We start from the raw sequence: 72089 nt of genomic DNA, 5'->3' as shown, positions 1-72089 counted from the left end.
ATTTTTGAAAATTAATTATTCTGTTGCAGCTTTCACTACTGTTTATACCCCTTTACCTGCCCCCCATTGACTTCAGTCACAAACAAGTCTTTTAAAATACTCTGCTACATTATAGCAGAATAGCCTGGTGAGTAAGAAGCTAGGAGCAGTACCAGAAACCATTAAACCTTATACAAATGATGCCAGTAAGGTATGCCACAGCGGCAGTGCTGCATTCAATTATAAATAATAACACAAGTACAAGTGCATGCCCTGGGCTTTCAGCTGATTAAATATCGTAACTGCAAGGTTCCAGTACAGAGGCACGAAAGAAAGATTCCCAGTTTTTACCTAGAAACTAAAACTCTATCACTGAAGTGTTAATTGGTGTTACATTGAGTAACAATGCTGTGAACTGAAAAGGCAAGACAAGGACTCCCTGCTGTAATGTTAAAATGGTGTGCATCTATTATCAGCTCGCTAAATTACCAGTAGTGTGTACACTACCTCATCTAGTTGAAATAATGCAGGAGAACAGTAGGAGGTGAATGGGACCAACCTGCAAATTGATAAATAGATTCAGTTCATGGACATTTGAATTATCTCTCACTATCATGTATTCTACATTTTCTGACGATAAATGATTAAAAAGGAAGGCACCTAAATGAGATCTGATTATGTACTTGAGGTATAATGTCATATAGATGTGAGTTTTTGTAATTAAAATGTATATGTACTATTTTGTACTATGCACATAATATACACAAATAAAAGTAAACATGTGATGATATCAGTGTTTATATTGAGTTGTAATGTCATAATCCTGGGGATTGTTCTGAGCAAAGCAAAGAAAAATCATAATTCTTGAAATATATATATCTCCTCTGCATTATCACCAATTGTGTGAGGTAGATCACTGTCTCCAATTTACACAAGAGGAAAATGATGCTCAAAGAATTGATGCTTAAGACAGGTATACAATAAGCCAAGATGACCACTTCTAATCCCCAGTTTTGAACTCTTTATATTACATCATGATGTCATTTATAAATATGTCAAAACTGAATACAATGATAAAATGTTTATCCTTTTATTTCAAGTAATAATACTTTGTTAAATACATACATGCTTATTATACAGAAGAATAAGATCCATAATCCCCCAGATATTCTGGGGATCCTTAGTTCCAGGGATAATGTAGAAAACTAAAGAATTTTATTGTTTGAACTTTTGTACAATCTATCATTTTGATTAAGAAAAACTACTGTCAGCAGTCGTGAATATTTATATATATGGATAGGAAAGATTATTGGCCATGCTTGATAAAGTTTTAGCTGTGAACATATCTGGATTGACCCTTCACCTCATGCTTTAAGAGCTTTACAGTATTTTATTTGTGGATATCGCAGTGTGTAGTGGAACAATTTGTACTGAATTATATTTCTTTAATTGAAAATAAGACAACTATGTTTAGATTTAATAAATTCTACAGTTGTGCCAATATGGGAGCCACCAGCTTGGTGTGACTACTTAAAATTAATTAAAACTAAGTAAAACTCGGGGCACTTGGATGGCACAGTTGGTTGAGCCTCCAACTCTTGGTTTTGGCTCACGTCATGATCTTGGCATTGTGAGATAAAGCCCTGCGTTGGACTTTGCACTCAGCATACAGTCTGCTTGAGATTCTCTCTTCCTCTCCCTCTGCCCTTTCCCCCCACTCTCCCTCTTTCTCATTCTAAAATAAATACATCTTGGGGCACCTGGGTGGCTCAGTCGTTAAGCGTCTGCCTTCGGCTCAGATCATGATCCCAGGGTCCTGGGATTAAGCCCTGCATCGGGCTCCCTGCTCAGCGGGAAGCCTGCTTCTCCCTCTCCCACTCTCACTTCTGTGTCCCCTCTCTCACTGTGTCTCTCTCTGTCAAATAAATAAATAAAATCTTTAAAAAAATAAAATAAATACATCTTTAAAAATAATAAAATAAAATAAAATAGAACTAAGTAAAATTTTAAATTCAGTTCCTCAGTTGTGCTAGCCACATTTCACATGCTATCAAGGTACAACTGGCTACCAAACTTAAATTTCAGTGTTGCAGAAATCTTATTTAACAATGCAATTTTAGAACATAAGGACTTGCAGTATACATTTGAAAAAATTACAACTTTTCAAAAATGTCAGTTGTACCAGAAACACCGAATATATCATCATAATAATTTTAAACATATGATATTAATGACACAAAGGTTAAGAATTAAGTGGCAAAAACAACAAAAAACATGGTACAAGATGTATAAGAGGAATTTCTTTGACAGGTTACAGTCATAAGTATGCAGCTGAGGAATGAATCAGTGAATTTGAAGATAGTTCCATAGTTATTATTCAACCTGAAACATACAGAGGGAAAAAAAAAAGTAAAAATCATCTTCAATTAAAATCATAATCATAATCATGTAGACAATATAGGACAATATTAAGCAGTCTAATATATACAGACATGTCTTGTTTTATTGTGTTTTACTTTACTGTGCTTTGCAGATATTATTTTTTACAAGCAGAAAATTTATGGCAACCCTGCATTGAGCAAGTCTATCAGCACATTTTTCAACAGCATTTGCCCAGTTTGTGTCTCTGTGTTGCATTTTGGTAATTTTTGCAATATTTCAAAAAACTTCTTCAGTTTATATTATATTATAATATATTTGTTATGGTGATATGTGATCAGTGATTTTTGATGTTACTATTATAATTGTTTTGGTATGCCATGAATCACATCCATATAAGACAGGCAAACTTAATTGATAAATGTGTGTGTTCCAACTGCTCCATCAAGTGGCTGCTCCCTACTCTCTCTCTGTCTCAGGCTTCCCTATTCTCTGAGACACAAGGATATTGAAATTAGGCCAATTAATAACCCTATGTCAGCCTCTACGTGTTCAAGTGAAAGAAAGAGTTACACATATTTCTCTTTGACTCAAAGTTAGAAATGATTAAGCTTAACAAGGAAGGCATATCAAAAGCCAAGGTAGGCCAAAAACTAAATTTCTTGCACCAAACAGTCAAGTTGTGGATGCAAAGGGAATGTTCTTGAAAGGAGACTAAAAGTGCTACTCCACTGAACATACAAATGATAAGAAAGCAAACAGTCTTATTTCTGATATTGAGAAAGTTTTAGTGGCCTGTATAGAAATCAAATCAGCCACAATATTTCCTTAAATCAAAGCCTAATACAAAGGAAGGCCCTAACTCTTCAATTCTGTGAAGACTGAGCGAGGTGAAGAAGTTGCAGAAGAAATCTTTAAAGCTAGCAGAGGTTGGTTCTTGAGGTTTAAGAAGCCATCTTAAAGTGTAAGGTGAAATTACAAGTGCTGATATAGAAGCTGCAGCAAGTTATCCAGAAAATCTAGCTCAGATAATTAAAGAAGATGGCTACACTAAACAACAGATTTTCAGTAAAGACAAAGCAGTCTTCTACTGGAAGAAGATGCTGTCTGGGACTTTCTTAGCTGGAGAGAAGTCACTGCCTGGCTTCAAAGCTTCAAAGGACCAGATGACACTCTTGTTAGGAGTTAATGCAACTGGTGACTTTAAGTTGAAGCCAGTGTTCATTTACTATTCTGAAAATCCTAGGGCCCTTAAGAATTATGCTAAATCTACTCTGCCTATGCTCTATATGGAACAACAAAATCTGGATAACAGCACATCTGTTTACAACATGGTTTACTGAATAGGTTAAACCCACTATTCAAACCTACTGCTTAGAAAAAAAGATTCCTTTCAAAATGCTACTGCTTATTGACAATGCATTTGGTCACCCAAGAGCTCTGAAAGAGATGTACAATGAGATTAATGTTGTTTTCATGCCTGGTAACACACATCTATTCTGCAGTCCATGGATCAAAGGGTAATTTTGATTTTCAGGTCTTATTATTCAAGAAACACATTTTGTAAGGCCCCAACTGCCATAGACAGTGATTCCTCTGATGGATCTGGACAAAGTAAATTGAAAACCTTCTGGAACAGATTCACCATTCTATATGCTATTAAGAACATTTGTGATTCATGGGGAGAGGTCAGTACATTAACAGGAGTATTGAAGAAGTTGATTCCAACCTTGCTGAATGACTTTGAGGGATTGAAGACTTCAGTGGAGGAAGTAACTACAAATGGGGTGGAAATAGCAGGAGAACTGGAAGTAGAAGTGGAGCCTGGAGATGTGACTGAATTGCTGCAATCTCATGATCAAATTTTAACAGATAAGTTGCTTCTTATAGATGAGCAAAGAAAGTGGTTCCTTTCTTTTCTTTTCTCTTCTCTTCTTTTCTTTTCCTTTTTTTTCCCCCCAAAGAAAGTGGTTTCTTGAGATGGGACCTACTCCTGGTGAAGATGCTGTGAAGATTGTTGAACTGTATTATATATTACATAAGCTTTCTTGGATAAATCAATATCAGGGTTTGACAGGATTGACTCCAGTTTTGAAAGACATTCTACTGTGGGTAAAATGCTATCAAACAGCATCACATGCTACAGAAATTGTTTGTGAAAGGAAGAGTCAATCAATGTGACAAACTTCGTTGTTGTCTTATTTTGAGAAATTGCCACAGCCACTGCATCCTTCAGCAATCATCACCCTGATTGGTTAATGGCCATCAACATTGAGGTGACACGCTCCACCAGGAAAATGATTAAGTTTTTTTTTTTTTTAAGATCTTTATTTATTTATTTGAGAGAGAGAGAGCACACACAGGGGGAGAACACACACAGGGAGAGTGGGAGAGGGAGAAGCAGGCTCCCCACTGAGCAGATAGCCCAATGTGGAGCTTGATCCCAAGACCCTGAGATCATGACCCAAGCTGAAAGCATCCACTCAACTGACTGAACCACCCAGGTGCCCCAGTAATTGACACTTTTCAAAATTAAACATAGAAGCTATTAAAATAACAGAAAGAACAAAAATAATGAAAAGAGAAACAATGAACTATAGGACAATGTCAAGAGTCCTAATATATATGTAACTGAAATTCTCAAAGGAGGAAGGCCAGAAAAATATGTAAAGAAATAATAACTGAAAATTTTCCAATTATGAAGATACTCTAAACCCACAGATGCAAAATTTTCAGTGAAATCCAAGTACAAAAATTCTCAAGAAAATGACACCAAACACATTGTAATCAAATCATTCAAAACCAGTGCTTAAGGAAAAATCTCAATAGCAGGAAAAGAAAAAAGACATTACACACATAGGAAAAAAAAAATAAGATTGACAGTAGATCACCCCTTGAAAACAATTAAACAATAAAATAGTGTCTTTCAGTATACTAAATGAAAAAAATGCTTCTCAGAATCCCATATCAAATGAAAATATCTGACAAAGAAAGGCAGAATAAATAATTCTTCAGATGTATAAAAATTGAAAGAACTTAGAAGCACACTAAAGAACTTGCTGAATAAAAGTCCTTCAGGAAGAAATGGAATGATAGAACTTTGGGTCCATAGAAAGAGAAAAGCATATCAGAAAATTTAATATGCAGAAATGAACCTTGTTCCATTCTTTACATGTGAAAATGAGCTTGGGATGGATCAGAGATTTAAGTAAAGAGTAAAATAATAAGGCCTTTAGAATGAATCATAGATGAAAATATTCATGTCTAGGGATTTGATAAAGTGTCCTTGGATATGACACCAAAACAAAAACAAACCAACCTTGAACTTTATTTTTTAAAAGCTCTGAAAAAGGCACTGAGAGAATAATACTATAATAAAATATTTGAAAATATATCTAATAAAGAACTTTTGTGCACACTGAGAAAACTTCTCACTACTCAAAGTAAGACATACCCAATGATGGGGAAGGTGAGGAAGGCAATGGGGTAGGATTTCCAGTTTCAGTTCCAACATATAAGGATCTTGGAAGTAATCATTCCCATTCTTATAAAAGGAAAAATCCAGGGGTACCTGGGTGGCTCAGTCAGTTAAGCATCTGACTCCTGGTTTTGACTCAGTTCATGACCTTGCAGTTATGAGATCAAGCCCCACGTCAGGCTCTGTGCTCAGCGTGGAGTCTGCTTTGGATTCTTAATCTCTCTCTCTCTCTCTCTCTCTCTCTCTCACTCTCACTCTCACTCGATCTCTCTCAAATAAATAAAATCTTTATTTAAAAAAAAGGAAAAATCTGGACAAACTAAAATGAATGAATTTTCTTGGATGTTTCAGACAACTAATGGTGCAGGGAAACCACCAACTAGAAATCTGTGAAGATAGACACATCCTCAAAGTCATTGCTAAGAGCAGAGTGTGCTTTCCAGGAGCAGACGCCCCTGGAGCCATAAAATGATAAGAATACTTAACTAGTAATTTTGATGAATAGTTGGACATTCAGTCTGGAGAAGAATGAAAATGAAGAGCTCCTAGGTCCATGGTTTTATAAAAGCTGTATATTTTGTAGTCTTTATCTATTAAAAAGGGCACATACTGAATGGAGCACTGGGTTTTATATGCAAACAATGAATCATGGAACACTACATCAAAAACTAATGATGTAATGTATGGTGATTAACATAACATAATAATTTTTTCTTTAAAAAAGAACTCCACCATGTTCTCAAAATGAAGAGCTGAGAAAGATGTCTTCATGGCTCTAACAAGGTGAAGGGAAAACTAATCATTATTTTCCAGATACATTTCCAGAGACTTCTCCATGAGAAAAGTCCTATTTTCCAAGGAAAAAGACTGTCTGAGGCTTGTCATAGTCAGGGGAAGATCATTTCCCCCACTTCAGTCCCCTCTAGCATTTCTTTCTCACCTTAGAGGAGAGCAAACATAATTAATAGGGGCTTAGGGCTTAAAGGGAATGGATTCCGAAAGCTGCAACCAGGGAAGAGATGAAAGGGCAGGGGAAAGCTATACTACTGGAGAAACACTTGAAGATCACAGCCCAGATACATAGACCCACTAAAAGACTAAGATGTAATCTTAAGATTACAAAGCACTCTCCCTCCTCCACACCTTAACCATCATGCCAACAAATGTTCCACTCTCACAATAGATTATAACTGAAAGACCTATAGGCACCGACTTTCTCTGAGAAGTACTTAGGGTAGATTAAAGTCAAGAGGGATGGCAAAAACAAGGGTAGTATACTAAAGGAATTTGAAGTTTCTGGCATATACTGCAAAGATTAAACTACAGCTATAACAAATATCAAACACAGGCCATGTAGGCATATCATATTCAAACGACAGACAACCAAAGAAAAATCTTGAAGATGTCAGAGGGAAGGAAGAAAACAATATGCCTTACCCACAGATGGATAAGGATTACGATGAGTTTCTTATCAGAAACCAGGTGAGGGACACCTGAGTGGCTCAGTCAGTTCAGTGTCCAACATTTGATTTCGGCTCAGGTCATGATCTCATGGGCTGTGAGATTGAGCCCTGCGTCAGACTCCACATTGGACATAGAGTCTGCTGGAGATTCTCTCTCTCCCTCTGCCCACCCTCCCCCCCACTTGTGTGCTCTCTTGTGCACACACAAGAAAGAAAGAAAAAGAAAGAAGAAAGAAAGAAAGAAAAGAAAGAAAGAAAGAAAGAAAGAAAGAAAAACCAGGTGAGCAGGAATAGAGTAGAATGAAATATTTAAAGAGGTGAAAGAAGACTGCCAACCTAGAATTCCCTATCTAGCAACATTATACTTCAAAAATGAAGAGCAAAGATTTTCTCAAAGTAATAAAAACTGAAATTATCACCAGTACACCTGCTCTTCAAGAAATGTTGAAAGAAGTTCAGGCAAAAGGAAAATGTTAGTGGTCATAAACTTGATTTTACATAAAGAAAAGAAGAGAATTGTAGGGAAAAAATACATAAAGGTAAAATAAGGTATTTTATTTTTCTTATTTTTAATTGAACTAAATGATAAGTCTTTGTTTAAAGGAATAATAGTAAAAATATTGGGTCATCATAGCACATGAATAAGTGAAATGAATAACAGCAATGACACAAGTGATATGAAAAATAAGTTAGGGATCCACTCATAGGTACTTATAATACATGTAATATTATATGGTTATGTCATGGTGGATTGAGAGTAGCTAAAAATGTATATTGGAAATTTTAGGAAAACCACTGAAATCACTTTTTAAATGTATAATTAAGAGGCTAAAAGAGGAGATAAAATGGAATAATATTAAATGCTCCGTGAAAGCCAGATGATGTAGAAAAAGCAGGATAAAAAAAAGAAACAAAGAACAAATGCAACCAATAGCAGTCCATTACAAACATGAGAGGTAGTAACAAAATTTTACAAGTAATTTTAAATGTGAATGGTCTACATATGCTAACTAAAAGAGAGATTGTTAAAGGTGATTAAAAATTATATATGTTGTCTATAAGGTATCTACTTTAAATATAAAGATTAGATTAAAAGATAAAAAGCAAAGGGATAGAAAATTATATACCATCTATACAAACAACAGGAAACTATATTAATTTAAAATAAAGCAGACTTCTGAACAAGGAAAATCATCTGAGATAAGAAGGGACATTACACAAAGGTAAAGTGATAAATTCTCCATGATGATATAGCAATCCATGATGTAGATGCACTTACTACAGAGGATCAAATATATTGGGAAAAACGGATAGATCTGAGAACAAATAAATGAATCTACTTTTATAGTTAATAATCAACATCCTTTTGTAAATAATAGTACAGGCAGGTAGTAAATCAGCAAGGATATAAATAACATGAACAGCACTACCAATCAAGTTGATCTATTTGATATTTATAGAATACTCTGTCCAACAGAAGAACACACATTCTTTTAAAGCTAACATAGAACATTCAACAAGATAGTCACATTCTGGTTCATAAAATGCAACTTAACAAATTCAAAAGAATACTAAACATGTAAAATATACTCTCAGACCAGAGTGAAATTAAACTAGAAATGAATAACAGAAATATATCTGGAAACCCCCAAATATTTGGATATTAAACAATACACTTCTAAATAACATGTGGGTCATATTAGAAGTCTCAAGATAATTTAAGAAATATTTTGAACCAAATAAAAGTGGAATATATCTTTTGAAAACTTATGGGGTACAGTGAAAAGAGCATTTAGAGGGAAATTTATAGCATTAAATGTATATATAAGAAAAAGGGAATGATCTAAAATCTGTAACCTAAACTTTAATGTTTATAAACTAGAAGAGTAATTTAAGCCTAATGCAAGCAGAAGAAAAGATATAAAAATGAGGGTAGAAATCAATGAAATTTAAAACAGCCCAACAAGTTTTTTTTTTTTTTTTAAATCAATGAAACCAAAAGTTGGTTTCTTTAAAAGAACAATAAAATTGATAAAACTTTAGACAGGTAACCAAAATAAAAAAGGAAAACATAAATTACCAATATTATAAATGAAAGATAATTCTTTTCATCACTGCTGTCCAAATGAACATTTAAAGGATAATAATGAAGTCTACAAACAAATCTATGTCCACAAATTTGATAACATAGGTGAATTGACCAATTCACAGAAAGTCATAAGCATGACTATCTACATAGAAAATATGAAAGAATCTATATAACAAGTGCTGGAACTAATAAAAAAATATAGCAAAGTATCAGGATATAAGTTCAATATGTAAAAGTCAGTTGCTTTCCTATATTTCCAAAACAAATAATTGGAATTTGAAATTTAAAACAATGCCCTTTAGGATAATAACCGCCCCCCCCCCACACACAAAGAAATTCTTCAGTATAAATCTAACAAAATATGCACTGGATCTGTGTGCAGATAATTATAAAACACTGATGAGAACAATAAAACAAGATATAAATAAATGCAGAAATATTTTGTGATCATGGGTTGGAAGACTCAGTATGTTTAAGATTTTAATTCTTCCCAACTTGACCAATAGATTCAATGCAATGCCAATCAGAATCCCAGGAAGTTATTTACCCAATTGATTTGGACATTTATGTCACCACAGAAACCTGCACACGGATATATATAACAGCTTTATTCACAAGTGCCAAAAAGTAGAAGCAATCAGCATGTTTTTCCATAGGTGAATGGATGCAAAACTGTGGTACATTCATATAACAAACACCATTCAGCAATAAATAGGAATATACTATAAAGCCATGTAAAGGCATGTATGAATTTTAAGTGCTTATTGAAAAGTGGAAAAAGCCAGTTGGAAAGTTGCATTCCATTTTTCTGGAATGGCAAACTTACAGAGATTGAACAGGTCAGTGTTTGACATGGATTCAGGGAGGGTTGGAAGAGTTGAATAGTTGATTCATGGGGAATATTTTTGGTTAAATCAAGCTTTTCTTTATGATACTATAATGGTAAATACATTTTGTCAAAACCCATAATTCATTCTATGAGGCCAGCTTTACCCTGATACCAAAACCAGAGAAAGACTACTAAAAAAGAGAACTACTGGCCAATATCCCTGGTGAATGTGGATGCAAAAATTCTCAATAAAATACTAGCAAACTAAATTCAACAGTACATTAAAAAAAATAATTCACCACAATCAAGTGGAGTTTATTCCTGGGTTACAAAGGTGGTTCAATATTTGCAAATCAATCAACATGATATACCACATTAATAAAATAGAAGATAAGAACCATATGATCATTTCAATAGATGCAGAAAAATGTCTTGACAAAGTACATCCATTCATAATAAAAACCCTCAACAAAGTTGGGAATATACCTCAACATCCTAAAGGTCATATATGAAAAACCCACAGCTAATATTATCCTCAATGGAGAAAAATGGAGAGCTTTTCCTCTGTGTTCAGGAACAAAACAGGGATGTCCACTTCCACTACTGTTATTTAACATAGTACTGGAAGTCCTAGCCACAACAGTCAGAAAACAAAAAGAAATAAAGGCATCCAAATCAATAAGGAAGAAGTCAAACTTTTACTATTTGTGGATGACATGATACTCTATAGAGAAAACCTGAAAGACTCCACCAAAAAAATTGCTAGAACTAATACACAAATTCAGTAAAGTCACAGGATACAAAATCAACACACAGAAATCTGTGGCATTATGATACATCAATAAGGAAGCAACAGAAAGAGAAATTAAGGAATTAATCCCATTTACAATTGCACCAAAAACCATAAGATACCTAGGAATAAACCTAACCAAAGAGGTGAAAGACCTTTACTCTTTTTTTACCTTTAAACTATAAAACACTTAGGAAAGAAACAGAAGATGACACAACGAAATGGAAAAATATTCCATGCTCATGGGTTGGAAGAAAAAATATTGTTAAAAATGTCTATACTACCCAAAGCAATCTACACACTTAATGCAATCCCTATCAAAATACCACCAGCATTTTTCACAGAACTAAAACAAACCATCCTATAATTTGTATAGAACCACAAAAGACCCAGAATAACCAGAACAACCTTGAAAAAGAAAAGCAAAGGTAGAGGCATCACAATTCTGAACTTCAAGTTATATTACAAAGCTATAGTGACCAAAACAGTATGGTAGAGGCACAAAAAACAGACACATAAATCAATAGAACAGAACAGAAAACCCAGGAATGAATCCACAACTATATGGTCAATTAATCTTCGACAAAGCAGGAAAGAGATCCAATGGGAAAAAGACAGTCTCTTCAACAAATGGTGTTGGGAAAACTGGACAGCAACAAGCAAAATGATGAAACTGGACCACTTCCTTACACCATACACAAAAATAAATTCAAAATAGATTGAAGACCTAAATGTGAGACATGAAACCATAAAAATCCTAGAGGAGAACACAGGCAGTAACCTCCTTGACATTGGCCATAACAACTTCTTTCTACATGTCTCTGGAGGCAAGGGAAACAAAAGCAAAAATAAACTATTGGGACTTCATCAAAATAAAAATCCACATCCTCTTTCCTGTTATAACTTCAAGAAAGTCATATAACAGGAAACAGGTCAGTGATTGCTAAGGGCTAGAGATGGTGTGGCTTGATTACAAGGGTACATGAGTGAACTTTTGAAGTAAAGGGTACAACTCAGAATAGCTAAATGGAAGAGATTCACAGATCTGAATTGTGTAAGACTGTTGAATCACAGACCTGTACCTCTGAAACAAATAATACATTATATGTTAAAAAAAGAAAAAAAGAAGAAGAAGAAGAAGATAGCAGGAAGGGAAAAATGAAGGGGGGGAAATCGGAGGGGGAGATGAACCATGAGAGACTATGGACTCTGAGAAACAAACTGAGGGTTCTGAGCGGGGGATGGGTTAGCCTGGTGATGGGTATTAAAGAGGGCACGTACTGAATGGAGCACTGGGTGTTATACGCAAACAATGAATCATGGAACACTACATCAAAAACTAATGATGTAATGTATGGTGATTAGCATAACATAATAAAAAAAGAGATTCATAGATCAAATTATGAGAGATGGGGTACTCTGTCCCTCTTTCTTTTATGGTTTTTTTTTTAATGTAGGTTCTATTACATAGGCACAATTGATTAAATCATTGACCATTAGTGACTGAATTCAGTATCTCTCCTCCTTGGAATTTTGAGGATGGGGCTGAAAGTTTCAACCCTGAAAATACATGGTTGGTTCCTCTGGCGACCAGCTCCCATCCTGAAGTTATCTAGGGGCCCACCAAGAGTCATCTCCTTAGCATAAATTCAAGTATGGTTGACAAGGGGCTTTTATGAATAACAAAAGATGTTCCTTTCATGGAAATCACAAGAGTTTTAGAAGCTGTGTGCCAGTTAAGGAGACAAAAATCAAATATGTATTTATCATATCACAATATTTTAATATTATACAAAATAAGCATAATTATTAATATTTTAGGCCTTGGAGAAAATATTAATATTTTAGAAAATCATTAATGGAGATATTTGATTTTCTACTAGAGCATGATGTCCACCTTTTTTGCCTTTCATTTAATAATTTTACACATTTTCAGAACTGCGTAGGTCAATATCCTTTCCCCTCACAGTATTAGTGAGGCTATTTTGTACATTTATAACACAATTAGAATTTTTGTCATGGTCTATATTCCATCCTGGATACCCTGACTACTTAAATTGATTTATTTTTAAATTTGCATACCCTAAGGACTTTGAGATGTAAATTTCTGTTTTTTTTTAATTTTTTTAAGTTTTTATTTAAATTCCACTTAGTTAACATACAGTGTAATATCAGTTTCTGGTGTACAATATAGTGATTCAACACTTTCATACAACAACCAGTGCTCATCACAAGTCCACTCCTTAATCCATATTACCTATTACACCATTCCTCCAGACCCCACATCCCCACTGGTAACCACCAGTTTGTTCTCTATAGTTAAGAGTGGTTTTTTGGTTTACCTCCCTCTCTCTCTTTTTCCCCCTTTGCTCCTTTGTTTTGTTTCTTAGATTCCACATATGAGCGAAATCATATGGTATTTGTCTTTCTCTGACTTATTTCACTTAGCATAATACTAGCACATTAGCATATTAGCATAACACACACACACACACAAACACACATATATGTATGAATGACACTTGGGCTGTTTCCATAATTTGGCTATTGTAGATAATTGTAGATAATGCTGCACAGATAAACATCTGGGTGCTTGTGCCCCTTTGAATTAGTATTTTCGCATTCTTTGGGTAAATACCTAGTAGTGCAATTGCTGGATCATAGGGTAGTTCTACTTTTAACTTTTTGAGGAAACTCCATGCTGTTTTCCACAGTGGTTGCACCAGTTTGCATTCCCACCAACAGTGCAAAAGGGTTCCCCTTTCTCCACATCCTTGCCAACACCTGTTGTTTCTGTGTTGTTAATTTTAGCTATTCTGAAGGTGTGAGGTGATATTTTACTGTAGTTCTGATTTGTATTTCTCTGATGATCAGTGATGCTGAGCATCTTTTCATGTGTCTGTTGGCCATCTGTATGTCTTTGGGAAAATGTCTGTTTATGTCTTCTGCCCATTTTTTAATTGTATTATTCATTTTGGGGAGTGTTGAATTTTATGTTTCTTATATATTTTGGATACTAATGCTTTATCAGATGTCATTTGCAAATATCTTCACCCGTTCCATAGGTTGCCCTTCAGTTTTGTTGATTGTTTGCTTCACAATACAGAAGCTTTTTATTTTGATGTAATCCCAATAGTTTATTTTTGCTTTTGTTTCCCTTGCCTCCAGAGACATATGTAGAAAAAAGTTGCTATGACCGATATCAAGGAGGTTACTGCCTTGATTTTTATGGTTTCATGTTTCACATTTGTCTTCAATCCATTTTGAGTTTATTTTTGTGTATGGTATAAGAAAGTGGTCCAGTTTCATTCTTTTGTTTGTTGCTGTCTATTTTTCTTCACCTTACACTTTTAATTCTTCCTCCCCATTTTATTGATATATAGAGGTTAATAAGTTCTTAAAATTTATTTTGCTTTATACAAAATATTTAAGTTGTTCCAATATGTTAATGTAATAGATTTCTAATTTATTATTTTCCAAATTAATCTTTTGTCAGAAAATTATTTTCTTGGCAATTGATCATAATTGGTAGTCATTATATGTATAATAAATCATGCAATAAAATAATATTTTCAACTGGTAAGGTATGTAATACACTTAAAATGCATTATATGTCATAAAGAAAGGAAATAATAGAAAATGATTTTAAAATGGTATGTTATTCTACATAGACATAATTCTATTAGCTTTAGCATGCATCCTAAGCATGCATCCTAAGTTTAAAAAGCCTATATTTCTATTAATCTACTTTTAAAAATTACAAATGAAATAGGTTTAGTGAAGAAATAGTATCATAAAAAATGCATATAAGGGGGAAAAGATTACCTGTAATCCCATGCCCCTCTACCAGCCACTGCTAACATATTATACTGCTTTTCAGTATATGTATTTGTAAAAAATGTAGACACTCCTAAAAGAGGCAATAACCAAAATGCTATCATTAAATGAGGAAAATCAAACCTTTATGCCCCTTCACATTGAGAACTTCCTAAACACCTGGAAACTTTACCTCCAGTTCACTACATATCAACTTGTTGCCATAATTTACCTGCTACTTTACATTATAATGACGTGGTACAGAAAAGACAAAATTGTTGTTTCCCTGCTGATGATGTAATCCATACACACCTGTTTTCTGCTGGGAAAACTGCAGCAGTAGATGTGGTAGCATTTTAACCTGTTAGACGGTGACAAAGTAGCATGCTGAAAACACATGAATTTGACAAACTTTCACATACTGTTTGCAAATTGAACACAAGCAGTGGGATGCTGGCATATGTTACTATTTCCATGATGACAGATTATGATGCTTCAGGTAAAAGTTAGAATCATTCATGGAAAAGTAGAAGAAACCCAGTTATGAAACAAAGCTAAAGGGGTACAAGCTTCATGTTTTCTAATACCTTCCAAATAAATTTCATTTTAATATAAAGTTTCTTTTAAAAGCAAAGAATTTAGGGCCCCTGGGTGGCTCAGTCAGTTAAGCGTTGGACTCTTGATTTCGGCTCAGATCACGATCTCAGGGTCATGAGATTGAGCCCCATGACAGGCTTCACGCTCAGTAGGGTGTCAGCTTGAGGATGTATGCATCTCCCTCTCCCTTTGCCACTCCCCCTGTTCACACTCTGTCCCTCTTTCTCAAATAAACAAATCGTTAAAAAAATAAAAGCAAAGGAGTTAAATCAGGAATATCCAAAGAAGTGGGAGAAAGGAGGTTACATTAGGCTTTTTCTTGAATTAATTATATTTCAGATCAAGATAAAAGGTCTGATTATGATGTTCAGAATAATTGATATAGTTTTCTTTCAAACTAGTGATTTTTGCAGTGTATATGTAAAAATAAGCTATGTCTGAATGTAGGTACACCATCAGTCATGTTTCCTCCAGGTAAGGATGTATTATTATTCACATTGTTAGTCTACTTCATGCAAAATTGAACAAATAGGTCACATGATCAGCTGCTTTCTTCCTTAGAACAGAATTAATAAAAACAAAACAATATTGAGTTTTGATTAATTATATTTTGTCATTTGTTGAGTGTGCCTTTAAACAATGTTACAATTTTACTTTTATGGTGGAGGGAAATCCAATAGCATTTTAGAAACTTCAAAAATTATTGGTTTTAGAAATTTTTGTATTTCTCTTCATTAGTGATAAATAAAATTTTAAGTATTTGTATATTTATCAATACGTTTATTGATTTGCTAGTTATTTTTCTTCATATGTGGTCACCCAAAATAAAGGCTACTTGGCTTTGAGCTCTAATTAAGAAAAGGTGATCTGAAGACAACCTCCAACCAAAGCATTGCATTTTGAAAGAATTAGCTTGGAATCATCTAAAGTTATGATTTTGAACCATATTTTTTTTCTGGAAAAAGAGCACAGATTTTCTAGTTACTCTTTTTTATCTTGTTTATTTTGTAGATTATATTGTGCTATTATATTTAATTTAGTTGTTATTTGTATTATTTATATAATGTGTTTTTCATCCAGTATTAGATAGTAAAGTGGTTTAGATGTGATGCTAATGATTTTAACTACACATGGGTCTGTTTATAGTGGGAAAAATTTCAGGGGTACTAGAAGAAAACAGAGAGGGGGGAAAACCTGACAAAATATTAGCTTTGCCTTTTAAAAATTTACTTTGGTATAGTAATGGCAATCAGTTACCCAGTGGAAATTATAGGAAATAAGACTCTGAACAATTTTCTTGTCCGTATTATCCAATAAGCCCCTCCATCACTTGCACTTTATAATTTGCTATCTACTAACAGGTAAAATAATTATGCTATTGGGTTACCACTCATGTCTCATGTGTAGATTCCAGATTTACTTCCTTGGATGATGCCTTCCCTGACTCCCTCCTATTTTATTCAAGTATTTTACTCTTATTTGAAATGTTCTTATTTATTTATTTGTCTTTGGTTATGTTGAGTTTGTTGTCTTACTTCCTAAAATAGAATGTAAAAATCCTTAAAGGAAGTACCTTTGGCTATTTGATTCATTGCAGTTTCCAAGATGTCAAGAACAGTGCATGATGCATATTACATACTCAGTCAACACTGGAAGTTATTGGAATGAAGGAATAAATAAATAAACAAATTATCTGAATTAATAATAGAGTGTTTAAGAACACGACCCACATTATCAACACTATGTAACTTTTATTTTAACTAATCTATGGCCATTTAATATAATCCTCTGTCAATGATGAGTATACTGTCAAAATCTAGGCTAAATCTCTAAGGCCACTAAGAAGTTTTAGTCACTGTTGTTGATAAGAAAGATGTTTATCTTCTGTACCTTTCTCCCTGCCCCCTGCCCCCAGTTTCCTTCAGAGACAGAAAAAAACCCATAATTTTAAACTTGGATATTCATCTATTTATGTTTATGTTTGCTCTCCTTGAATATCTTATAATAGAATTGAAGGTGGGAATTATATTCTTAATTCAGTATTAAAGAAAATCTTATATAAAAAATTATTCTTGAAAATACTTTATGAATCCATGTATTGCATTCTTATATACCATCCCACAGAAAATCCGTCCCACCTATGTTCTCCTTCTAGTTTGAAACAGATTATTATTTCTTCAGTTAAGTATTATGATATATTTGGCTTGTGTTTAAAGGCCATTTTGGTTAAGTTATGAACCTTAAACATAAGAATTGCACTTAACATTTTGTCATATTTACACTATCAGAGAAGATAAAGATACATGCAACATTTTGAAAACTATGCTGACTTCTGGGCATAGGCTAATTGAGTAAAAGAGTAGGGATAAATGCTTACACAACTAAACTTACTGTCTTTCAGAAATAGAATTCAACTCCACTCTAAAACATCAAGATCCCTTTAAGTCTAATCTTTTCAAGGATTAGAAACAGTATGTTGTCTTGCCTTGATTTCAGAGAATTATTTTGAGATTGAACAAAGCAGCAATAGCAACTCACACAGAACTACCCCTTCTTCTCTGTATTCATTCTGATACATTTAGCTGGCCAGCCTGTACTTGACTTGTATTTGGTCCATCCCTACATTCTTAAATCCAACTGTCTTGGGATCAGACTCTGCCAAGGCCTGGCCTACACCATCAGCTCTGACTGAATGCCAGGATTCCCGGCTGCCCTGACAAGCCTGGAGAGACATTCTGGTTTTTGTCTCTCCTTTGAATATCTGAGGTTTCCAAATAAGTGACTCGCAGATAAGTGAAATATTACAGTGTCCCAATCATAGACATTATTATTTATATCCCATTGATATTTGAGTGATTTCTGGCTATGAAAATCTCCAACATCTAAAATATTATACTTTGTTTTGGGTGACAAAACTGACAATAAGCATTGACAAACTGAATCAAATACAGAGTAAACCAACACAATAATGTTAATTCTTATAACTATATTTGAGAAGCAATGTCTAAAGAAACCGATAAATGTGTCCTGGAAAACAAAATATTAAGGAATAACATGCTAGTTGTGTCTTAACCTTAAAATGAGAGACATAAATATACACAAGGAATGAGGAGGGTTTTTTTTTAAAGTCTAGACTCTGTCACTCAGTGTCCATCAATGAAAAACTTTAACCCTCAGCAAATGCTTACAAAACTCCAAGTAGTTGACTATTCTCTGGACTTGGAGTCTCAACACTCAATATCCTCAAGGTCTGGTATTCAAAAATGTAAACATGGTGGGTCTGTAAATTGGTTGATTCATAATATTATCCTACAAAGCATTGAAGTAAGTCTGTATAGAGTAGACACTTGCATGTAAACTATTTGAAATCACATTTATTTTACTTTATTTTACTTTCCTCACTTGTGAGAGGTACCGATGATCATATCAGTCTTTGTTCTGACCATTTGTGCAAAATGTTCATCTTCCAAGCTATTTTTAAAACCGTAAAAATTCTAAAGATATTAAAATTCTAAATAATAACAGATTAGTATGTTTTATAGATTAGTGGATTAGAGAAGCATATTTTGTTTTTGTTGTCAATTCTGCTGCTTAAAATTGAGCCACTTTTATAACTGGAAATTTTTTTAAAAGAATGCAATTAGAGTAATTCTTCCTTTGGGAACTTATATTTACAAGATATGTTCATCCTGACTGCTATGGGGTTTATTCATTATAAAAAACACATGACAAGAATTTCTGCTGATTATATTTAAAACACTCAACAACTTACAAATATGTTTTTCTTTAAACAATATATAATCCATCATATTTTAATGGCATTTAGAGAAGCTGTGGAATCAGATTACCCATAGCAAAAAAGCCAATATAATTGATAAATATTATATTGTTTAATCTAGAATAAATAACATTTCAATGAGTGTTTGGCATTTTGGTTTATTATTTGCTTATAGTGCGATGTTAAGCAGTTTTAGCAAACATTTGCAAAGCTGACGTTTTAGAGAACACATACTTTAAGGAATATAAAATTAAGCTGCAATTGAAAGGTCTCTCTCTCCTTCCCTTTCTTGTAAATACAAACACACACATACATATACATACATATCTATAACCACACACATATATGTGAAATATGTTTTTTTCCTGATATCAACAATAGAAAGGGAGAGAGAAGTAGCTGAGTAAAGTAAAGGCAGCACCCACATGTAACAGCCAACAAAGATGAGGGGTATGAATGAGATCCAGAAAATTAAACAAATTAGAAACTTTGCTCATCATATCTAATGCATCACTTAATTTTCCACTGTTAAGAAACCATAGATTATTTAATAGACAATGTTTATCAACTTGTGAAAGTGCAAACAATGTCTATTTATTTTCATTTCCTTTTCCTTCTTGCTAAGACAAGATTGGGAGAGAAGAGTGAAATACCAAAAGATGAAAATATATAGGGATGTTCAAAGATATTAAGAACAGTACAGGAAGACTATCAAAAGATACTTATTACAGTGTACACGGTCGGCTAGAGTTCATACTACACAGCAATTATATGAGAGAAATATGGTAGATGGAATTCATAATTCACAAGTAATTCACAATTACTTATGACTAGTGGATTATTGACTTCTACACCAAGTAAGAAATGCTTAATGCTCTGAGTGTAAAAAATATTTAGAATACTTTGTAAATGAAGGGGGGGAAATCAGAGGGGGAGACGAACCATGAGAGACTATAGACTCTGAGAAACAAACTGAGGGTTCTGGGGGCGTGGGGGGATGAGTTAGCCTGGTGATGGGTATTAAAGAGGGCACGTTCTGCATGGAGCACTGGGTGTTATACGCAAACAATGAATCATGGAACACTACATCAAAAATTAATGATGTAATGTATGGTGATTAACATAACAAAAAATAAAATAAAAAAATTTTAAAAATTAGAATACTTTGTAAATCTTTGAGTCAAATGAGTGATATTATTATTGCTAACAATTATAAAGAACATATGTATACTTTAAATAAACACAACAGATTTTTTTATGTATTTTGATTTCAGCCTTTGTGCCGTAAACTATTTAATGAAAGATTTTATCCACATCATCAGAGAAATCAACTTCAGCTGAAAAGCCTAAAGTTAATTTATTCAGTTTCTAAATGTGCTATAAATTATCACTTAATAGTAAATATTTGATTACCACAAGCCTGCTGTTTATTTTAAAACCCCAATTTTAGCCAGTATACAATTGAAATCTAAACTTTTCTTCTCCTATACCCCCAAAATCAGACAAATCCAAAATATCTTCCTACTTAGATACTCATTCACTTATTCTTCAAATATGTATTGATTAGACATGAATTTTGTGACAGATTCACTTAAGTGCCAATTATGTGCCATGCATATTTGCTAAATGAAAACCACCAAGTGGGCATCAGTTCTCTTTATTTCTGTAAAAGCAAGATTTATTACTGCTCTGAAGTAATGAGTGCTTTGTACTCTTCATTTTCCAATTTACTAACTCAGAGTTTTTTAAGTTATACTCTTTTCCCATTATGTAACTAGTATAATATGAGCAGAAAAATGGAATTTTAGTTTCTGGGTTACAAATATGAGGAGACACATTTATATCTGATCAAGAATTACCCAGCACTAGATATGAAAGACTTTGGATTACATAGAATAACTGGGTATTAGCTTGTGGTTGTCTCCCTTTGGGAAGGATGAATGTGACAAATGAAACATCGATTTTAGCACCATTAATGTGTTGTATTTTATATCTTCCTTTGCAGCAAAGATGACCAAAGAAATGAAAGACTAACTGTGTGAAGTTAAAAAAAAAAAAAAAAGCTGTTTTAATAGGATTGTCAAAACTGGGAGATGTATGTTTTGCCTTTCACATATAATCCTTTTTTTCCCTTGAAATACTAATGTGGTATTGAAACCACTCACTAAAGAAGGCAGAGTAGGGGGTTAAAAATACAGCAAACAAGAATATTCTAGATCCCTAATAGCCATGGATGTTCCCTAACAACCTTGGGCTTCAACCTCCAGAATCCCTTTGGTAGAGAAAGTAAATCACTATCTTGAAAATTCCACTGTTATTTCCAATTTTAAGTGTTTATCCCAAATGATGGAACATCAGAAGGACAACAGGACTAAAGAAATAGTTTGCGCTAATATTTGCAAGGTAAAAGTTAGGAGTATAGTAAATTTTTTTTTTAAAGATTTTATTTATTTTTCAACAGAGAGAAAGAGCGAGAGAGGGAACACAAGCAGGGGGAGTGGGAGAGGGAGAAGTAGGCTTCCCGCTGAACAGGGAGCCCAATGTGGGACTCGATCCCAGGACCCTGAGATCATGACCTGAGCTGAAGGCAGATGCTTAACAACTGAGCCACCCAGGCGCCCAGGAATATAGTAAATTTGTAAAGAAGGGCAGATGTATCAATTTACAATGATATAAATGCCATTTGGAGAGCTACTTTTACAGACAAATGATAAGTAATTGGTGGATACACATTTTCTATCACTTCAGGTACTTTAACAAAAGCTATTTTTTCTGTTCTTTTGATTTAAAACATTTTGGCAAAAAAAAAAACACTTTAAACGTAGTGATAAAATTATAGTAGCTAAAAAATACAATCAAAAGGCTCACTAAGCAGTTAATTTACTTTAAAATTTAAGATTTCAGGTTAGTTGACATAGATTGTTGCACTAAAGAAACAATCCATGTAAGTCTATATGGGTATTTAAATATCACACATAGTAGGTATCACATGTGTATTATACCATAAAATTATTAGGTTATTTTCTGCCCAAATTGAGAAGATCATTAGAGCTTGCACTATGAAGTACTAATAACTACATGGCCTTATTTGGGATAGTTTCTCATTCTTTATAAAAAAAAAAGAAGGAAATTTAATTGTGACTTATGTTGGTGTATTCTATTATATGTATGTATCACAGTTTATTATCCAATCACCAATTAGACATTTTTTAAAAATTTTCAGCAATTATAAATAAGCTACTATAGACATTTTTTTTAAAGATTTTATTTATTCATTTGAGACACAGAGATACAGAGAAAGAGAGAGAGAGAAAACATGAGCAGGGAGAGAGGCAGAGGGAGAGGAAGAAGCAGGCTCCTCGCTAAGCCAGGAGCCTGATGTGGGGCTCGATCCCAGGACCCTGGGATCATAACCTGAGCCGAAGGCATATGCTTAACCATCTGAGCCACCTAGGCGCCTCCCACTATAGACATTCTCATACAGGGTTTTGTATGAACAAAATTTTATTTTTTTAATAATACAGTAGACATCAGTTTAACTTATAAGAAATTGCCAAACTATTTTCCAGAGAGACCATACCATTTTGCATTCCCACAATCAATGAATGAAAGTTCCAGTAGGTTAGCTTCTATGTCACACTTGGTATTGTCCTTTTAAAATTTTATTTTTAACTCTGGCTTTCTTTTATAAAACATTCTCCAATGCAAATAACACAATCTAACTTGAGGATTTAGTTTCTTCTTTCAAAGCATGTCTTTGTCACAAACTATGTGATCAGGTGCATGGAATTGATTTTTTTCTTAAAAAATATAATATTCTAATATTAATAATAAATATATTTAATTGTAATATAATGGTTATTCTATGGTATAATTGATAATATATTTAAACAATGCACACTTATTTTCTAAAATCTTCAAGTTATAAGCTCATTTTATTTTTGAGGTTTTGAGATTTTTTTTCTTTCAGTTATTATATAATCCCTTAAGAAATGCAATCCCCTATATAATCACTATAAACAGAATACCAGCTGTTGTACATGGAAACTTGTATTTGGTCTTCACATACAGTGATTCAAAGGCAAGCATAAAGAGCATTAGTTAAAAAAATGTGATTAAACACATTACTAGATCAATCCTGATAATCCAAATATGTAAACAAATATTGGATTTGAGTTTGTATGCTTACATACATACATATATAATACTTATATACACATTTAAAACTTTTTATTTCTATTTTAATAATGGCAATGATAAAAAACTTTTCTATAGGTTTTTGCACTTAAACGCATCATTCATTGACTTCTATCTAATAATATTGAAAACATACTAGTTGTGAAATGAAGATTACAAACTATATGTTGTACTTAAAAACATTATGTGTATATGCATCTCAAAACATGATCTATATATAGACAACGTCCTATTTGTATGTAATTGGGTTGGAAGACTCTTTCAAAAGCTAATAGCAATTATCCACATGAATTCAATCAATAATTAAATATAATAAAACCTAATTTTATTTACTCTTAATTTTAAAAATTATCAATAATTTTAGAGCTGTTAAATTGCATATACACATAATGTGAAAGTAAATAGCTATAAGTGAGCATGCAGTTAAATACAATACTGTGAGTATTTACAAAAAGTGTACACTTAAATTTTCTGGTTAATTTTATAACCCACTATCATTTTTAAAATTATGCAAACTAATAGAAGAGCATACATATCTCATACTTCAGCACTCGAAGAATTACTGGTGTAAAAAATATAATTACTTACAATTTTTATATTGCTTTCACAGAATTACTTTTATAGATATAAAACAGCACACTTAGTTTTAATTACTGGTACAAGTAAAACGATTACTTGTTCAGTTTTGCAAAATTACTTTAAAATAATTTGTTTTTAAGACCCTGTTTCACAAGGATAAATATTTATAAGTAAGAAAAATTACATGGTACAACACTTTTTTTCTGTAAGTTTCTTTCTTTTTTTTTTTAAAGATTTATTTATTTATTTATTTGAGAGAGAGAGAATGAGAGAGAGCACATGAGAGTGGGGAGGGTCAGAGGGAGAAGCAGACTCCCTGCTGAGCAGGGAGCCTGATGCGGACTCTATCCCGGGACTCCAGGATCATGACCTGAGCCGAAGGCAGTCGCTTAACCAACTGAACCACCCAGGCGCCCCATGTTCCTTATAAATAAGTCCCATGGTATTAATATAGTACTTTTTATATTAATTTAACTTGATTTAATTTAGTCCACTAATTATTTAAGCCTGTTTGTAAACCTTTTTTTAGGGGATGGATTTTTTTTTTTTACATTTTTTAATTTTAATTTCAGTATAGTTAGCATACAGTGTCATTTTAGTTTCAGGTGTACAATATAGTGATTCAACAATTCCACACATCACCCGGTGCTCATCACAAGTGCACTCCTTAGTCCCCATCACCTATTTTTTTTTAAAAGATTTTATTTATTTATTTGAGAGAGAGAGAATGAGAGAGCACATGAGAGGGGGGAGGGTCAGAGGGAGAAGCAGACTCCCCGCCGAGCAGGGAGCCCGATGTGGGACTCGATCCCGGGACTCCAGGATCATGACCTGAGCCGAAGGCAGTCGCTTAACCAACTGAGCCACCCAGGCGCCCCCCCATCACCTATTTAATGCATCCCCCCACCCACCTCCCCTCTGCTAACTATCAGTTTGTTTTCTATAGTTAAGAGTCTGTTTCTTAGTTTGTCTCTCTTTTTTTCCTTTCGCTTCTTTGCTTTGTTTCTTAAATTCCACATATGAATGAAATTGTATGATATTTATCTTTCTCTGATTGACTTATTTCACTCAGCATTTTACTTTCTAGCTCCATCCATATCATTGCAAATGGCAAGATTTCATTCTGTTTTATGGCTGAGCAATATTCCTTTATTTATACCACTTCTTCTTTATCCATTCTTCTATCAATGGACACTGGGGCTGCTTCCATAACTTGAGTGTTGTAAATAATGCTGCAATAAACATGGGTGCATGTATCCCTTTAAATTGCTGTTTTTGTATTTTTGGATAAATACTCAGTAGTGCAGTTACTGGATTGTAGGGTAGTTCTATTTTTTAATTTTTTGAGGAACCTTTATACTGTTTTCCACAGTGGGCATCAGTTTGCACTCCCACCAAAAGTACACAAGGGTTCCTTTTTCTCCACATCCTCACCAACACTTGTTTTTTCTTGTGTTTTTTTATTTTAGCCATTCTGACTGGTGTGAGGTAATATCTCATTGTGGTTTTGATTCACATTTCCCTGATGTTGAAATGTGTGATGTGTGATGACACATCTTTTCATGTGACTGTTGGCCATCTGTATATCTTCTTTGGAGAAATGTCTGTTCATGTCTTCTGCCCCTTTTTAATTGGATTATTTGTGAGGTTTTTTGGTGTTGAGTTGCATAAGTTCTTTATATGTTTTGGATACTAATTTATCAGATATGTCATTTGCAAATATTTTCTCCCTTTTAGTAGGTTACCTTTTAGTTTTGTTGATTGTTTCCTTTACTGTGCAGAAGCTTTTTATTTTGATGTAGTCCCAATAGTTTATTTTTGCTTTTGTTTCCCTTGCTGCAGGAAACATATCTAGAAAAATGTTGCTATGGTTGAGGTCAGGGACATTACTGCCTCTATTCTCCTCTAGGATTTTTATGGTTTCATGTCTCACATTTATGTCATTAATCCATTTTGGGCTTATTTTCATGTATGGTGTAAGAAAGTGGTCCAGTTTCATTCTTTTCATGTAGTTGTCCAGTTTTCCCACCACCATTTGTTGAACAGACTGTCTTCTTTCCTCCTTTGTGGAAGATTAATTGACCATACAATTGTACATTTATTTCTGAGTATTCTTTTCTGTTCCATTGATCTATGTGTTTATTTTGATGGCAGTGCCATACTGTTTTGATTGCTACAGCTTTGTTACATAACTTGGAAGTCTGGAATTGTGATTCCTCCAGTTGTTCGTTTGTTTGTTTGTTTGTTTGTTTGTTTTTCTAGATTGTTCTTGGCTATTTAGGGTCTTTTTTGGTTCCAGACACATTTTAAGGTTGTCTGTTCTAGCTCTGTGAAAAATGCTGTTGGTATTTTGATAGGGTATGCATTAAATCTGTAGATAGACATTTTAACAATATTTGTTCTTCCAACCCTGAGCGTGAGATATCTGTCTCTAACCTTTAAAAGAGGTTTACTTTTCCCTCCACTTCTTCCCAAATTCCTGTATTAGATCCTAGAATACAGAGCAATCTAGAATCCTCTACAAACTTTCAGGGTTTGTTTTGTTTTGTTTTTGCTTCCTCCTTTCACATTCATCTACAATTCACCCCCCTCTAAGTTGCTTTTACCTGTCAGAATTTCTATGCCTGTTTTTCACTATGATTAGAAAGTTATTTCATTAATAATTTTAATTGCTTAAAAAACATTATTTTTAAAATTCTACTTTTGTTCTTTTAGGGCTTTAGTGATAAAAATTTTTTTTTGGTAAAAAATTTTTAAAATCTCACTTGCTTTTAAAATAACACCTCCACCCTCAATCTACTTGTTCTCAATTAGAAAATTCTATCTGAAGGACAATTACTTTGTATATTTCTATCTGTTGTACTTGTCTAAACTTTTCATTGTCATTCAGTGCTATTGGATACTATTAATTCTTGCTGATTTGAGTCTCTTGTCCAATAAATTAGTTAAATAATATGTAAGATTTAAAATTACTACAGTGTTTTCTAGACTTTATTGTTGGAAATACTCTGACCACATTACTTATGGTGGACATCTACTAGATGCTGAATGCAGTGTTTACCAAATTATTGCTCATCATGGTTTTTACTGTATCTGTGTATCACTAGAAATCTTATTTCAATATATTATCCAGTAGATTACAACTGTATTCATAGAAATTCAGAGACAAAAATGTAATTGAGCCTTTCTCATTCCTGCTAGCCAGGCATCTGAATAGTTGTGTGGGAAGATTAAGTTGGTGAAGTTTTGAAGCTGTCATAGACATACCTAAGCACCAGGTCTGTAATTCAGGTGTCAGAACAAGCTAGTGTATTATAACATTCCCACAGGAGTCTCCTTTTAGCAAAAATATCCATAAAAATATGGCTTTTATGTTCTGTATATTCTAATGTGTACACTTAAGTAAGTATATAAAAAGAAGTCAAAATGCTTATTATTTTTTGTGTAAAACTGTCTCACATAGTATAAGGAATACTGACCAAAACAATTTCAAGTGGAAAGAATTCATAGACTTTCTATCACCATCTCCTAATTTCCTTTCATCTTATTGTATGACATCAGTACCAAATGTACATATGTATACACATTTTGTTAAAATGATCCCTGGGGATGTAAATACCCTAGTCTTACTATTTTATGAATAGTATTTGGATATAAATGCCATAGCGTTATATTTTATTTATTTATTTATTTATCTTTTGATGAAAAGAACCATAACTATTTCTCTGTCTTATTCTTTGCATTATTGGGATTTAGCATATTGCCAAGTCATAATAGACATGGAAGATACATTTGCTGAACTGAATCCTAAGATAAATTCAACTTTTAAGAAACATAATAAAAAATATTTGTAATACTGGGGTGCCTTGGTGGCTCAGTCGGTTGAGCACCCGACTCTTGATTTTGGTTGTGGTTATGATTTCAGGGTCATGAGATTAAGCCCTGCATCAGGCTCCACGCTCATCAGGGAGTCTGCTTTAGACTTTCTCTCCCTTTCCCTTTGCCCCTCCCCCATACTCACATGGGCTCTCTCTCAAAAATAAATACATAAATCTTTTAAAAATATTTGTAATACTATAATATGGTACTCCATTTAGTGTGCATATACATAGATACATAAGCACACTATATATTCATTATGTACATATACTGTTATAGTACTATAATTACTGTGCAAATTTCCCATCCCATATATTTTTTCTTGTTCACTTTTTCACTTTAAATCTATATTTTATCTATTTCCTTTCCTTCTTTTTCTCTCTTTCTTTCTTTCACCTCTCTCTCTCTTTTCATGATTTCTCAAATATCAGCCCAGGGAGTTCTACAAATCCTTGAGGTATATCCTAAGGGATTCTGATAAAGTGGGTCTGCAGAAATGCTCAAAGAAGTGAAGTTTTGCAAATATATCTGGTGATACTAATGCAGATGGTCACTAGACAAAACTTTGGGTTACACTGTAGTTCTAAAAGGAAGGTAACGGGTAATTTGTGAAAACTAAATAATATGCTAATGAATCATCTTGGTAAAGTATATTATAGGTTTTTTTTTTTTTTTTTTTTTTAAGATTTTATTTATTAATTTGACAAAGAGAGACACAGCGAGAGAGGGAATACAAGCAGGGGGAGTGGGAGAGGGAGAAGCAGGCTTCCCACAGAGCGGGGAGCCCGATGCGGGGCTCGATCCCAGGAGCCCGGGATCATGACCCGAGCCGAAGGCAGATGCTTAACGACTGAGCCACCCAGGCACCCCAAGTATATTATAGGTTTAATGTTACATCATTAACATGAGAGATCAAGAAATAGAGAAATTAACATAAACTGGAAATATAGTAGTCTCTCTCCACTTTGATGTTTAGCTTGTTTCATACAATCAGGAGAATACTTGTTTGAGAAACATAATACCTAAAGTAAAATTAATTTAAGAAGACCAATAACATGAGTGAACCTATTAACTCACTTAGAACTTTAATATAACACCACCACCACCAATAGCAAGATAATAAATAGAAAAGGATAGCAATAATATTTTATATGTGTTAAATATCTAACAATAGATTCTTTGTATTATAATTTTTATTCTGCAGGAGAATTTGTCTTTCTTCTCTGTTAGGCATAAATTTAAGTTCTATCTAAATGTGAGCATTGGATTTGCTAAAGTCCATTCTGCAAGATGACCTCTGGTCCAGGGAATGTGGATTGAAACCTTCCAAGCCTGCAACTATTGCATGTGCCGTTGTGATACTACAGTTACAACAGCTGTTTTTCTATAATCCTATATATATCATCTCCTATATTTAGGAGATGATATATATGTATATATGTGTGTGTATACACACATATTCCCATATATTATCCTATATAAGAATACATATGCATTATCCTATATAAGATATCATGTCTTCTCTTTTATTTACTGAAATATGGAAAACTAATAGATTGGTGTAGTAGTGATCAATATGGCCTTTACATTTTCCTCAGCTTGACTAATCTTTAGAGAGTTTTTTTTTTCCTGACTATAATCCTTGACTTCCCTTTTCCTAGAGCATCTACTTTATTACAAATTTGTAATTGTAAATTCTTTCTCTGCTCCTTTGAGATGTACATTATCTCTAAGCCTCTTACTGGTTTTACAGTCCACACATGTCTTTCTCAAGGACCTGGGAGCCATCCCTTTGAAATGTAATCATAAGGGAAGAAAACACCCCTACCTCCCAGTCTTTGTGAGAGGATAGGACCTGACTTTGACAAGTGCTGATTGGCAAATAGATGACCTACCTAATCATATCTACCAATTTCCTCTTGAATGTCCTCCAGTACTTTTCCACTAGTTTATCCTTCTTGCTTTTTGTTTTGGGGGAATTGAGCTCAAACTCTCCCTTATTACAACAGTCTTGAATAAAGTCTCCCTTGCCTATTTAATTCTGTTTAATGCAATTTTTTGACATTAGCATTTACTTCTTTACCTTAATATTACAAGAAAACTTACATTACCAAGAAAACTTTAAAAAATAAACAAAATTCATTATGTTGTATCAGAAAATTCTTCACTCCAGGATATCTGGTTAATCATTTGCTGCCTAATTAGCTTTATAATCACTTGTGAATCTCTCATTATAAATAACAGTTGATATTGATGTGTCATTTTAACTTATCTCTGTAGTTCTGGTGTGTCATAATAATCTCTACCAATAGCCTCTTTCTATATGTTCCCCATTTATATTATCATTACTTCCTAATTCAAGTAGGGGCATGTAAGATACAAAAATGATGGGGTGATGGGGGCTTTTTTGGAAAAGTGGATAGTCATTATTGCTCTCCAAGTCTCAGTTTTCTGACCTATAAATTCTCTTTAAAAAATAATATATATATAGAGAGAGAGAGAGAAAGAGTGAGAAACAGAGAGAGAGAGAGAGAATAGTTGACACACAGTGTTATATTAGTTTCAGGTATACTGCATAATAATTCAACAACTCTGTACATTATACTATGCTCACCACAAATGTAGCTACCATCTGTCACCAAGCAACCCTATTATAATAGCATTGGCTATATCCCCTATGTTGTACCTTTTATTACCATGACTTATTCATTCCATAACTGGAAGCCTGTATCACCCACTCCCCTTTGCCCATTTTGCTCACCCTCCTATCACTCTCCCCTCTGACAACCATCAGTTTGTTCTCTGTATTTATAGGTCTGATTCTGCTTTTGGTGTGTTTGTTTATTCACTTGTTTTTTAGATTCCACATGTAAGTGAAATTATATGGTAAATGTCTTTCCTTGTCTGACTTATTTCACTTAGCATAATACCCTCTAGGTCCATCCATGTTATTGCAAATGGCATGATCACATCCTTTTCATGGGAGTGTAATACACACACACACACACACACACACATATGGAATATATGTATATATCTCACATCTTCCTTATCCCTTCATCTATCAATGGACACTTAGGTTGCTTCCATATCTTGGCTAATGTATATAATGTTGCAGTAAACATAGAGGTGCGTATATCTTTCTGAATTAATGTTTCTATTTTTGGGGGGTAAATACCGAGCATCCGAATTATTGTATCATATAATATTTCTATTTTTAATTTTTGAGAAACCTCCATACTGTTTTCCATGAAGGAAACCATCAACAAAACAAAATGGCAACCTAGTAAATGAGAGAAGATATGTACAAATGATGTATCCGATGAAGTACTAATATCCAAAATATACAAAGAACTTATACAACTCAACACCAAAACAAAACAAAACAAAAAGCAAATAATCTAAGTAAAAATGGGCAGAGGACCTAAATTGACATTTTCTCAAAGAAGACATACAGATGGCCAACAGACATATGAAAAGATACTCAGAATCACTAATTATCAGGGAAATGCAAATCAAAACCACAGTGAGTTATCACCTTACATTTGTCAAAATGGCTAGAATCAAAAAGAAAGAACAACAAGTGCTGGCGAGGATGTAGAGAAACCGGAACTTTTGTGCACTCTTACTGGGGATGTAAATTGGTATAGCCAGTGTGTAAATGCTCTTTCAAAGGTTGAAGATTGAAGAAATTTACATCATAAATCCTTTATATGTTATTTTTAAAATATAATAAGAGTATCTTATTAAAAAGTAGTGGCTATTCAAAAAATATATAAAGTTGATTCATTATATCAAAGGGATATGTATACACCATGCCCTAATTTTAAGGCATTATCAATTAAATCATTTTTAATTTTCTATGGACTTGATCATAATATTCTTAACAGAAAGGAAATAATTAGAATTAAAATTACTTGAATTAATATAGTATCTTGCTTAGTATAAATTCTTTTTTTATATTTTATTTTTTATTTTATTTTTTTATCTTATTTATTTATTTGAGAGAGAGAGAGTGAGAGAAAGAGCCCAAGAGGGGTAGGGTCAGAGGGAGAAGCAGACTCCCTGCTGAGCAGGGAGCCCGATGCGGGACTCGATCCCAGGACTCCAGGATCATGACCTGAGCCGAAGGCAGTTGCTTAACCAACTGAGCCACCCAGGCACCCTTGCTTAGTATAAATTCTAAGGGTATCTTCAATGCATTTAAATAACGTTCAGATCATTACAAGACAAAGGCAACCATAGGTTGGCATATAAATCATAATATGATGGCATTAATGATATTATGGGGGAGCAATTAAGTTTCAGTATGTAAGGAAGTGCTTTGAGAAATTTAAATTTCTTTCATAACCTTATATTAAAATTTAGCAATATAGTCGAAGCACGTATAATCTACACTAAAAATTGTTTAATCTTTGAAAATGGGTTATATAGCCATACTTTTACGCATTTTCCTCATGAGAATGATCTTTTTCCTAACTTGAAAAAACATGCCTCAAGTATGTAATAATAATTAAAGCATGCACTTAATGCATGCAAAAAATTTTTAAAAAGCAAAACAAAACAACTTTTACTCTTCTTTTCATAACATATACCACTTCACTTAGCGTCTAACTTCCTCACACATTTTTCACAATTAGGACTCAGTATGTTCATCAAGTCTTTTCTTAATGTTTCTCATTTTTTTGGCTTTACACATTGGAAGATATGACTTAAAGTCACAGTTATCATACACTGTGCTTTGAATTTTCTGAGTTTGGAAATCCTAAAATATCTACCTAATAGAAAATTTTTTCAAGTTCCCATTTAGGCAAAATCCTAAGTCACTAAATCTTGAGGCTTTAAAATAAAATCAACTTTCAACTAAAACAGGTCTATTGGATTGTTCCTGGATCCTATAATTCTCTAACATCAGGATACTGCCCAGAAAGAAGCTGAGAACCAAATAAAAATCACTGATCCTTGCTGTCAGTCTCTCCAATAGGAAAAAAAAGAGTCAATGTGACTGTTTATTGATTTTTTTTTCCAAAGCAAACATTTGTTCTAGTAAAATTATACTTCCTCCCCATCAAAATATAACTGCCTTTCATATTCAAAACCTTTAGAAGCTATATTTATTAATAAAAATGACATTAATAGTTAATAGTTGTTAATGGCACATTTATTAATGGTTAAATTTTACATTAAAGTTTACCTATTTTAAATTCCTTAAATAGAAATAAAATACAAGATATATATCCTTACTAGGGACTTCTGGGTGGCTCAGTCAGTTAAGCATCTGCCTTTGGCTCAGGTCATGATCCCAGGATCCTGGAAGAGAGTCCTGCAATCTGCCAGGCTCCTTGCTCAGCAGGGAGCCTGCTTCTCCCTCTGCCTGCCACTCCCCCTGCTTGTGCTCTCTCTCTCTCTCTGACACATAAATAAATAAAATCTTGAAAAAAAAGAAATATATAGCCTACTATCTGTATCTAAAAATACCTTTTTACATTCAGCTTCATATATTTACTTTGATTTCCCCATTTTTAATAACCTCTAACATTTAAATAAAAATGATTTATTTCTCACAAATTTACTTTCCATAAAAGCTCATGGAAGCTTGAAATATATCCTCCTTTTCCAAATATCCATGTTGAAATTACTAAAGTATTGGTGTGTATAATTAAAACAGTACAAAATATTGAAAATTATAAGATCAGAATATCTGCTCACTGAATTTATTTCTATAACTTTTCAATATAAAATCAGTTGCAAAATTCAAACTTTAATATATAACATTTGATTCTGTATCTGTGCTTCCAATAATTTATTAGTTGTTTATTTCATGTGCATAGAAAAATTGTAAATTAATAAAAGGAATCCAGGTCATTGCCAGGGGAAAAAAGAATGTGTAATGAATATGGAGTGTGGCAGTGATGAAGGATAGACAGGTTCAATGATTTCCTCCTTGAAAATAAAATTACAAATGATTCTAGAGTGATAAAAATTCAACATTTTTTTTGTCCATTGCTAATTCCATACTTAAATTGTGAGTAGAATAACCATATTACTAATACTGATGGTCATCATTTAATTACATTGGACATATGTTTTGATTTTTCTCCATTTAATGTGGAAAATTGCTTTGGCTAAAATATGTTCATTTTTTTCTATATTTAAAGTGTAGTCTCTGTATTTTAATCTATTATCTTCTAAGGTATTGAATTATGTGGTTTGACTTTACACTACGCAAAGATTAAGCATTTCCTTTAGTTCCTTTTAAATTAACCTTCCATTAGTTTTTGAGTGATCTCTCCTTCTTGTATTATGGAATAGCATATAAAAAAGGATCTTATCAATTTTACTATACACTTCAAAATCTTAAATAACTCAATTATATTCACTCTATCTCTTCACACTTCCAGGCTAAATAATCTTAACTTCCCCACTCTCCTTTTGTATATGTGTAAGTTTCATTCTACTTTAATCATCTTATGCGTCCTTTTGTGAACTCTTTCATCCTTATCTTACCCCGGGGAATGTATCCTAAGTTAAGACGGTGCTTCACATTGGAAGATTCTATATATAATTATAACATACATTAGTGCTATTAATTTGCATTTATATGCCATTTCGTTTATGCAAAGTCTTTCAGTTTATCTTTACAATATTGCTGGGAACTTATTAGCATATGTGCTTGGAAAGAGAAAGTACAAAGAGGTTGAAACTAACCCCAAATCACTAGCAGTCCATCTAAATTATCCTTTGAGACAACAGAAAATTATTCTTTTTACTTAAAAAATCTTTTTAAAAAACTAATTTCATTGATAGGAACTTACTAAAAGTCATTGTTAATTTTCTAGCAATAGAAAGAACAAGTAAACAAAGTGATAACTTTGATACAGAATTCTTTTTAAACTAGTAAGACTACTTGTTTAGTGTATGAGAATGACTTAGAAAAGTATAACTTTGTCACTTATTCTGAGTTTAAAATAATTTTGTTCAAAGGATAATGAATTTCCAATATTTTATAAACAAAACTGACAAACATAGGGGAAGGGAAGGAAAAAATAAAATAAGATAAAAACAGAGAGGGAGGCAAACCATAAGAGACTCTTAACCATAGGGAACAAACAGGGTTACTGGAAGGGAGGTGGGTGGGGGAAAAGGGGAAATTGGGTGAGGGGCATTAAGGAGGGCACTTGATGTAATAAGCATGGGTGTTATATGCAACTAATGAATCAATAAATTCTACTCCTAAAACTAATAATACACTATATGTTAACTAACTTGAATATAAATAAAATCTAAAAATAGTGAAAAAAAGATATTAAAGATTGCTAAAAAGCTAAAAAAGAATGAATCCTCAATTTCCCTTTCAATATAATTACCCATGGAGACCAGTGGTCCTCCTCTTTCTCATCATCTATGATTTGTTGAAAAGTGTATGAGAAATGCTGCATAAAGATAAAGCAAATTTATGTCTAGAAATGAAATTAGGGATTATAAAGTATACAAAACACCAACTTCTAAAGCCATTGAATATGCCCACAAGTCCCCTTCTAAAATCTTCATCTTGCTTCTCATTCTTTTCTAATTAAATTTATGTTTCAGTACCAACATTCATGACAAAGGTAAAAAATCTAGTTTATAGTCAGATTTTCAGTTTAAATTTGTTATCTAACCTTTTTTCTTTTTTACATTGGAAATTTTATCAATGATATAGAATCTATAATCATTTATTTAGTAGTCTGGAAAAGTTTAGAAACATAGTCTGTATAAAATTATTTATATTGAAAATGCATTCCTAATTCTAAGTAATGCACTTACTTATAATTTTATTATTATAATAAAGAGAAAGAATGATGCTTTATTTTTTAAAGAAAATTAAAAGAAAGTTGCAAGTTTTGAAATGCAATTCATTTGAATTGTATGTTCAGCATTTTTTTGTCCTAAAAGAGAAAAGCACAATGACCTTTTCAAAAATTTTCACAATCCTTAACTACTTATCAGTTAATAATACTGTGTGTTAAAGTGTTCAATGGAGATGATATTACATCATCATTATCTTGACTCATAGTCACCATATCCTTGTAATTAGTACTGAATGAATACAATATGATTTGAGCAAGATTCATCAGAGTTCCCCTCTGCCCTGCAACCTGTAAAATACTTCACTCACTTCACTTGGCTTTAAGAGAGAGAGTAATTATAACTTTGTTTTCAAACTTGGAAATAGAAATCAATAAATAAATACTAATGTTTCCTGCTCTTATTTATTTTAAAAGTCTTAAGTTTGGAAAATTTTACATATTTATAAATTTTCAATATTTGCATGAGACTGTTAAGGAAAGTGCAGTGCTTTTATTGATATAGAAACTATCTACTTGGCAAGTATACTTGATAGAAAAGTAACAGGTCTTTTTGTGATTGTTCCCACAGTCCAGTATCTCACACTTCTCTGATCATAAAAATTTATCTGGTGAACTTGTTACAAATAGAGAAGTGCCCACAACCTTCACCTACAGTAGGCCTGCAGTAGGGTCTAGGGAACCTGTATTGTTAGGGATTTTTTTTTTTTTTTTTAGACTCTATCTATTTATTTGACAGAGAGAGACACAGCGAGAGAGGGAACACAAGCAGGGGGAGTGGGAGAGGGAGAAGCAGGCTTCCCGCCGAGCAGGGAGCCTGATGCGGGGCTCGATCCCAGGACCCTGGGATCATGACCTGAGCCGAAGGCAGACGCTTAACGACTGATCCACCCAGGCGCCCCCCCCCTTTTTTTTTTTTTTACTAAATGAGAATAATTAGCAATGACTATTTATGTATTAAAGTTTAAAACTATAAAAAACCCTAAAGCTACTACAAGTCTTATTATAGGAAATTTGTATTTTAGAGGTTCTTTAATTTTGGGTAATTATATTCTTTGTCAAAATTATCAACAATTACTGATAGTCTAGTCACTCATAAAAGATTATCATTTCTAAAAGTCAAAGTCTTTAAAATTTAGGAGGAACACTTCTCATTTGTAACAATATTATGTTGCATTATGTAGTTGAGCTCCTGAGAAACAATTTGAGCTTAACTTTTCTTTTTTTTCTTTTTTCTTTTTATTTATTTATTTTTAAAGATTTTATTTATTTATTTGAGAGAGAGAGAATGAGAGACAGAGAGCACAAGAGGGAAGAGGGCAGAGGGAGAAGCAGAACCCCTGCTCAGCAGGGAGCCCGATGCGGGACTGGATTCCGGGACTCCAGGATCATGACCTGAGCCGAAGGCAGTCGCTTAACCAACTGAGCCACCCAGGCGCCCCTCTTTTTTTTAATTTTAAAATTTTTTCTCTTTATTAAGATCAATTAACCAACATATAGTACATCATTAGCCTTTGATATAGTGTTCAATGATTCATTTGTTGCATGTATCACCCATTTGAGCTTAACCTTTCATTCTAATATTTTCCAAACCTATGGCATTTGCCTAAGTTCTTTGCAATTTAGCTTTACCTGAATATCAGCTGTTCTGTTCCCAATTTAATATTATCATTATTTTTTAGACCCCATTTCCTATAAAAATCTGTGAAATCATAGATTGTCTTAGTTCCTTTAGGTTGCTATAACAAATATACTGTAAACTGGGTGGTTTAAACAACAAATATTTTCAAACATATTTCTCTCAGTATTGGAAGTTGGGAAGTCCAAGACCAAGATGACAGCAGACTTGGTGTCTAATGACAGCTCATTTCCTGCTGTCATCTCACTATGTCTTCACATGATAGAAAGGATGAAGGTCTGTGGAATTTATTTTATAGACCCTAATCCCATTCATGAGGGCTCCAGCCTCAAAACCTATCACCTAAAGGGCCCACCTCTAAATACCATCATATTGGAGGTTAGATATCAACATATAAATTTTAGAGGGACACAAACATTCAGTCTATGGCACAAATATAATGATTTTGTTGTATTTTCTAATATATGAAATAAGAAATGCATAATTAGGAAAAATTTTAAGATAGTTATCTGAAAAAAACTAAAATCGCTTAATTTTCATCATTTGCATGTATGCAACTCTTTGAAAAAGATTGCTCTGGGAAAAAAGAAGATCAATACAAATGTTTTGGTAACTGGTGGCAGTGCAACTGACACTTTGATAGGACTTCATGATGAAGTTGGGACAATACATTCTAGTAAATGAACTCCTCAAATAGAGCAATGTTACGGACTTTTGAATAGTAACAAGCAAGATACATAAAGGTAGCAAATTCAGAATGTCTTGGTATCTGTTGTTGTCTGTGTATTAATTTCCCAGTGCTGACTCCCAGTCCTGGAAAGCACGGAAACAACATCAGCATGTCGTTGTCTAAGTCGACCATGGTTCTAGGTTACTGGGATATTCGCAGGCTGGTGCACAACATCCGCATGCTCCTAGAGTTCACTGATACATCCTATGAGGAGAAACAGAACACGTGTAGGGAAGCTCCCGACCCTGATAGAAGCCAATGGCTGGATGTGAAATTCAAGCTCGACCTGGACTTTCCCAACCTGCCCTACCTCATGGATGGTAAGAACAAGATTACCCAGAGCAATGCTATCTTGCACTACATCACTCGCAAGCACAATATGTGTGTGAGACTGAAGAAGAAAAGATTCGTGTGGACATCATGGAGAACCAAATAATGATTTCCGCATGCGGCTGATATGACTGTGCTATAGCCCTGACCTTGACAAACTGAAGCCTCAGTACTTGGAACAGCTACCTGGACAACTGAAACAGTTCTCCTTGTTCCTGGGGAAATTCTCATGGTTTGCAGGAGAAAAACTCACCTTTGTGGATTTCCCTACCTATGATGTCTTAGATCAGAACAGTATGTTTGAGCTCAAGTGCCTGGATGAATTTCCAAATCTGAAGGCTTTCATGTGCCGTTTTCAGACTTTGGAGAAGATAGCTAACTATATGCAGTCTGACTGCTTCCTGAAGTTGCCTGTCAACAAGATAGCCCAGTGGGGCAACAAGAGAATATGCTGAGCAGGAGGTGGACTTGCACTGCTTGTTTTATTCCATCCTGTCCCTAGGGGGCGTGTACTCTCTCTTCTCTGCTCTTTTCAATAAACAGCATTTAGGCTAAAAAAAAAAAAAAATTCCCAATGCTGGGTAACAAACTACCAACTTATTGACTTAACTGGAATTTATTATCTTACAGTTCTAGATGACAGAAATCCAAAATGCATTTTACAGGCTGTGATCAAGGTGTTGACAGAGGTGTGTTCCTTCAGGAGGCTCTCAGGAGGTAATCCATTTTCTTGCCTTTTCTAGCTTCTGGAGGCTACCTGAACTCATTGGCTCATGGTTCTTTCTTCCATCTTTGAGTGTATTTTTCCAACCTCTGATTCTGTTGTAGTATCTTCTCAGTGACTATGACCTTCCAGCTCTTGTGATTATATTGTGCCCACCTGGATAATCCAGGATAATTTTCCCATCTCCAGATCTTTAACTTAATCATATCTACAAAATCTCTTTGCCATGTAAGGTAACATATTTACAATTTCTAGAGATTAGGACACAGACATCTTTGGAGGACCACTATTCTTTCTACTACAATATGAAAAGATGAAAATGACATCAAAATGATAACAGAGAGCTAGGTCAGATGTGATTAGTGATGAAGGAGAAGGGACAGACTGAGTGTGTATAATAGACTGTGTATGTATGGTGAGGGCTTGTAGTTAATTCAGTTATTCATATCTTGGATACTGTAGACCAATGCTCAGAATAAAGCTCAGAAATGGAACTCTAGAGATAAAACCATAAAACTATGTAGAGATAGGGCGCCTGGGTGGCTCAGTTGGTTAAGCTACTGCCTTCGGCTCAGGTCATGATCCTGGAGTCCTGGGATCGAGTCCCACGTCGGGCTCCCTGCTCAGCAGGGAGTCTGCCTCTCTCTCTGACCCTCTCCCCTCTCATGCTATCTCATTCTCTCTCTCAAATAAATAAATAAAATCTTAAAAAAAAAAAACTATGTAGAGATAATCATTTAATATACTGGAATGGCGAAGACTGCTTAAAGAAAATAGAGAAGATTCTGGAGTTGTTTCTGAAGAGGAGGAAAGGGAAGATGGAAAAGATTAAAGGAGATTGAAATTCATTTAAACCAAGGAGGAAAGTGTTTTAGAGAGAGGATTGTCAAGGCTGAGGGTCAGGTAAGATAGGATCTGAGCAACAGTTACTGAACCCCATAGGAAGAAACAGAATTAAATAGAATGATCACATGTCAATCACTCAATCTATGTCTAATGTGATGCTCAGTATTGTATGTAGATTAGGTACTCTCATTCTCACATCAAAACCACAGTGTAAATGATATCAATGATTTTTTACAGATGAGGAAAATGAGGCTGGGCAATGGGCTAGTCTTTCCATAGTCAGTTATCTAATGTTTGCAGAATCAATTGTGGGATTCCTATTGTGTCTAATTCCCAAAACTTGTGGTATGTCCATGGCATCATGCTGTCTTTATGGGGAGTGGAAAGCCTATTAGAAATGATCCAGGATTGGGCACCTGGGTGGCTCAGTTGGTTAAGCAACTGCCTTTGGCTCAGGTCATGATCCTGGAGTCCCGGGATCGAGTCCCACATCGGGCTCCCCGCTCAGTGGGGGGTCTGCTTCTCCCTCTAATCCCCTTCCCTCTCGTGCTCTCTGTCTCTCATTCTCTCTCTCAAATAAATAAATAAAATCTTTAAAAAAAAAAAAGAAATGATCCAGGATTATTTGTTCTTTGGGTGTTGAGTTTGATAAATTCTTTATAGATTTTGGATACTAGCTCTTTATCTGATATGCCATTTGCAAATATCTTCTCCCATTCTGTCAGTTGTCTTTTGGTTTTGTTGACTGTTTCCTTTGCTGTGCAAAAGCTTTTTATCTTGAAGTCCCAATAGTTCATTCTTGCCCTTGCTTCCCTTGCCTTTGGCGATGTTTCTAATAAGAAGTTGCTGCGGCTGAGGTCAAAGAGGTTGCTGACTGTGTTCCCTTTTAGGATTTTGATGGACTTCTGTCTCACATTTAGGTCTTTCATCCATTTTGAGTCTATTTTTGTGTGTGGTGTAAGGAAATGGTCCAGTTTCATTCTTCTGCATGTGGCTATCCAATTTTCCCAACACCATTTGTTGAAGAGACTGTCTTTTTTCCATTGGACATTCTTTCCTGCTTTGTCGAAGATTAGTTGACCATAGAGTTGAGGGTCCATTTCTGGGCTCTCTATTCTGTTCCATTGATCTATGTGTCTGTTTTTGTGCCAGTACCATGCTGTCTTGATGATGACAGCTTTGTAATAGAGCTTGAAGTCTGGAATTGTGATGCCACCAGCTTTGCTTTTCTTTTTCAACATTCCTCTGGCTATTCAGGGTCTATTCTGGTTCCATACAAATTTTAGGATTATTTGTTCCATTTCTTTGAAAAAAGTTGATGGTATTTTGATAGATCCAATCAAGAAATGGGTAGAAGACATGAACAGACATTTTTCCAAAGAAGACAGCCAAATGGCCAACAGACACATGAAAAAGTGCTCAACATCGCTCGGCATCAGGGAAATCCAAATCAAAACCTCAATGAGATACCACCTCACACCGGTCAGAATGGCTAAAACTAACAAGTCAGGAAACAACAAATGTTGGCGAGGATGTGGAGAAAGGGGAACCCTCCTACACTGTTGGTGGGAATGCAAGCTGGTGCAGCTACTCTGGAAAACAGTATGGAGGTTCCTCAAAAAGTTGAAAATAGAGCTACTGTACAACCCAGCAATTGCCCTACTGGCTATTTACCCCAAGGATACAAATGTAGGGATCCGAAGGGGTATGTTTACCCCAATTTTATAGCAGCAATGTCCACAATAGACAAACTATAGAAAGAGCCAAGATGTCCATCAACAGATGAATGGATAAAGAAGATGTGGTATATATATATACAATGGAATATTATGCAACTGAGGGTTCTAGAGGGGAAGGGGGTGGGGGGATGGGTTAGCCTGGTGATGGGTATTAAATAGGGCATGTACTGAATGGAGCCCTGGGTGTTATATGCAAACAATGAATGATGGAACACTACATCAAAAACTAATGATGTGTGGTGACTAACGTAACATAATAAAATAAAATTAAAAAAAAAAGAAATAATCCAGGAATCAAGCTATGTAAACAAACAGACAAACAAAATTTGAAGACAGTAAGTGTAAACTATTCTTTTGGAGAATGAAGAGAAGAGGTAGGTAATTTAGAAAACAGTTCTCTAGAATTATTAAGCTGAGGAAAAGTAGCATTTATAGACCAAAGGAACAAAAAATATTTTTAAGTTATGTATCTGAGTGCTCAAAATAGGAAAGAGGTGATCATTGATGGAAATGAATTCTTAGAAAGTTAAGAAAGAAGGAAAATCAAAATGTTAGATGGAAGAATCAGCCCTGCAAAGAAATCTAGCGTTATGGGGCCTAACCTTCCTATCCAGTCATATCACTATGTCCCACTGTGCCCAGTTCCTAATTGCTTAGCTAACATATTATGTATGTTACAGTTCCAGCATTTGCCCATTTAACTCCTTCAGCTTGAGATTCCCTTCTTCATATTCTTTGTTTACTAAATTCCATTCATTGACCAAAAGCCTATGGATATATGATCTCATTTATGAAGTATTATTAATTCCATTTACAGATTTTTTTGTTTACTTTCTCAGTTTGTACCTCTCTTTATGAATGACTTTATAATGAGTCATAATATTGTTATAATAATAGCTGTGATATTACAGCATCCTTAAGTACTAGATAGTATTCTATGTGCCTATGGATAGCACCTCATTTAATCCTCATACATCCCTACATCTTCATTTTATCAAAAAGAAAACTGTGGTTAAGAATAAATTTTAGAGTTTTCTTAATATTTCAAAATTATGAGAGAAAATAGAATCAACACTTTTACTTAGTCTTTTGTCTTAGGTTACCTCTGGTTGGAAGAAACAAAAATTCCACAAAATAAATAAAAGAAAATGGGGGTATGATTTTAATGGCATATGTTTTACAAAATCTATAAAAAATTTTATATCTGAGTCGTAGGCAGATTAAAATAGGATAACTCTACTGATCTTACGATAGATAGCTATAGGCCTGTACCTTTATGCTCTACTTTTAATATGATTCCATGACCAATGGACGATTTCTGCACCCCTTTGAAATGCTAGTACAGAATAATACCAATCATCCTAAACCACCTTATTTTATGAGACAAAAAAAAAAATTGAGCAAAAATATCTGAAAGTATCTTAATTGATCAAAAATTATTTAATTAGAGTAGTTAATATTTATTCAGGGTTTACTTTCTTATAAAAAACACTCAAATACGTTTTTAAGTAAAAAAGAAATGAGTTGGAAGGTGAGAAAGCCATCTCACAGAACACAGACATAGTAAGAAAATCTAAAGCTTTCAAGCAACTAAGAAATCAGTCCAGTTCACTTTACCTGAGAATATGCTTTTGTCTCTGCTTATCTCTGCTTCTCTATTTGAATTGATTTCACTCTTAACTCTTTCTGCTGATAGATTTTCTTTGAATCTCATAGTTCTGCATAGCTTTAAGTTAAAAATTCCATCATAGATTATATTACCTGAGAATTTATGAATGAAAGAAATTGGTAAGTCCAGTGGATTGGTTGTTTATTCCTTATCCAGGCAGTTAGAGTAGGAGCTTACTGTCCCACAATCTGGGAGCAACTCAATAAGAGTTGGAGGAGAATATAAGGTAATAGCATGAAGATGGGGTTATGATTCTTCATAAAGAAGGCCTTGGGTGCCTGGAATCTTCCCAAGAGTTAAATTCCTGTTCTCCAAAGGTAACATCAATAATACTCATTCCCACTCTCATTTATAGATGTATGTATCATTAATGTATTAATTTAGATTTAGTAATTTAACTAAGGCTATATAATAAGAAATAAGAATTTTTAAAGCATACAAAAATAAAAGTAAACATTGCTACTTTCTGATACTTTGGTCCTTGTCTAACTCTGTCTTAAAATATGGCAAACCAAAGATTTACATCAGGGTTTTGTTTTTTGTTAAAGGATTTTATTTATTTATTCATTCGAGAGAGCAAGTGAGAGAGAGAGCACAAGCAGGGAGGGGGAGAGGCAGAAGGAGAGGGAGAAGCAGACTCCCCACTGACCAGGGGACCCCACTCAGGGCTTGATCCCAGGACCCTGGGACCATGACCCTAGCCGAAGGCAGACACTTAACTGACTGAGCTACCCAGGGTCTCTGTTTGTTTGTTTTGTTTATTTCTTTTTACTGAACAGAAATGATTCAAACCTCCATAGTCATATCCTTATGTGCCTACGTAAGTCTGAAAAATGATTCCAACATCATGATTGATGAATTTGCTTCTGTCTCAGGTTTTAAAATTAATTGGAGAGAAATGAAAATTGTAATACAACTTGCTATTGTCTGCACAGCATGCCTTCTACGTAAATCACTAAATGAAAACCAGAGGGAATTGAATATTTTGGAATGGTATAAAAATAAATTTTAAATAAATGCAAAACTTTGGAATGAAATATATAAAATTTTTCTTAAGCCTATTATGATAGAGCTGTTAAAATTTAAATAGAGAGATATATTGATCTGAAAGATAATAGCATTAGAAAATAAGGTTAATTATTAGGTCAAATTTTGCTCATTTTATTTTATGCTTGAGAATGTTTTTTTTATTATTATGTTTATAATATGATGGTCTAAATTTCACCAAGTCCTATCTTTAAAATATACAACATTTCCAGAAGCAGAAAGTCATCTACATAATTTTTCAAAGTGAATTGCTCCCTTTACAAGGTCAAGGCTCTGAACTCCATGTGGGGAACAAGGCTTCATTTCCCGGGCACAGACAAGTTAAGATGATATCAAGTTGATGGTCTGCCTAATTGAATTTCTGAATCTAGACTGCTTGTGTTTTCTGTTACAGAGATTTCTCTTTTAAATGGATAATCTGGTTTGTTTTAGATTACTGACATCAAATAATTCATCTAGACTATGCTAGGGATGCCATGACTTTACATTTTGGATGCCTGCCTTGCTACTTCCCCAAATTTGGGCTTTCCTAGTATATTTGTCATATTCCCATGAGTAACATATTAGTAATCGAACTTCGAGTGCTTTTTTTTTAACTGAAAAGCAGCTAGCCATAAAAGACAGCATATTTAAAAAATTCAAGAATGTGTTTTTCCACAATGTTTTAGGAATTTTGATTCTTAAAGAGAATTATCTGGTAGTCAGTGCATTTGGCATAATTCCTTATGCAAAATAAATAGATATACCATAATAATGCAAGGCTTAATAGCAGAGGAACTTGGTGCTGGCTATGTGTTAACTCTTGATACTATCTTTGCAACTTTCTATAAATCTAAAACTATGCAAATATAAAATGTTTATTAAACATAGAGTTAGTTGTCTTATGGGTGATTTAAAACCATAATATAACATATCTGCGATTATAAATAAAACCTAGTGAACTTAAAGGTTTTTTTTAAGTTGTTTCTATATGATAAAATAAAACAATATTTACTTAAAAATTATGTTTTCCAAAGTATGATGAAAACTAGTATAAAACTATTTTTCTTTTGTTTTACTAAGGAGTAAGTAAATAAGGAATAATAATATATATTATGGAATAGAGAGAATATATTGCTGTCTAGTTTATCCCAGAGTAATGCATTATTCACTTAAAACAAATATATATGATGTTTCTTTAGAGAAGGTTGGTGGGGGGTGGCGGGAGAAGAGTAGAAAAAATCATCCTAAACTCCACAGTACAAATACACCCATTATTAGATTCTGTTGCAAATCTTTCTGGCCAGTTCATTATATTATTTTACTTTGTTTTAAATTTAAGTAGTCATAATCTCACAATATTTTTTAAAAATCCTGCTTCCCTAGATCACACTAATACAAGTATATTTAGATATTAGTAATCTTCATTATGGATACATTTCAATTGATACATAATTTTCCATTGAGTAAATGATCCATTATTTACTTAAATATTTATCTAATGTAGGACATTTAGATTATTTCCAAATCACAGAAAATATACTGCTCTGAAGTATTTTGTACTTCTAAGTACTAGGATGTTCAGGTTCATAAAGGAGACACAGTTGAGGGGCGCCTGGGTGGCTCAGTTGGTTAAGCAACTGCCTTCGGCTCAGGTCATGATCCTGGAGTCCCGGGATCGAGTCCCGCATCGGGCTCCCTGCTCGGCAGGGAGTCTGCTTCTCCCTCTGGTCCTCCCCCTCTCATGCTCTCTGTCTCCCATTCTCTCTCTCAGATAAATAAATAAAAAATCTTTGGAAAAAAAAAAAAAAGGAGACACAGTTGGAGAGAGAGAATGGGGGAGTTGAATTAGAGTGACTGTGCATCTATCGTTTGTGCTTTCTGAAAAAGAATTAGGGTGACTGCTGTTGTCTATGGAATACTTCTAATAGACTGTCACCTTTAAATCAACTTAGTAAAGTGCACAGCTCATGAAAATTTATTAAAGACTAACAATAAAATTTGATTTTATTATATTTATGGACATATTTTTATATTTCTGTATTAAGTCAGAGGCATATGGAAATAAAATTTTCATTTGACATTTTTAAAAAAAAATTTCCAAGTATTTGCTACTTAATAATTAGTTATTCAGAACTCACTATTGATCATCAAGCATCTAAGACCTCACTTAAGAACAAATTACAATTTGATTTCTCTTAGTAACAAAATAAAAATGAACAGCAGAACATAAGTAAGAAGCAAAATTTTGTATCTCTGGCATGTAACTGATTTTGGATTTTCACTGCTTTATGGACCAGCTTATAGTCATTAAAGAATAATTTCCTTGTATCAGCCATGGCAGTTCCCATTTGGAGCTGTAAGACCAAATTCGCCTAAATTTTACTTCTACGTATTGTATTAGTTGGTTTCAAAGCAGCAATGATCTCAGGTGCCTTGTAGTATATATTGCAATAAATATCATTTAAATTTGATTAACTGACAAAACTAATGTTTATCTTTGGCATCTAACCAATTTTAGATACTCTTTACTGCTCTGTGTACCACACATCTTAACTGCTTCCATGCTGCTGAAGGTAGCAGTCATCCTCATTATGTATCAGAACTGAAATGCCAATTCTTCACTGCTAAATCCAGTAAGCTCTGAAGACACATCTGCTTTGCCAGTCTTAAAAGCAATAAAATAACCTCCTGATATTAGTCACAAGCGAGTTTAGTACCATGGCATAATCAGAAAAATCATTTTTATAATTGAATTTTAAAAATTATTCAGGTTTTAACAAGCAAATAATTCTCTATCTTTAATTAGAGGTGTTTTTTTTTTTTTTTTTTTTTTTTTTTACCACTACAATCACTTCATCAAGAATACTATGTATGAAAATTATAGGTCTCTAATTTCTTTCTTTTTTTTTATTCTTATGTTAATCCCCATACATTACATCATTAGTTTTAGATGAAGTGTTCCATGATTCATTGTTTGTGCATAACACCCAGTGCTCCATGCAGAATGTGCCCTCCTCAATACCCACCACCAGGCTAACCCATCCTCCCACCCCCCTCCCCTCTAGAACCCTCAGTTTGTTTTTCAGAGTCCATCGTCTCTCATGGTTCGTCTACCCCTCCGAGTTCCCCCGCTTCATTCTTCCCCTCCCGCTACCTTCTTCTTCTTCTTTTTTTTTTCTTAACATATATTGCATTATTTGTTTCAGAGGTACAGATCTGAGATTCAACAGTCTTGCACGATTCACAGCGCTTACCAGAGCACCTTCCCCCCCCAGTGTCTATCACCCAGTCACCCCATCCCTCCCACCCCCCCCACTCCAGCAACCCTCAGTTTGTTTCCTGCAATTAAGAATTCCTCATATCAGTGAGATCATATGATACATGTCTTTCTCTGTTTGACTTATTTCACTCAACATAATACCCTCCAGTTCCATCCACGTCATTGCAAATGGCAAGATCTCATTCCTTTTGATGGCTGCATAATATTCCATTGTATATATATACCACATCTTCTTTATCCATTCATCTGTCGATGGACATCTTGGCTCTTTCCACAGTTTGGCTATTGTGGACATTGCTGCTATAAACATCGGGGTGCACGTACCCTTTCGGATCCCTACTTTTGTATCTTTGGGGTAAATACCCAGTAGTGCAATTGCTGGATCATATGGTAGCTCTATTTTCAACTTTTTGAGGAACCTCCATACTCTTTTCCAGAGTGGCTGCACCAGCTTGCATTCCCACCAACAGTGTAGGAGGGTTCCCTTTTCTCCGCATCCCCGCCAACATCTGTCGTTTCCTGACTTATTAATTTTAGCCATTCTGACTGGTGTGAGGTGGTATCTCATTGAGGTTTTGATTTGGATTTCCCTGATGCCGAGCGATATTGAGCACTTTTTCATATGTCTGTTGGCCATTTGGATGTCTTCTTTGGAAAAATGTCTGTTCATGTCTCCTGCCCACTTCTTGATTGGATTCTTTGTTCTTTGGGTGTTGAGTTTGATGAGTTCTTTATAGATTTTGGATACTAGCCCTTTATCTGATATGTCATTTGCAAATATCTTTTGAGAAAGGATGCTAATGTTCCATAATGTCCCCACTCCACTAGTCCTAACTCGTAAAATTTCTGTATTAAACTGAAGAGCACAAAGGTCAATAGGTCAATATTTACACAGATTCTTAACATTTTGTTTAAAAGGAGCAACCTAGAATTGAAATAGGTGATGTCAGATCTCATATTTTATGGATTTAACAAAGCAATATTTGTTAAAATATATAGGAAAATATTAGATAAGCCTTTTCCGTATTTTCCATTTTTCCTATTCTTTCCAGTTTGTTCCTCCTACGCTGAACCCAACAACCAATATCATAGTAACTAGCGAGTATTATGAAGATGGACGGGTGAGGATGACCCTCTTTATGAGGTGCATTCCTCTTATTTGCAGTTGTTCTCACTAACTCTCAGGAATCTCATTAAACATCTTACTTCTTATGGATTTGTAGCATATTTCCACTTGTCAAATCTGTTCATTCACTTGACAAAAGGTATGTTCCAGACATTGTATTAAGCACTGTACAAATAATGAGAATCACAGTGTAATTGCATGCTCACATAGAATGAAGAATTTTATCAGCCCTAACGATTCCCAGATGGATCTGGTTGCTCCCCATATCTCACTGCCAAGGATATTGATGAAATTAGCACCCACATGTGGTAGATATGACAACTCCTTTCCTTACATAGATAGTATATATCAAATGTGGGAAGAGAAAAGATTGTCAGTACTTCTATATTCTTTATTCAAATATATCCTAGTAAACAAAAATAGCAAGTAAATAAAACCAAACACCTGCTGTCCTAAGGAAATAAATAGGAAATGTAGGTTTATTTAGGACAGGTACCTCTCTAGGCCCTGCTGGTTATGGCATTAACTATACTGGAAGAAAAGAGTAACTAAACAAGGACTTCAGGATCATTTTTGATCCTACTGTGTTTGCCAAATGAAATAAAATAAAGTGAGTCATAATATCAAGTGGGCTTTACAGGAGTGTGTGCAGCTACTTCAGCTTGGATAGTAATGAATGGTCTAACAAATATATCCGTCTTTATGTTATCATGTGGTTTTCCTACCTATTGAAGAGGAAATGCAGAAGGATGGAGAACTGTGAAACCCTATTGCTGGGGGAAAATTCATAAAGAAAACATAGGTCAAGGAGGCTTACAGTGTAATTTAACTTCTGAACAATTAAAGGTGGGGATCCAGTACAACTATTTCAGTATGACTATTTCAGTTGTGTTTGTATCCCTTGCTGAGACAGTGATAGCAACTTCTTTCCTTTCTTCTTAAATTTTATAATCAGTTACTACCCTGTTCCCTGGTATTTTGGTTCTAAGGCTATATACAAATTACTCAACCTCTTTGTGTCTCAGTTAATTCAACTGTAAAATAGAGATATGTATAGGGATGTCTGGGTGGCTCAGTCAGTTAACCAGCCAACTCTTGGTTTTGGCTCAAGTCATGCTCTCTCGGTCCTGGGATCAAGACCCATATCGGGCTCTGTGCTCAGCAGGGAGTCTGCTTGAGGATTCTTTCTCTCCCTCTCCTTTTAAACCCCATTCTCTCTCAAATAAATAAATCTTAAAAAAAATAGAAATATGTATATATTTCACAGGTCTGAGATTTAAGTGAGTTATTATATGAAAATTTATATAAATTGTAAGGTCAATACTAACATATATAAATAATTATACCTTCATAAGCAAATTACCAAAGAAAATTATATTTACTTGAATGACACCTGGCACAATGTGAGCTATATTTATTTTATGAGTTTAAAATAACTTATTGAAATGAAATATGACAAATTATATTTGTTTCCTAGGGCTGCCTTAACAAAGTACGATAAACCACATGGCTTAAAATAATAGAAATTTGTTCTGTTAGAGTTCTGGAAACTGGAAATCCAAAATCGAGATGTCAATAACATCATGCTCTCTTTGAAAGCTCTAGGAGAAGATCTTTTCTTGCCTCTTCCTTGCTTCTGGTTGTTGCTGGCAGTCCTTGGAGTTCTTTTGCTTTAAGACTCATTAATCCAATCTCTGCCAGTCTTCAGGTGGTACTCTTTCTGTGTGTCTCTCCTGTGTTTCTGTGTCCTCTCTTCTTCTTACAAATATGACACTGGTCATATTTTGATTTAAGCTCCCCCCCACACATGCAACCTACTGTGACCTCATCTTAACTTTATTATATCTTCAAAACCCTATTTCTAAATAAGGTCACATTCACAGATACTAGGGGGGTTAGAGCTTGAACATGTCTTTTTTGGAGAGGGGAGGAAAGGACAGAATTAGCCACAACAATTATTTTAAAAAATTCTTTTGGTCATTACACAAATATTTATTGAGTACCTTTTAATAGCCTAGTCACCATACCAGGTACTGTTTTGAAGATAATTTAAAATCCTTAAGGTTATAAACTGAAAGACACTAAAGTAATACTAGTTGGAGCTCGCTCATGTCAGCAAACAAATGCTGAAAACTACTAGGCTGTGTGCTTAATAACCATCAATTTTATTGAAAATGAAACTCAGCTATTCAAAAAGTTATGTATCCATTAAGAGTCATACAATAGATAAATTGGAACTGGATTCCCACACAGTTCATTCTGCTGCCAAATGCTATGTGGTTGTCATTATTTAGAACATTTTCAAAATAAAAATTTGCAAGCTATATTTAAAAATAAAGAGATTGAGTTATAATTAGGCTTGGTCAGTAAGATACTGCTATGTTGTATACTCGATTCTGTGTATTTTTTATGTGAAATCATGTTTATCATTACAAAGGCCCATGCTGTAAACAGATGTGTAAGGGGTTTAGTTTTCTTGATGTTCTCAATAGATTTTTTTTAATGAGTGAAAAATAATATAATGTAAAATCAATCATAGAATTATTTTTCAATAATTACTCCTTAGAATTAGCATTCTTTATAAATGTTTGTCATTGACTGCTTCATATAATTAGAAAACATTAAGATGACAGACACCAACAAGATTATTTCTACCTGTCAAGCTATATGGTAGTCAATAAATCTCTTTTGGGATGATAAATGTCAAGTAATTTTTTATAAAGTCAAGACAATGCATTCAATTTGATATTCAGTATCCTTATAGATAGTGTAAACTATTATTTAAAATCATCTTAATTAAATTGATTATGTATGAAATAGTTAACAGAAGACTCTGAAAAGGAATGAAAATGTAACCCTGATTTTTATTATTGCTTAATCAATGGAAATATATGAGAAGGCATGACAAGATGAAGATGGTGACTGCATCTATAAATAAATAATTCTGATTGAGCAAATCCTTAAAAAAAGAAAAAAAAACTGGCACAAAAATTAATTATTAAATATTCAATTCTGTACATGATCTTATCCTTTAAAACTATAGCCATTAGAAAAAGTAAGGCAAATTCTTAATCATTAATTGCTGATTACTTACAATGTTTCATTTACTTGGAGGAGAGCAAAAAGAAGACTCTTATTTCTGTACAAGACAGTAATATAAATGTGCCAAGGATTTAACCAAGACTCTTCCCAGTTGAGACAAATGGCCCCATTTTAAAAAGTTCTAACTTGTTGGCTTGAACATATGGGGATGTACTAGTTCCATTCTCCTGTGGTATACCTTCTGTGTTCCAATTCAAATCAGCTACCACAATCCATAGAACTAGAAAATGTTTCCTTCCATACCTTATGGGCATCATTTCTGTCCCTCAGCTTTTCAAACATATAGGAAAGTGATATAGTTTCGTAGGTGGAAAAAAATTAGAGCCAGTTTGTGATGACTAGTCAGATATTTTTTATTGCCAGTAATGAATTATTTATAAGAATATTCAAATACTAACTATGAAATCAAACTAAAATAATCGATCATTTTCAAATAGATACCGAATTATGTATCTCTCCCTGAAACGTCCATGGTTCATTGAGAAAGAAAAAAATTCCATAACAAAATTGGGTAAGGCAAACTTCTCATTTGCTAATACTCATTATTTTTACATCTTTTATTTGCCTGTAGATTCTATAATCATATACCTTTTATAAATCACAAAAAATAAAAATAAATATATATGGACTGCTTATATTGTAAGAGAAGAAAAAAATAACTATTTACTTTCATGAATGTCCCAATCTTATAATCATAATGTACCTTTCCTTTTATATGGCAATGAAAAGAACACCTCCCACATAGAAAAGTCTAAATATGTCTTAAAAGTTATCCCTATGATAGGGTTTTATAATATAGCTTTAAAAATACATGAATATATACCCTTACATGAGAACAAGCCGATTACACCAAATTGTATATCATTTAAAATGATAAAATACCCTTTTACTGGCACTTGCAGTTAGGGGTGTAATTTGAATACCTAGGAAATCAATATCTGCCTTAGTATGTGATTACAGCTAAATAATTGAAGTATCAGACAAGCAGTGAACCACAGGGTTTTTCTGTGCAAACAGCAAGGCATTCTAACTATAAAGCTCCTCTCAGTGCTAGTGGACCTCAGGTTGTAATTACATAAAACTTTTAAATGTGCTATTTTTTTTTTCAAAAGAGCCTGTTGGGGTAACCATTCAATGGAAGAAAAAAATTCTAAAAATACCAGAATTGACACTTCATACTGAGGCAAAAAAGAAGGAACTGTTTAAAGGTAAATTGATGAGGAAGATTCTGGAGGGCTCTCATTCACAACACCTTAACAATACCATCCTCCCGGTCACTTGGAACCTTTCATGCACAGTGTGGAGTACCTCAGAAGCATTCAGCTTCATTCTTCATCAGATCATCAGGCATTGTACTTTTTCTTTATTAAGTTCCAAAAGCTTAAATCTCTCTTTCTGGCAGACTCTCATGTCTTGTCCTGAAAATACTTTCTGATAGGAATAAATTCGTCTCAGCCAGAGCCAGTGTACCTTGCAGCCTCTGGGAGATTGGAGGAGGACATGGTACTTACTAACCCCTTATCCTGTAGTGTGTGGATCAAAGACACCTATGCCTCTAGGGACAGGCAGGTAGGGTTGAAGCAAAGAAATGTGGGGCAAACAGTAAATGGCAATTTATCCCTAGGTTGGAGTTTGGATGGAGGGAGGTATGGCTTGGAATGTGACAGAGAGAATATACTGCGTATTCTCGTTTACAGCATGGGCCTTTGTAATGATAAACATGATTTCACATAAAAAATACATAAAATCGAGTATACTCGATTTTTTTTTGAGGGAGCCATTCCAAAGTGTACAGGACTCCCTCTTCCTTAGATGTTTTAATTGACTTTTTATGTGAGTGAGTATTTGGGCCCATTTTTCCTGATCTTTAAATTCTTCAAAAGGAAGCTGAAATTTCATACATTTCTGCAAGATGTCCCAACTTGCAAATTTGACAATTGATTGTCAGGTAAAAACTTTTCATTGGAAGGCAATTCCTTCATAAATATAAATATAAACATATTTATATATATTTATGTATTTATATATATATAATATATTGTATAGTAGTCATTTAAGTAATTATAAAATATAGAAATTACTTTTATTATATTTCTTACTGTATATCATTGGAAGCTTATTTAGTTACTATGATTACCAAACATATTTTTTGATACCCATGGAGCAATACCACAAAATTAATATATTTGAATATGTTTTCTAATTCTAACTTCCTATTGAAAATTTAAAAAATCCATTTCTTGAGAGAAACAGAGCTATATAAACTCTTATCTTTGACAATGCACACTGTAAAAGTTACTGTGTAATGTCAATCTACCTAATAACTTTCTAATTTCAAGAAAATTTCTGATCTTGATGTCATTAATTTTGACTCTATACTTGTTAGAATGAGGTCATGATTTTCCTTGTATTGCTCAATTAAGGATATAAAAGAAGCAATCTGTTATATGCTACATTGTGAATTTAATCAATAATAATAATACTTATTACATTTTAAGCAGTAACCATCAAAATTCTATACTTTTATAAATGTTTTATTATATTCAATCATTGAAGATGTTGTTATATATTTTTTTTCTATATTAGACCCATTTCTCTGCAACATGATGGCATTTTCTCAAATAAATCAAAATAAAACCTGTAAGTTTCAAGATTATAACTAGATTATTTAACATACAAAATAAAAGAAGGAGTGGAAATTATTGTAACTTTTATTTTATCACAGTCCAGGTTCTAGAGACTGTGTACTTTTTCTTGGTCTTCAAAGATAAGTAAGAACTGAATAATGATAGAAGGAGTGTCACAAAATTGGGCTAAAGTTTAATAACTTACAGTATACTAATATATGGGACCATGTTACTAAATAGTTTTCTATGAATCACATTGGTTTTATCAGCAGATTTTTAGTACTTGCCTGTTTGTGTTAGTCTGTTCCTTTGTTCATTAACACTTAGGCTCTCTCCTGCGCAGCTGAGTTTTGTACTTCTAAACAAGATTTAAAAAATCATGAATAAACAAATCCTTATAATCTATCTTCTTAACATTCAATACCAGCCTAAATTTGGTTCCAAAGAATTATTCTTGCCTTATTTCTCAATATACATGATATCCTCAGTATATAGTCAAATATACTTGATATAAGCATGATGAACATCTGAAGTGTTCTATCAGATGTCTCAAATATATCTTTCATTCATGTCTCTAAATTTATTCACTTTCTCTTCTCTCTTCCTGAAAATCTTTCTCCCTACTTACCATTTTTAAGAACTTGACCTACTTGTGGTAGACATCTTATTATTTATTTTTTGGTTCAACATCAGAAACCTCTTCTTATATGTCACAGAAGTTGTCTCACACTATTAGAGGCAAAAAGACCTGATATTCATACCTTAAGTTTTCCATGCAGTGAATACACAATAGCAACCTACATCTGAAAGTTAGATCTACCTACTCTGGATTTTGAATTGGAAGCTAAAAATACCAAGTCACGCTTGTGTTGACCGAAGTGAAGTAAGTGTTTTCTCTATAAGCAGAACTAGTGATAGCAGAGGCAGCATCAGTGGTCTTTTAATGGGAAAACTACATTTAAAAAGTGGTCTTTTTATAGCAAATTGTTGCATCAGATGTTTAGTGGTTGCTGCAATAATATTCTAAATAGAACAACCCCAATGGTGGGATTTTGACTATAACTCTGGATGGATAGCCTTTTTTGTTTCTGTCTGTATCTACAGCCCAGTTCTTCAGTCATCCCAGTATTTCTGTGACTAATACATTTACTTTCCATTTAACTAATTAACAATCAGTTTTTATTGCTTGCAACTAGGAAAACTCAGAATACTATATATTAGTACCAGATCTGGGGTAATAAAGGCACCTGGTATCCAGCTGTTGCTCAAGAAAGGCCTTTATTTTCTCTGCCTCATTAAATAAAAATGATTATAGAAATAGTTTTCATCTGTCAGGGACATTAGTACATATTTCCCATTTTTTCCTTCAGATTAAGTAAATTCTTAAATCCTGTGCCATAATTTGGACTGTGTTTTAATCACTTCCTCATTTCATAAACCTTCACATTGACCTATAAATTAAATATATTATATTGATAAAACAGGAAATCAGAAAATAATGGATAACCAATATTACGTCAAGGGTGAGAGCTAGCTCCCATAACATGCAGAGGTTTGTCCCTCAGTAAAACATCTAAGGAAGAGGGAGTCCTGTACACTTTGGAATGGCTCCCTCAAAAAAAAATTTTTTTTTATTTTATTTTATTTATTTATTTGAGAGAGAGAGAATGAGAGACAGAGAACATGAGAGGGAGGAGGGTCAGAGGGGGAAGCAGACTCCCCGCCGAGCAGAGAGCCCGATGTGGGACTCGATCCTGGGACTCCAGGATCATGACCCGAGCCGAAGGCAGTCGCTTAACCAACTGAGCCATCCAGGCGCCCCTCAAAAAAAAATTTTTTTTTTAATTTTCTATACCTTGATCTTGCTACAATGGAGGATATTCTTTTATATTTGAAAAGCATCATATGACATGTTTAGGTATATTGACAAATTAACCAAGTGACCCAAAAGACTAACAGCAATAGAAGTCTCTTCTCAACTGGCCCAAGTTTCAGACAAGAAGCTTTATTTTGAAAGGATTGTAGGATTTAGATCAGGATTGATATATCAGGGAGTAGATTTGAAGGGAAATTAGTTCTCAATTCAAAATGTCTTTCTGACATTTTACTATGGGTAAATAAGTCAATTAAACTTTGTCTCAACCTCTCCTAAGTAAATGAGGATCACATTATTTTAATTGTATGTAAAATTTAAAAAACAATACAAGTTGTGACGCTGGGTGGCTCAGTCAGTTAAGCGTCTGACTTTGGCTCAGGTCATGATCCCAGGGTCCTGGGACTGAGTCCCACATTGGGCTCCCTCCTCATTGGAGAGCCTGATTCTCCCTCTGTCTGCTACTCCTCCTGCTTGTGCTTTCTCTCTCTCTCTGTCAAATAAATGAATAAAATCTAAAAAAAATAAAGTTGCTGAGTTCATGCTAATTTATCCCTAAATATTTCAGCAGAAATCTTGTATTTATTTATTTCTTAAGATTTTATTTATTTATTTATTATTTATTTATTTATTTATTCCTCAGAGAGAGAGAGAGAACACACAAGCACAAGCAGGGGAAGTGGGAGAGGGAGAAGCAGGCTCCCGCTGAGCAGGGAGGCTGACACAGAGCTCGATCCCAAGACCCTGGGATCATGCCCTGAGCTGAAGGCAGACACTTAATCGACTGAGCCACCAGGTGCCCCTCAGCAACTTACTTTGAAACAGTATAGCAAAACCAGAGAGCGCTGAAGTATATATGACTAAAAATGATATAGGTAAATTATATAAAAATATGCATTGAAAATATCAACTTTTCTCTGGGTTTGAAAATGTTTACAATAGGTGGGCAAAACATAGTAAAACAAAAAAATCACAATATTGTTATTTAGATTATTTTGAATAACATTAATTCAAATCATTATGAATTTAAAATCCTAGGTTGTGATATCTGATGGCCTAAACTATTTCTGAGGCAAATAAATTTTTAAATGCAATATAGTATTTGCATTAATTGTTGGAATTCTGTATTCTCTGATTGTTTGGCTTCATAGGTTCATTTCATTTTTATAATTTTAATACCTTGATATTTACAATGTACAAAGCATTTCAACATGTAGTAAATGAGCGTTATAGGAACAGATAGGGTTAAGTGTTGGGACATCTTTAGTACTTCAAACATTGCAGGGAAACAGAAACACAAACAATTGTCATTACACTTTCAGGTCATCTGACCCGTCATAGTACACATGGTACTAGAAATAAGATTGAGTGGGGAACTATAGACATGCTAATTAATTTGAAATTCTTCCTTAGATAATCTCAACAGTATTGTTAACTCATTAGTTCCTCCTTCCGGTTTGATCACAACTTCATTTTCTTCAGCCACCCTGAGAAACAGATAAATTATGCATGGATTAGTCAGACTTGATTGTGATTAACTAAAAATCTTTCATTTCATTCTAACACAATCATTCTCCATGAGTTATGTCTAAATAGTCTGAAGCAAGTAAAATAAGTGGATCATTTCCACTTTAACATTTAGTGAAATAAAAAAGACTATGCTGCTGAATTCAAAAGCTATTTAGATTTCATGGCAAAGTAAAATACGTAATTTTATTTATTTTTTAAAAGATTTTATTTATCTGAGAGAGAGAGAGAGAATAAGTGGGGGTAGGGGCAGTGGGAGAGAAAGAGAGAGAGAGAAGCAAATTCCCCTCTGAGCAGGAAGCCTGAAGCAGGGCTCTCCCAGGACTGGGAGATCATGACCTGAGCCAAAGGCAAACACTTAACCAGCTGAGACACCCAGGCACACCTTTATTTTATTTTTTTTTTAAGATTTTATTTATTTATTTGAGAGAGAGACAAAGAGAGCACAAGTAGGGGGAGAGGCAGAGGGAGAGGGAGAGGGAAAAGCAGACTCCCCGCTAAGTGGGGAGCCTGACACAGGCTCAATCCCAGGACCCTAAGATCATGACATAAGCCAAAGTCAGATGCTTAACCTACTGAGCCACCCAGCTGCCCCAAAATAAGTAATTTTAAAAACCAACGGGAATTAAGAGATAGTGGCTATGATACTAAAATCCAAAATCTCATACCATAATTTATTCTCCTTTCAAAGTAAACAACACATTTTTTATGATTTCTATTAAGGCTGACTTCACTAAATTTAAATATATATATATATATATATGTGTGTTACGTTTATATTTTTCTAAGTTGCAATATACCTGGCACATAAAGTAGTAAATTTTCTGCTAACTACACAATTTGGTGGACTGTTAAGTTTATGTAATGTAACCACAAGAGTATAGAGGAAGTAAATCTGGGCATAGTAGAGACAAAGTGCAAATACACTCTATTTGTTGGGCAAATATAGTTGATGAAAGGAGTAAATAAGAGAAAATCAAGGAAATGACTGAAATGAGTATATAAGCAGTTTTGAAGAGTAGCTTAATCTTTGGACTATACATTTTTCATAACTTGTTGCAGTGCTTGGAAAGTTAATATTTATATTCTTTATGTTTGAGAATATCCCAAGAATATGATTTCCTTCCTTCAACAAACCTTGCCTTCTGTGTTTTCCAAGTTTGTTCTGGTACTCTGATATTTTCCAAGTTTGTTCTGGTACCCCGTTTTCATTTAGCCAGAAACTTTTCTCCCATATTTTCTCTTTTGGATCTTCATTATAATTTGAGATAAATTATCTTTATTTTGCAAGTAATTTCACTGATGTTGTGTTTTGGCCAGAATAAGAACAAGTCAAATGAATGTATGATTATGAGTAGTGGTTAAAAAAAAAAACACAAATCCATTACAACTGCCTCTTTATTAAGAATTCTTTTTTTTAATTTTTTTATTTTTTTTAAAGATTTTATTTATTTATTTGACAGAGAGAGACACACCGAGAGAGAGAACACAAGCAGGGGGAGTGGGAGAGGGAGAAGCAGGCTTCCCCCGGAGCAGGGAGCCCGATGCGGGGCTCAATCCCAGGACCCTGAGATCATGACCTGAGCCGAAGGCAGACGCTTAACGACTGAGCCACCCAGGCGCCCCTGGTGAATACATTCTTATTAAATGATGTGAAAACCAAAAAAAAAAAAAAAAATGATGTGAAGAATACAATTATTAAAGTATACTATTTTTAAGGACCTAGAAGAGATGTTATCCTTGTCTTGAAACCTATATCCAAATAATCTCTTTATATATACTATGCTTTAACCACACCATTCTCTAAACACAATGAACACTTTCATTATTGAAATCATATTGTTTCATCTTTACCTCTGGCTTAAGTACTACCCTGCTTTTGCTCTGCTTTAAATGCCATCCACGAATTATCCAAACAAGGTTCGCTAATCACTAAAACTCAACCTAAATATTACTATCTCACTATCATTTCCGTTGAGTACACTCTGAACATATCCTGATGTATATTTCTAGAGAAATCCAAAGCAAAAAATAATAATAGAATTTACTTTAAAAACTTGAGCTGCATAATTGCCATACAGTTTCTTAATTCAAAAAAAGAAAAAAAATATGTATATAACAATCTGAAAGTTATGTCTTTTTACATACATTCACAAATAAACACATGGCAGTCTTAGTTTATTTTTTCCAAATATAGTAAAAACTGAGACAAATATTTGCTTGAAACTAAAACACAAATTCTTTCCTCTGTACCAATCTATCTTAAGTAGTACTTGCCAATATTATTGCACTTATTTTTTTGCACTTCTATCTCTAGCCCTGGGCAGAAGTTTCCTTTAAGGCATATTTCTGTGTTTCTAACATTTTACACAGTTCCTGAAACATATTGTCTAAAAAAGGTTTATTCAAAAAATAAGTTGAAAAAATAAATTGAAAAAAGTTGTCAGATATGCTTATATCCATTATCCATCTTTCTTTCCTAATATATAAATGTTTATCTATTCATGTGAACCATTATACATGTATGAGAAAAGAGGCAATGAAAAATTTACTCCCCAATTCAAGAGGCATGCTAGATATTTATCAAAGCAATCTGCAGAAAAACCACTTGTCCTTGAAGGTATAGCCAATTAGACTACAATAGGCTAAGGGAAGCATTCTTTGTGTTGTTGGTTTTTTTTTTTTTTATGTTTATTGTTCTTTGGTTATTTTTGTTCTTGAAACCATATCTTATATTTCCAATAATAAGGCACATGGGGACATTCTGAAATTGATAGACTGCAGAATGCCATCACTAACACTATTTTACCTATGAGTTTTACGTTTTTAACACCAGAAGACAATATATATATACATATATGTATATATATGCATAAAGATATCAGACATCATGGCTCAATAGAGTTTTGTGTATTTTATTAATACTCTTAACAGCTATTTTTGTTGCCATATTTCTCTTGCTTGGTTTTCCTTAGAGATTTTCAGGACACTTTCTTGATTAATTTTATTTGAAAATTGTATGATGCTTGAAATGCTCTTTATGCCTATTTCAAATATGACATCTGTTAATATTTTAGTTTATTCAAAATGGATAAAATGTTTTGTTCATAGTGTCTTTATCACTGAGTTATTCTATTTTAAGGACTAAATCATCCTGTTATTACAGATTGTTCAGTATTTTGTTCTTATGGCTGCAGAAACTTTAAGTAATTTATTCTCATGAAGTAGTTCATATTATAATCAAAATATATTATATTACTGTAATCCAATTCTGATTGCTAACTATCAGGAGTTAGGTAAAACTTCCCAGGTTAAGGGCACAAGACTGCCCTAAAATCAGATAACCAGCCGCAAATTTGGAAGTTTCCTGGCTACACACATTTCTGACCAACTGACTACAAATTTGGTGTTCTAACTACCTCTTCAGGATTGAAAATTCACCAGAACAACTCAGAGAACTCATGAAAGTACTTATACCTATGATTACGGTTTTGTTGCAAAGCTAAAAATCAGGACAAGTCAAAAGACCCATAGGGCAATATTTAAGAGGATCTCAAATGAAAACTTCCCATGTCCATTCTCTTTGGAGTCAGGATGAGTCACCTTCTTGGCATATTAATGTGTATAGCTAACCAGGAAGTATACCCAAACTTTGAGTGTCCACAGTTTTTACTGGATTTTATTATGTAGACATAATTCATTGAATCATGTGATTGAACTGTGATTGAACTGAACCTCCAGCCCTCATTTCTTCCCACAGGATTGGTCTGAGGTTTTGTGACACATAACCCCATCCCTCTAATCATATGGCTGGCCTTCCTGGTATGACTAGCCCCAAACCTAAAGCAATTAAAGTGTCCACCTGAGTCACCTCATTAGCATAAACTCAGGTGTGGTCTTGGAGGACCATCAGGAATAACAAACACACTCCCCCAAAATGGGGCAATGCCTAGGTTTTAGAGGTTCCATCCCAGAGAGTGGGGACAAAGACCAGCCACATTCTTTATTACACAAGAATTACATTAAGATTTTGCTTTGATATATTAAAGAAAACCATTGAAATAGATGTTATACTGAGAACAAGTCAACAGATCTTAACTATAATCTCAATTTCAATCAGACTAAATGAAAGTTCAATGGGTGTTTTAGAATAGCCTATTATAGCTATCACATTAATGGGTAGTCAACACAGTAATTCATAAGAATGTCAATAACTTCTAACATTGGAAATACTCATATGTGTGTGGTCTAATTGAGCCTGGTCAAAAGATTAAATCTATCTGAATCCCTGTGGCCCATTTTTATAACCCTCTGGCCGTAAGAGAACCACAAATACCAATCTCATTATTCATAGAACCATTTTAGGAAGAAGAGAAACTCAGTTATATTTATGTCCTGTCAAGTCCTAAAATTTATACTTCCAAATGTTATTTAAAAATTTTTAAAGTCCACCTCCTTGTCCCCAAATTTGTAAACATTATTTGAACAAAAACAAATCACTAAAGCTCTAACTTGATTTTTTCATCTAATATTAGGCCAAGGGAGAAATTGGTTTATATAACAAAAAAGATTATTCCATGTTAACTATAATTAAATTTTTGAACATGAAAATGTATAAATTTTTGCTAAATATTATTTTGGGGGGATGATGTGGTGAAAAAACTAGACTGTGAAAATAGGTGACTAGGGTATTAGACCATTACTTTTTCTTTGAAAAACATGCTCATTTGAAACTTGTTCACTACCTCTAGAAATTAGCTAACACTGGAAAGGGTAGTCCCTCTAGGGTCAGCAAAACCCCAAATATCAAAACATGAAACTACAGAAAACAAAAGACACAGTTAATACAATACCCAACTCCAGCCGTCTCTAACTTTATAATAACCAAAAAGTAGAAACAACTCAAATATTCATTACCTGAAGAGTACATAAACAAAATGTTGTATATCCGTACAATGAAATATTATTCATCAAAAAAATAATGAAGTAATGATCCGTGCTATGACATGGATGAACCTTGAAAACATTTTTTTAAACATTTTACATATGTATGTATGTATGTATGTATGTATGTATGTATTTTAGAGACACAGAGAGAGAGGGAGAGACAAGTGTGGGCAGGGGAGGGAGAGGGACAAGTAGGCTCCATGCCCAGCATGGAGCCCAAGATTGGGCTCCATCTCACAACCCTGAGCTGAATCCAAATGAGGCACCCAGGCACCTCTGGACCTTGAAAACATTTTAAGAAGCTAGACACATAAAATTAGATGGTGGTGATGGTTATATGTGTGAGTAAACTAAAAACCACTTTAAGTTGATGTAACTATGGTAAGTGAAATATATTTCAATAACATTTAAAAATATAATACACAGTCGGGCGCCTGGGTTAAGCAACTGCCTTCGGCTCAGGTCATGATCCTGGAGTCCCGGAATCGAGTCCCGCATCGGGCTCCCTGCTTGTCAGGGAGTCTGCTTCTCCCTCTGACCTTCCTCCCTCTCATGCTCTCTGTCTCTCATTCTCTCTCTCTCAAATAAATAAATAAAATCTTAAAAATATATATATAATACACAGTGAATTAATATTACAAAAAGAACAAAATATCACTAGCTATCCTATATTTCAGTAATAACCACTCAGAAATAAGTAGTTTAAATTGTGTTGCATTCACAGTAGCTTTAAAAAATATAAAATGCCTTGGGATATTAATACTATGATGAGAAATACTGTGTGAATAATATTATGAAACTAATTAAAAGCCAGAAAAGGAACTATTTTAAAAAGGGAGAGAAAGACCATTTTCAGAGACATAAGCAGTCAATATTAGAAAAAAATTCTTAAAATGTATAAATATAATTCTATCAAAATGGAGTATTGATGGGTTTGGGAAGTTTTGGGCTTTACATCTATTCTCAGTATCACATGGGTTTATATAAATTTGATTCTAGAAAAATCTGTTAAAAATGTAAATAGTTTTGGGGCGCCTGGGTGGCTCAGTTGGTTAAGCGACTGCCTTCGGCTCAGGTCATGATCCTGGAGTCCCTGGATCGAGTCCCGCATCGGGCTCCCTGCTCTGCAGGGAGTCTGCTCCTCCCTCTGACCCTCCCCCCTCTCATGTGCTCTCTGTCTCTCTCATTCTCTCTGTCTCAAATAAATAAATAAAATCTTAAAAAAAAAAAATGTAAATAGTTCTGGGACACCTGGGCGGCGCAGTCGGTTAAGCATCTGCCTCCAGGTCAGGTCATGATCTCAGGGGCCTGAGATCGAGTCCCGCATCAGACTCCTTGCTCAGTGGGGATCTGCTTCTCCCTCTCCCTCTGCTGCTCCCCCGTTTGTGCTCGCTCTCTCTCTCTGTGTCAAATAAATAAATAAAACTTTAAAAAAATGTAAATAATTCTGGGTTCATAATGCATAGACTAATGGAGCAGAATATATATTTCACAGATTCTTATATTTAAAATTTTTATTACAATAATAAAGTGGTTATTGTATTAATGGGAAAATAGAATTATCGAATACACTAACTAAATAATAAATAAAATAATAAAATAACTAACAATTTGGAAAATAATAAGACTATATTAATATTTTATACATATTTCTATGTGAATTAAAAATTTTTTGTTTAAATTCAATTAGCCAACATATAGTATATCATTAGTCCCCGATGTAGTGTTCAACAATTTATCAGTTGTGTATAACACCCAGTATGTGAATTAAAATTTTAAATGAAACACTACAAGTTTTAGAAGTCCTTGAAGATATATAGGTCACTATTTTAATATATGAATATGGAAATGATAATATTTGTAATATCAAATGAAACTATGAACAAAAATATATTTTATTATTTTTGTATATATGTATATAATTCATAATAATATAGTATAATATATAGCAATGTGATTCAAAATAATGCACTGGTTTATATATATATATGTATTAACATATGATTACTTATATGTGGGTACATATATATTTTAATATATATATATATAGCCATGTAGTTAAAAAATAAAGACTCTGGAGTGACATTTTGAGCAATTACTAAGTCTCTGCTATTCATTTTTCTCATCTGGAAGTCATTATAAAAATAACATTCACCTCTTGAAATGTTTGTCATAATTAAATGAAATTATACATGTAATGCAAGTTAACAGAATTTGAGATATAGTAAAATCTCAATAAACATTACCTACTAACCAGTATTATAAAAGTTTACACATTCAGAAATCTATTAAGTAAAAAAAAGACCTCATTCAAATTCCAGCCCTTCGTCAAAGGTAACCAATATTGACAGTTGTATGTACACTTAAGTACTTTTTTTATTATGTTATGTTAATCACCATACATTACATCATTAGTTTTTGATGTAGTGTTCCATGATTCATTGTTTGCGTCACTTAAGTACTTTTTATATCTGCTTTCACATGTGTATATTTTAAGGAAATCTTTGCTTACTATTTACTTTTTATAAATATGTATATATTTATATTTAATTTCTATCTTCCTGTGAATTGTATTGCTCTCACCTAACAATACAAATCATTAAATCGTTGGTCTTACAGCATCTATTTCTCCCATTCTTTTAGGAGAACCCATTTTTCTGAGCCATTACCTCAGTCCAAATGGATTGGTTGTGTCAACTCCAGCCCTAGCCCCAGGTATAGTCAATTGAGTAAATAGGTTATGGAATCTTCCTGGGCACAGCATCTGGTTTAAGCGTGAGCAAATGATCTGATTTGTACAGTGTAACACAAATCAAAGAATTTTCTTTTATTGTAAGTGAAAAGATATATATTTCGCTGGATTGAAAACAGCCTGAAGTTAATGGCAGCTATGTTACCACTAATTAGTGAAAGTCAACCTAGAACCAACACAAATAATAAGGTATTCAAAACATAGAAAATGACAGTGTGATCCGACTAGAACCAGGACTGTTTCTGGATATTTCCATTGCATGTGGAACATATTCTTTAAACTTACATAAATAAAAGCAAATTCCTTTTCAAATGCTTTTTTGCCAACACTGAATGTAACCAATATTTTTTTTATTTTCCATAATCTGATGAATAAATAATGACATATTAGTAAAAGTTAGCACAGCCTACTGTATGTGTGTGTGTGTGTGTGTGTATACACACACACCATTTGTGGTTTTGATGTGCAATTTATCTGGCAATAATCTTACCACTTTTAGAAAAATGTTTTGTATTACTTTTTTTTTCAAAGATTTTTAAGATCTCACATTACAGTTACTCATCACTTCTTATACATATTGCTAAAAATGCCCCTCTCTATCACATTTTCTTTGTTCATGATATCTTGTGTTATATAAAAAAATGTTTTGTTTTGTATCAGTCTTTATGGCTTCTGATCGTGTGTCTAATTTAGGAATTCAGGAAGGCCATCCTAAGCATAATACCAAAACAATTATCATAAAAGAATTGGATGATAATTTAATGATGTAAAAGTTAAACAGCTTCTGAACAGAATAAAAAATTAATTGAAATGAAAGGACAGAAAACAAAAATAAAACAAAAGCAGAAAAATAAGAAAAAATATTTGTAATATAAGTGGTAAAGAGAGGATTCATGTCTATCATAATCAAAATTCTTATAAAACATTGAGAAAAAATCATGAAAGATGACAGATTTTAAATATATATATATATGAAAACTTCCATTGTTGAGGTGATCGAGAAACAGGTATCTAACAGACTGAAAGAGAGAATGTGGCATAAAATTTGTGGGAGGCACTTGGTAAATATGCATAAAGTTATGTAAAATATGCCTAATCATTGACAATTCTAGTTCTAGGAATTCATCCCAAAGGAAGAGTTTAATAACTATCTGACATGTTCATACAATATATTAATTGCAACATTGTTTATAGAAGCAGAAATTTTTAATGTAACCAAAATGGATTAAATATATTTATATCCATAAAAAGGAGAAATGCCATAGACCATTTTGATTTGATATGTAAAAATAGATGAGGCAAATTTCACTGGAAAGAGGACTATACAATATATATTAATCCTATTTTATTTTTTTATTTTTTATTATGTTATGTTAATCACCATACATTACATCATTAGTTTTTGATGTAGTGTTCCATGATTCATTGTTTGAGTATAACACCCAGTGCTCCATTCAGTAAGTGCCCTCTTTAATACCCATCACCAGGCTAAACCATCCCCCCGCCCCCTCCCCTCTGGAACCCTCAGTTTGTTTCTCAGAGTCCATAGTCTCTTTTTTTTTTTTATTCTTATGTTAATCCCCATACATTACATCATTAGTTTTAGATGAAGTGTTCCATGATTCATTGTTTGTGCATAACACCCAGTGCTCCATGCAGAATGTGCCCTCCTCAATACCCACCACCAGGCTAACCCATCCTCCCACCCCCTCCCCTCTAGAACCCTGTTTGTTTTTCAGAGTCCATCGTCTCTCATGGTTCGTCTACCCCTCCGATTTCCCCCGCTTCATTCTTCCCCTCCTGCTATCTTATTCTTTTTTTTTTTTTTTAACATATAATGTAGTATTTGTTTGAGAGGTACAGGTCTGTGATTCAACAGCCTTACACAATTCACAGCGCTCACGATATCACATACCCTCCCCAACGTTTATCACCCAGCCACCCCATCCCTCCCACCCCCCACCACTCCAGCAACCCTCAGTTTGTTTCCTGAGATTAAGAATTCCTCATATCAGTGAGGTCATATAATACATGTCTTTCTCTGATTGACTTTTTCGCTCAGCATGATACCCTATATTAATCCTATTTTAAATGTATAGATTTAAAATTGAGTCCTGTACAAAAACATACCTATGCAAATTAAAGGTAATTAGAAAAGTTAGTAGATATACTTTGAATACTAATAGCAATTTTCTCTAGATGGTGGTATGAAGAGAGATTTTTATTTTTATCTTTGGAGATAGAGTTTGGAGATATTTTTTAACAATTATAAAGGGTTACTTTTATAGTAAAGAGTTACAAAACCATTTCCATTTTCATGATAAAATACATGAGAGAAAGGTTCTGACTAATTCTGGGTAAAGAAGGAAAAGAGAAAGTTCTGAAGCAATAATCATAAGATGGGAATTTTAAAATAATCAAAAAATAATTAAAGAATAATCTTTCTTCACTTCGCTGGATTATTGTTTCAGTTTCATTACATTTTTCACTTTTCATTATATCTTAGTGTATTAATCGCTTTGTTTTTCTGTGATTGCCACCAACATTTATTATTTGTTTGTTTGTTTTCCAATACACTATGCTGTTTCTCAGCATTTACTATCAGTTCCTGTTTGCTACTCAATGCTAATTTGCATTTCAAGTTGTTACTAAAACCATCCTTTGTAATTTCTTTTGTTGTGAATGGCGTTACATGATTTTGCCTTTCATTTTTTTCTCATTATTTCCTCTCATTTTAATTCAAAACTATCTTTAGTTAGCCAGGAAATCTAGAAAAGTGTCCAAATGTTTGTTCATTTTATTAGAACTTGAGTATGCATTTGCAGGTGGATGCTTCCATGGGTCTGTATGTCCTGGCATAACTGGCTAATTCCGACAACTTTTGTTTATTTTTAATTTAAAATTCAGTAATGAGTTATTGAAATGTCAACAATCTGAAGCAGTTATACTTGTGTTATCTATTTCTCTTTAGAGCACAAAAGATTCTCTAAACTTTTAACCTTGTCATTCAGAAAAGGTAATAATAAAGTAATTTAAACAAAGGTGTACAAAATTAAAATATCAGAGAAATAAAGCATGCATGGATTATAATTTCTTTCACACAGTAATAAAATTACATCAATCTAAAAATGTGTGGAGCTGAGCTCTAAAACTTAAAAATATCAAATGATGATAGTGTTCACTGTTTTATCTGTTTAGCTCAGGATGCACAAATATGCCATAGGATGACATCAAATTACAGATATAAGTTTCTGCACATTCCAATAGGTAATGATTCAAATATCCTGGAGTACTCTGGAGGTCTGAGTGCAAGAATGATAAGCTGGGCAATTATTCCTATTACCACTGTTCTTATAGTTATGGAAGTCATTGCACTGGGATTCATGTCTACAACCACTTTACAGAATGCCACCTCATAGGTTCTTTCTTTTTTTTTAATTTTAATTATTTATTTTTAATTATTATGTTCAATTAGCCAGCATATAGTACATCATTAGTTTTTTTTAGTTTTTTTTAAATTTTATTTTATTATGTTATGTCAATCACCATACATTACATCACTAGTTTTTGATGTAGTGATCCATGCTTCATTGTTTTCGTATAACACCCAGTGCTCCATGCAGTACGTGCCCTCCTTAATACCCATCACTAGGTGAACCCATCCCCCCACCCCCCTCCCTTCTAACGCCCTCAGTTTGTTTCTCAGAGTCCATAGTCTCTCATGGTTCATCTCTCCCTCCGATTCCGCCCCCTTCATTTTTCCTTTCCTTCTCCTAATGTCCTCCATGCTATTCCTTATGTTCCACAAGTAAGTGAAACCATATGATAATTGACTTTCTCTGCTTGACTTATTTCACTTAGCATAATGTCCTCCAGTCGCATCCATGTTGATGTAAAAGTTGGGAATTCATCCTTTCTGATGGCTGAGTAATATTCTATTGTATTTATGGACCACATCTTCTTTATCCATTCATCTGTTGAAGGGTATCTCGGCTCTTTCCGCAGTTTGGCTATTGCAGACATAGCTGGAATGAACTTTGGGGTGCATATGGCCCTTCTTTTCACATCTGTGTTTTTGGGGTAAATACCCAGTAGTGCAATTGCTGGGTCATAGGGTAGCTCTACTTTTAATTTTTTGAGGCACCTCCACACTGAAAGTGGCTGTATGAACTTGCATTCCCACCAACAGTGTAAGGGGGTTCCCCTTTCTCCACAACCTCTCCAACGTTTGTTGTTTCTTGCCTTGTCAATTTTTGTCATTCTAACTGGTGTAAGGTGGTATCTCAATGTGGTTTTGATTTGAATTTCCCTGATGGCTAATGATGATGAACATATTTTCATGTGTCTGTTAGCCATTTGTATGTCTTCTTTGGAGAAGTGTCTGTTCATGTCTTCTGCCCATTTTTTGACTTGATTATTTGTTTTTTGGGTGTTGAGTTTGAGAAGTTCTCTATAGATCTTGGATACCAGCCCATCATTAGTTTTTGATGTAGTGTTCAAGGATTCATTAGTTGCATAGGCTCTTTCTTATGCTAAATTGGGCTTTTCCTGACTGCTGAACTGCTATGGGAAAGTCCTAGATTTGGGGTTAGCTTCCACTCCCTATCACTTTTACTTTTGATTCCTATACATGTTTCACTATCCCTTATCATCAAAAGCCCTAAATCTGCTTTTTAAAAATCATGTATAATGGTCATATGACCAGAAGAGTTAATGATCATGGAATGAAGCCCCAGGGTTTAACATCACAAATATGTTTAATATGCATTTGAAAATACCCTGTTCCATTTCCTTGGAAGAGAAGATAAGTATGTTTATTCCTATATGATCCATTTTTCTCCCTCTAGAATAGTTTGGACAGCTTCTTCATAGTGTATCAACAAATAAGCAATGAAAGAACAATTTAAAAAAAACCTTACATTTTGAGAATTCAATATATGCAGTGGTTAATTGGCAAATGCAAAGTAAGAGATGTGAATTTCCAGAGGAATAATCCAGGATAGTATAAAAATACAAATTTAGTGGTGGGGGTGGTATAGTGATTTTATAGTGTGCTTCTAATTTTTATCATGTTGTATTTTACTGCAAAAATCATAGGTAAGAATGAAACAACTCAACAGAAATAAGAAACAAAAATAATCCACAGAGTACATGGAAAATAATGAAGCAAATCTTTCTTTCTTGTGTTAAAAAGGTGATAAAATATCTAGAACAATTATGCTTCCATTTTCTCTTATCATGATAAAAGAAGTAAAAGTATTCAATAATAATTACCATACTATTCTATTTAAAAGAAATCAAAGAAGCAATAATATTTTTACCTGTTTGCCAAACTATGTCCTGCTAAAGAGGTATTGTACATAATATAAATAGATGCATATATGCTATAATGAAATAAGTTTTGGAAATTCTGATTTAAACAAAGGTAAACCCACAGAAATGTTACAGGGATTCTTAGATGCTTAAAATCTTTATTGGTACTGAATTATCCAAGGCAATGCTTTATGTTTCTGTAACTTACTTGATCCGATATCCTTCCACCATTCATTGGAAAACAAAATAAAACAAAAAAACACTCTTACAGTTCATGAAATACAAGAATGCTAGCCTGACAAATTTTAATTTGTATGCTGTATCTTCATAAAAATTTATCCTACATTCTAAGTGATTTAAGGATTATCTTCAATAAAGTTGTATCTGTACTCTTTTTCCCAAGACATACATTAATAAAAACTAATTAAACTTGATTCTACATAGTTGTCATTTATCCCACTTTACAAAACATAACAATGAATTTTTAGGGTATAATAAAATAGCTTCAACAGTCATATCTTTTTTTTCCATTTTTTGTATTTTTGCTATATTAATTACTAACCTTTATTCTATTAACAAAATACTTCCATATCATAGGTGAAAAAACCAGAAAACAAAAATTTCAGCTCTGTTAAAGATCTAAAATCTGATTCCAAAGATGAGAGTTAGACATTAGCTCCTGGATCAATTTATTAATATCTATTTTACAACAGCAAGGTCAAGTGTATTCTTCATTAGACTTTGTATTGATAAAGTTTGCCTCAAAACTTTAGGAATTTTAAACATGCTGCAAACAAATTAAAATCAATTCTGTAAAATTTGTCAAGCTTGAGTCTTTATTAGAATTACTAATTATCTGTATCATTTGAATGAGAAGACATATGATTCTGTGCACAGCAAGGGGTATGTAAAATCATTAACTGTCTCTCCCTCTAGATATAACAAGTGATGTGTAGACCTAAACTCAGCAGGGACCATCTTTATAAGCATGCCCTGAGGGAAAGTAGACATGCTTCAATAGAATACTGTTAAATGAGCCTAATATGACCCTTCTTTCTCTCCTCCTCCATGTACTTATTCTCTGTAGGCCTTGATATTTGAAATGCTAGCATCAACTTCCATTTCTCCATGCAAAA

At 33.7% G+C, this 72089-nt stretch overlaps 1 pseudogene; it reads left to right on the top strand.

Moving 5' to 3' along the window:
• Positions 1-38178: 38178 nt before the first annotated feature.
• LOC110583372 lies at positions 38179-38854 on the top strand (annotated as a pseudogene).
• Positions 38855-72089: the final 33235 nt, after the last annotated feature.

Source organism: Neomonachus schauinslandi, chromosome 8, assembly GCF_002201575.2.
Source record: "Neomonachus schauinslandi chromosome 8, ASM220157v2, whole genome shotgun sequence".
Taxonomy (NCBI): domain Eukaryota; kingdom Metazoa; phylum Chordata; class Mammalia; order Carnivora; family Phocidae; genus Neomonachus; species Neomonachus schauinslandi.
The sequence above is the reverse complement of the archived record's forward strand: the minus strand, read 5'-3'. Positions and strand labels throughout refer to the sequence as shown.